Below are 72,089 nucleotides of genomic sequence, written 5' to 3' on the forward strand. Positions count from 1 at the left end.
AAGAGCGGTGGTCTCTGCGTAGCGCGTCATGTAGTCTGTCACTACGACAATCCATTTGTTCGCGGATCGGGATGTAGGGAACGGGCCCAGAAGGTCCATTTCGATCTATTGGAAGGGCCTCGTTGGGACGGCGATCGGCTGCAGAAGTCCGGCGGGTCTCGTCGGTGGTGTTTTTCATCGCTGGCAGTCACGGCAGCTCCGGACGTAGTGGGTGACATCGGATGTAAGGCGGGGCCAGAAGTATTTCGCCTTGATTTTTGTAATCGTGCGAGCTGTTCTGAGATGTCCGGAAGACGGGTCGTCGTGGCACGCTTCCAAAATTTCGTCACGAAGGTCTGCGCGGATGACAAGTAGATAATTCGTTCTCGTTCCGGGGTTGAAATTCTTCTTCGCTAGGATGGAGTTTTTGAGGCTGAACGCTGGTAAGTTGCGCTTGAACGCCCTAGGCACGGCGACGTTGCGTCGTTCGAGGTGGTCGATCATGGCGCGGAGGTCAGGGTCGGCACGCTGCTGGGCGGTTAGGTCGCTCTGTGTCACGACTCCGAAGAACCCGCTGTCTTCATCGGAGTCCTGTTGTAGTGAATCGACGGGGGCGCGGGACAGGCAGTCGGCGTCGGAGTGTTTCCTGCCAGATTTGTAGAATATTGTAACGTCGAACTCTTGCAGGCCCAAGCTCCACCGCCCAAGACGGCCAGAGGGGTCCTTCAAATTGGCGAGCCAACACAGCGCATAATGGTCTGTCACAACCTTAAACGGTCTACCATAGACGTATGGGCGAAATTTTGAAATGGCCCATATGATAGCCAGGCACTCTTTCTCGGAGGCAGAGTAGTTTCTCTCCTCCTTCGACAGACCACGGCTTGCAAAGGCGATTATCTTTTCGTAACCGCTTTGCTTTTGGACGAGGATGGCACCCAAACCGATATCACTGGCGTCCGTGTGCATTTCCGTTTCGGCGTTTTCGTCGAAATGAGCGAGCACGGGCGGGTTTTGCACGCGTTGTTGCAGCTCGCAGAATGCCTTTTCTTGGTCATTTTTCCAGCTGAAAGTGGTGCTTTCTTTCGTCAGGCGCGTGAGTGGCTCTGAATGCGTGCGAAGTTTGCGACGAAGCGCCGGTAGTATGCGCACAGTCCGAGAAACCTTCGCACACCCTTCTTATCTTTCGGCCTTGGGAAGTTCGCAATGTCTGATGTTTTTGCTGGGTAAGGTAGGACTCCCGCGGCGTTCACGACGTGACCCAAGAACTTGAGTTCCTCGTACGCGAAACGGCACTTCTCAGGCTTCATCGTTAACCCCGACGTACGAATGGCCTCGAGTACAGATTCCAACCTTGTGAGGTGTTCGTCGAAAGTCCGGGCGAATACGACATCGTTGTCGAGGTATACGAGGCAAGTGTGCCACTTCAGGCCTGCTAGCACAGTGTCCATGACTCTCTGAAACGTTGCGGACGCCGTGCACAGCCCAAACGGCATCACCTTGAACTCGTATAGACCGTCCGGGGTTATAAATGGAGTCTTCTCTCGGTCTCTCTCGTCCACTTCAATTTACCAGTAGCCGGTCTTCAGATCCAAGGATGAGAAGTACTTGGCGTGGCAGAGGTGGTCGAGGGCGTCATCAATTCGTGGCAGGGGGTACACGTCCTTTTTGGTGATTTTCTTTAGTCTCCGGTAGTCAACGCAGAACCCTAAAGTGCCATCTTTTTTCTTCACGAGTACAACCGGCGCAGCCCACGGACTTTTCGATGGCTGTATTATGTCGTCGCTGAGCATGTCATCCACTTGAGTCCGGATGGCTTCGCGCTCGTGTGAAGAAACGCGGTACGGTGACTGTCTGGTAGGCCGGGCTCCATCTTCGGTAATTATCCGGTGCTTCGCCAAAGGTGTCTGACGTAACTTCGAGTTCGAGGACAAACACTCGCTGTAGCGACGGAGCAACTCCAGTAATCTGTCCCGATTTTCTTGCGACAGCGCCGGGTTCACGTCGAAAGGATGTGGCAGCCTGGAAGCATCTGCGCGTGCGCGTTCAAAGGGGGCGACCGCGATCACTTGATTCGCTTCTCGCGTTTCTTCTAGGAATGCAATTGCAGCGCCCTTGTTTAGATGCTGGTACTCCTCGGTGAAATTGGTGACCAAAACGTGGGATCTGCGCTGCTTAAACCGCGCAATGCCTCTTGCGACAGACACACCGCGGTCTAGAAGCAACCTTTGGTCAGTCTCCACGATAGCGTCGACGTCAGGAGCAGCACCTTCACAATAGACGGCGATCATCAAGCTTGCGCGGGGTGGCAGGGTGACGTGATCGTCGGCGATCCTTACAGCAGCACGGTGTCCGAGGTTCGGCTGCGGCGTCGTGGAGTGATCGGAAGAAAACGTTATCGACTTGGTCTGCAGATCAATTATTGCGCCATTGTCCGTCAAAAAGTCCATCCCGAGAATTACGTCGCGGGAGCAGTTAGGCAAAATGACGAACTCCGCAGGGTACGTAGTGCCGTCTATGGTGACGCGCGATGTGCACATTCCACTTGGGGTCCCGAGGTGGCCTCCTGCTGTGCGTATGTGCGGACCATCCCATCTGGTCGTAACTTTCTTTAGCTTGGACGCGAATGACCCGCTCATGACCGAGTAGTCGGCTCCCGTGTCGATGAGGGTGACTACGTCAAGGCCGTCGATGGACAACTGGACGTCGGATGCCGCTTTCCTCGAATTTCGGGTGCGTCGGGGCGTCGTATCGCGGCTTGCGCGGGTTGATGGTCGGGCACTATGCGTCGTCATCGTCGTCTTCTCAGCGGCAGGCTTTGTCATTTCGGGTATGCGTCGCGCAGCGCAGCTGTCGTCGTTTTCGGGGGTCTCGTCAGGGTGTCGTCGGGTCGTCGGGATGAGGGCATGTCGTGAATCACGGTCTTGCGTCGTTGGAGGGTTTTCATTTTTTCGCCGTTGTGCAACTTCACCTCCAGAAGTTGCTGCTTTTAGTTTCCCCCTCGTGGGCTGGGGGACCGTCCACGGGCGAAGTCAGCATTGCTGTGACGGTTGGGGAATTGGTACGGGTAGGGCGACGGCGAGCGGTTGAAACGGGATGGTCCACGGCTGGTGTTCGACAGGTATTCTTAGATCTCAAATGGGCGCTGGCCGGCTTGCGGGCGGGGTGCGTCGACGGAGAACCCACGCAAACCCAGCCTCTCGTACGGGCAGCGGCGGTAGACGTGGTCGGCCTCTCCACAGTGGTAGCACAGCGGACGATTATCTGGCGTTCGCCACACCTCGGTCTTCCTAGGCGCCTGGTTTCGGGTTACAGGTGGTCGGGCGGGCGACATTGGGCGGCGGTACGGCGGGGCCTCTTGATAACGGGTTGGGACGGGTCGGGGTCGACGAGCAGCAGCGGAGTAGGTCATCGCTTGTGGTTCGTAAGATGCTTCCGACGGCTTGGAATTCCCCAGTGCTTGCTGAACCTCCTCGCGGACGACGTCAGTGAGGGAGGCGACTTGGGGCTGCGGCGTTGCTGGGAACAATTTCCTCAGTTCCTCGCGAACAATGGCGCGGATGGTCCCCCGCAAGTCTTCCGTCGCCAATCCAGGGGCGTTTACCGGGTTCACCGAAAGGGTGTTGAGTGGTCTATCGTATTGCCGCGAACGCATATCCAAGGTCCTCTCGATCATCGAAGCCTCGGTGACGAACTCAGCGACGGTCTTAGGGGGGTTGCGGATGAGTCCAGCGAAGAGCTCTTGTTTAACTCCCCGCATCAGAAAGCGCACCTTCTTCTCTTCTGCCATTTCGGGGTCAGCTCTCCGAAACAGCATCTTCATCTCCTCAGCGAACAGTACAACACCTTCGTTAGGGTGTTGCTTTCGCGTCTCCACCAAAAGGGCGGCTCATTCTTTCCGCACAACCGTAGCGAATGTTTTGAGGAATTCGCTCTTAAAGACAGTCCAGTCGGTTAGGGAGCCTTCATGGTTCTCAAACCACGTTCGAGCTGCATCCTCCAAATAGAAGAAGACATGACGAAACGTTTCTTCATCATCCCACCTGTTAAAGATGCGGATGCGCTCCAGCTTCTCCAGCCACACTTCCGGGTCTTTACCAGGAGATCCTCGGAATGATGGGGGCTCACGAGGTTGTTGCAGAACGACGGGAGGGTTGGTAGCGCTGGTCATGGTGCCTGCGTTGATCATCGTGGTTTTACGTCTTTTTTCCTCTTTTTATCCAGGAGCAGTCCAAACTCTGGCTGAAGGCCTTGCTGTCGGCGGCTGACACGAGTTGGGCGTGCTTGTCGTGTTGGGCTTGCTTGTCGGCTTGGCAATGGCTTAGGCTTCATGTACCTAGCACCTCCACCAGATGTCACGCAGCAAAGGACGACGCAGTTGTCTATAAGGAAAACAAGTTTATTGGAGCGAACTTGTGCTCCCCTAACAACTGAAAGAATACACAGACAGCGAAGCAGCGGTCGGCAAAACGACGTGCACGCTAGTGAGCGTCGGCGATCGAATGTCGCGGCATCGGCTGTGCGGGAATTTATATCCCTCGGCGCGAGGGTTTCTCGAATAGTCGAATTGTATCGAGAACGCTGTGATAGCGTTTGTTCGAAACGCTGTTTGTTCGGAACGCTCGAAACGCTCTTCGATAGCGTTTGTTCGAAACGCTGTGAAAACAGTGATAGCACAGGCCGGCGCAGCCAGGCCGAAAAAACAAAACACAAATAAACAAACCCAATGCATGGTTCGCGGCAATATGTTGTGCTTTGTCAATTGTTTGTTATTGTGCCTGTTGTACACACGCTCGTTCCTTAGGTTTGTTGCGTCCCATGATAGAACAAACTTTTTCTAAACACACGCTCTCCCATAGCAGAGTACAATGTACTCTAAATTGTTAATGTATTTTTCTAAACATAGACAGTTTTGTGCCTCATCGAATCTGATGCCTACGGGACGGCTTTAAGCCCTCCCATAGCAGAGCACCTAGTACTCTAAATTGTTACGCACTTTTTCTAAACACACAGATTCGAGGCCCATGGTGACTTTGAGCGTATCTATCTATCTATCTATCTATCTATCTATTTATTTATCCATCCATCTACCTATCTATCTATCTATCTATCTATCTATCTATTTATCCATCCATCTACCTATCTATCTATCTATCTATCTATCTATTTATCCATCTAATCTACCTATCTATCTATCTATCTATCTATCTATCTATTAGCTCTCCTGGCCATTTCGATAATGGTATCGATATCAAACTTCGTATGGCATAACACGACTGCATGAAGAACATATTTGACTAGTCGTGTCAAGAAAATCATGACATGTATGTCATGAATGTCATGATTTACATTTCATTGTTCAGATGCTCTTGCGGTGGTTTCGTTCACATGGCATGTTGCAAAACTGGTATGGTATGACATGATTGCATGGCGAACACAGGCGACGGACCTTAACACGAAAATCGCGACATGTCTGTCATGTAACAACATGACTACATGCCACGCTCATGATGCGCTCGCGGTCATTTCGCTGGCGTCACATATACCGAATTCGTCATTACGGTACGGGAATGGTTGGCGAAGGCATGTGACTGGTGCAAACACCATAATCATTAGATGCGTTAAATATAACAACAAGAATGCATGCCACGCTCATGATGCGCTGGCGGCCGTTTCGCTGGCTTCACTTATACGAAATTTGTTATCGCGGGACGTGAATGGATGACGAAGGTATGGTACTGGTGCAAACGTGATAAACATGAGATGGGTGTCATGCGAGAACATGAATGCATGACACATTCAAGGTTCTAATACATTTCGACGGGACGCGGTGCGCGTGCTCGCCGGCATTCTCGCGCCACGCCAGCGTTGCCACGCCGGGCACCGGTCCTGCCATATACTTGCAGGCACCAGCGGCGGAGCCAGGGGGGGCAAGGGTGAGCTGGAGCCCCCCCAAAAATTCTCGCCTGCCCCCCCCCCCCCATGTCCACCCAAGTGCCCGGAAGCATATATTGAAAACCTAGTAGGAGCAGAGCTAGCTTGCCCCCCCCCCCCCCCCCCAGAGGAACTCACTTTTCGTGGTTGCCTCCCAAGTAAAAACATCCTGGCGCCGCCCCTGGCAGGCACACGCCACGCTGCGTTGCTTTGACGCATGGGCGTTTCAGCGCGTCCGGTGTCCCACCGTAATAAAAAATTACGGCATATTCACGGGGTGAATGATGATGAATGGGCGAAGCTCCGGAGGGATTCATCGGTAAACTGTGAATCTTCCGTGTAATTCGCCCAGTCGATCATCATGTAAAGACGTGAGAAACGCTGTGTGTGTATATACACAAATCAACTTTTATTTGTTCTTAGACGATGGATGGCTTGCGATGTCCCTTGCCTCACGCGCTCGCACATCGGGATTCTGTCTGCGAGCGCGCGCTGCTGCCGCCTTGCGCTCTCTCCGCTGTGCAGCCTTACCCATCCGGCGACTCCGAGCGCGCGCCAACAGCGAACAGATTTTATTACAACGCTCCCCCTAGCGTACGTCGCCGCACTAAATCGAACGATTGCCTTCAACCAATGACACGCGCCATATGTGACATCATTCCTATTTTATAAGATCTCGCGTCTTTCATCAACTACAAGTACCGCTTTCTAGTTTATAACATCTTGCATCTTTTCATCATCAGCTACAATTACCACCATCTAGTAAACACTACAAGAACTAAACGAGAGGTGGCTACATACAGGAGATGGTACCGCCATCTAATGAACACTGCAAGAACTAAACTAGAGGTGGCTACATACAGGGGACGGTACCGCCATCTAGTGAACACTGCAAGAACTAAACTAGAGGTGGCTACATACAGGCTACAGGGGACGCACAGCCCACGCCCTAAGGAGCTTCGCCCCTAAAAGAGTTAACTACTACATCGCTCTTATAACTACATTCTGTTAACATGTAGAAGTTGCTAGCTATACGCGTTTCAGTGGGCACCTGCACTGAGAAATAAACATGCTTACACTCATAGGACAAGTTTGCACGTACTCAAATATCAGTTATTAGTAATGTATAAGGGCTAAACCTTATGTGATCCTGAAGCCTTCCATATCAATAAGCTTCAATGCGATACGAAATGTATTAGTATTTTTCTCTCTTTCATGTGACATATGGCGCAAGAAGAGTGTAGATGTAAGCCCTACGAACTGATCTTATTTCATAAATTATAGAGCCCCATTATAAATAAAATGGTATTAGTTTAAGCATGATTGTTTCGGAGACGACAGTCACTGTCGATTTTGGAGCGCTATTGTTTCTCGTGAAGGACGGCGTTTTTACAGACACTGTGCTACACTGTTACCACCACTTACTCAAGGAAAGCGTCCTCGGGGGGTGGATAGTAGACCAGCCCGCACACATCGAAAGGTCCGTAGCCTTCACCGTAGTACTTTTCCCCGTCATCTGGTGGTGGATGTATCAACCGAGGATCCCACGGGGCATACGGGGACCGACTCTGGTCTCGAGTCTCTACCACTTTCGTCGACGTGGTCTCTTCAATGGCGAGGGGCCTCTTCGAAGCATGGCGGCCTTTGCCTCGTCTACCACGCTTGCTTCGAGCAAACACCTTCCTCGGCTTTCGTCTTGTCACCATTTCTTCTTCATCGTAGGTCTCTTCCTCTTCGTCCAATTCGTCGTCGTAGTAGACGCCTCGATTGCGCCTGCGACCGCGAAGTGGACACCGCCTGCCTCGCCTCGTTGGTGTATAAGAGCGGTCGTCACTCTGCGGCGTTTTGCACTTGTCGCACCACGAACCTCTATGGCTCACTTCGGGACGATCCCGCGGTCTGGAATCTTTGCATGCCATGCATTGGTTGCTACTCTCCCGAGCGGCGATGCAGACTTCGCATGGCGGCTGGGAGATGGCCTGAGTTTGCGGCTGTTGCAGCAGCTGCTGCTGTTGCTGCTCGGCTTCGAGAACATCGAGCAGAACTTTGGCCAGGTCGGTGACGTTGAAACCTTGAATTGCACTGTCGCTTTCGCGTTTCTTGCTTCTCTTCTTGGACGACCTTTCCTTGGAACCTTTCCTCGTAGTGGACTCTGCTGCTGCAGTGGACGCTGTGGTACCTACTGGTTCGTTCGGCTCAGCGGCACTCCAACGCTCCCCTGTGCCCTCCGCCGTGTTGGCCTTTGTGAAGTCGGCCGGCTTCGTGCCGCCGTCAGCTTCTACCTTCGCAGCATACTCGCTGGCAGTCGCTTCTTTGGTAGCCGCAGTGTCTCGACGTCGCTCGGCTTTGCTCATCTTTTCTGAGAACGTCTCGAAATAAGAGTCCTCCTTTGCCAATTTCTTGTCCTTGCCGCTGCCACCTTTCCTGCTCAACGAAGGCCTTCGCCGCCTCCTGGATCCTACGGAGAGTAAACGTTCACTTATCGTAACGTAATTAAAAAAGAAAACTGCGCTGACTTTATTCCTGGCAACACGCACCTACTCCAACAGCCCTCTCTCTCGAACTTCACCTTAATCAACCTAAGTCATTCGCTAAAGAAATTACAGAATGCAGATAAAGTGCCACAGAACGAAAACACGTGACAATCACAAAATGTATTTAACTGAAGACTTTGTCATTCTTTGGTGTTGCTGCATGATTACATGTGATTATTATACGGCCTGATAAGTTGAAGGAACTTCTGAACGATCACGTGCGGTGATATATATTTACTAATAACTTTTAACCTTAACGTACAAATTAATTATCATAGTTGTGTGTCATGTAAAAACATGACAACATACTACGGTAATAGCGTGCTCACTACCGTTTCGCTAGCTCCACACATACAACATTTATTATCACGTGACGTGGATAGACAACAAAGGTAAACTACACATCCAAACATGATAATCATGACACGGAAGTCGCGTACGGCATCATTTATCTCCACCTCGTAACGTTGGGCTGATCTAAAATGGCATATCAACCTTTTTTATTCGTGCTTCGCATATCATCGATTGCCACTTCACGTAGAATCAGCAATTTTTTTTAATGCGAAGCATTTCTTAGCGAACCTCGGCGACTTTGGGCGTATCTATCTATCTATGTATCTATGATAATGCTGACAAGCATATCATTTAAAAAAATGACAACATACCACGCTAATAGTGTGCTCGCGGCCGTTTTGCTAGCTCCACAATTTGTGATGTACTGTGGTGTACTTAAGTGATGTACTGCATCATTTACCTCCACCTCATAGCATTGTTTGCGAGGTGATATTACCAATTTAATCTTTTTAGTGATTAGGCTTAATTTTGATTGCAGAATAACTCTGGAACTATTAAACCTAGCCTGATCAAACTTCAGTAGCGTCAGGTCTACCTTAAGGACTTTCAACTTTATAAGTAAGAAGTTTCCCGGTAGAATATTAACGAATCTACAAGCGATCGTAAAAAACACGTGGTCCGACTGTTGTAGTTTTCACAGATTCACACTGTTTTCCGCTCTTAAAATTTAAAATTTTCGTTTGTAATAGCAGTATTTGTAGCGGTTTAACTCCTTGTATCTTCACGAACAAATAGACACCACTCTGACCCTCCTAGAACCAAAATTGCTGAAGTTATAGGCAGATATGTGCAGAGCTCACTTACACGTGCTGCTGACGCGGCCGCTCCCGTGGACGTTATAATATTAAACCGCACCCCATAGGCTACCAGGAGGCCCAGTTCCGTACACTCTAGGCCCCTAATTAAGGTAGTAATCAGCAAAAAGCTAATTTCATTAAAACAAATTTTCAAAAGAAGCTACAAACGCCGCCGAAAAATAGCTAATATCTTCTTTGAGAACACAACAGTCCGGTTTTTTCCGTGTAAAAATAATTTTGATAGCTTAAGGTAACCGGAAGATACAGAGTTAGAAAGAATATAACGAAAACCGCTAATAAACGTGTGGCGCCCGCGTCTTCCCTCGCTCAGAGGAGGAGGGTGGCTCACTGCTCGGGAGAAAGGTACGCCCGTCAGATCGAAGTCTTGAACCACGTGTTTTTTTTTTTTTTTACACCCTTACGATCGCTTTTAACTTTGCTAATAACCTACCGGGAAACTTCTAACTCATACAGGGCAAAGCCGTAATTGTAGACCTGTCGCCACTCAGGTTTCATCAAGACAGGAGTAATTGTACCGGAACTATTTCGTGACCAAAATTAAGCCTAATCACTAAAAAGATTAATTTGGTAACATCACCGCACAAACGAATTTAAATTTTGTCTGCTTAATATATTAATAAACAGCACCCCATAGGCTAATCGGAGGCCCAACTCCGTACTCCCTAGACCCTTAATTAAGGGGGTAATCAGCAGAAATCTCAAATCATAAAAACATTTTTATAAAATAACCAGAAACCTGACTGATACACCGCTGAAACCTACATTTAGAACATAACAATCCGGGTGCAGCGATGGCATAATGGTTAGAGCATCCGCCTCGCGTGCAAGAGGTCCGTGGTTCAAATCCCAGTGCCGCGCAGTTCCCAACCGGAAAAAAAATCCGCGTGTTGATGGAACTGCATTAAGAGGCCTGGGGTGCGGCCTCTCCGGTAACCACCACCGGTAACGCACTCCCTCACCAGAGAAGGATTGGCCATCCTGGTGCAGTATCTGGTCACTACCTCCCACATGCATACGTCGAATAACTCACGGCCCTCAGTCCCCAGCAGCTGCGAAGCAACTGACTACGGCGGCGGTCAGATCTGCAACGCAGCAGAGGGTGCTAAGAATCTCTGGACTACAGGCCGCCTTTGGAACCTGAACTTGGCAACGTTTAACGCTAAAACCTTATCAAGTGAGGGACGTCTAGCTGTACTATTCGAGGAGCTAGAGGGTGTTAAATGGGATATAATAGAGCTCAGTGAGGTTAGGAGGACAGATGAGGCCTATACTGTACTACAGAATGGGCACGTCCTTTGCTATCGGGGCTTGACAGACAGAAGAGAACTGGGAGGGGGGTCCCTAATTCACAAAAACATAGCTCGCAACATAGAGGAATACTATAGCAATAATGAAAGGGTGGTAGGTATTGTAATCAAACTGATTAAGAGATACAAGATGAAGGTGGTACAGACTTACGCGCCTACATCCAGCCATGATGATGCTTCACTTGAAAGCTTCTATGAAGACGTGAAATCGACAATGAGTGAGGTAAAAACACAGTGTAGTATACTAATGGGAGACCATAATGCAAAGGTACAGTATACTGTAGTGATGGGCGACTTTATTGCAAAGGTAGGGAAGAAGCAGGCTGGAAACCAAGCAGTAGGAGATTATGGCATCGGTACCAGAAACGCCAGAGGAGAGCTACTAGTAGAATTCGCAGAACGCAATCATTTACGAATTTTGAATACCTTCTACCGAAAACGAGGAAACCGCAAGTTGACATGGAGGAGCCCTAATGGCAAAAATAAGAACGAAATAGACTTTATAATGAGTGCACACCCAGGAATCGTGGAGAATGTGGAAGTGGTTGGCAAGGTACGATGCAGTGACCATAGAATGGTACGGTCTCGAATGCGCCTAGACTTGAAGAAGGAACGACAGAAACTGATACGCAAGAAGCCAATCAATGAGCTATCGCTGAGAGGGAAAGTACAGGAATTCAGAGTGTCGCTGCAGAACAGGTACTCGGCTCTTAGTGAGGAAACCAACCTTAGCGTAGATACAATGAATGATAATCTAACGAGTATCATTACGGAGTGTGATGTGGAAGTTGGAGGCAGGGTAGTTAGACAGGACACTGGCAAGCTTTCCCAGGAAACGAAGAACCTGATTAAGAAGCGTCAAAGCATGAAAGTGTCAAGTACAACAGACAAAATAGAACTGGCAGAGCTTTCGAAGTTGATTAATAGGCGCAAAGTATGCGATGTAAGAAGGTATAACATGGAGAGAATTGAACACGCTCTGAAAAACGGAGGAAGCGTCAAAGCAGTGAAGAGGAAACTTGGGATAGGCTAAAGTCGGATGTATGCACTAAGGGACAAAGAAGGCAAAATAACTACCAATATGGACCGGATAGTTAAAATAGCGGAGGAGTTTTACAGAAATCTGTACAGTAGCCGAGACAACCACGACCTTAATACTATAAGAACTAGCAGTAACCCAGATGACACCCCACCAGTAATGATAGAAGAAGTCAGAAAAGCTTTGGAGAGCATGCAAAGAGGCAAAGCTGCTGGTGAGGATCAGGTAACATCAGATCTGCTGAAAGATGGAGGACAGATTGTGTTAGAAAAACTAGCCACCCTGTTAACGAGGTGTCTCCTGACGGGAAGGTTACCAGAGTCTTGGAAGAACGCTAACATCATCTTAATACATAATAAAGGAGATTACAAGGACTTGAAGAATTACAGGCCGATCAGCTTGCTCTCTGTAGAATACAAGCTATTTACAAAGGTAATTGCTAACAGAGTAAAAAAACATTAGAATTCAATCAACCAAAGGAACAAGCAGGATTTCGAACAGGCTACTCAACAATTGACCACATTCATACTATCAATCAGGTAATAGAGAAATGCTCAAAGTATAACCAACCACTATACATAGCCTTCATAGATTACGAGAAGGGGTTTGATTCAGCAGAAATATCAGCCGTCATGCAGACACTGCGGAATCAGGGCATAGATGAAGTATATAGAAACATTCTGGAAGAAATCTACAGGGAATCAACTGCTACCATAGTGCTTCATAAAGAAAGCAACAGAATACCAATCAAGAAGGGTGTAAGGCAGGGGGACACAATCTCCCCAATGCTATTTACCGCGTGCTTACAGGAGGTTTTCAGAAGCCTAGAATGGGAACAGTTAGGGATAAGAGTTAATGGAAAATACCTTAGTAACCTGCGCTTCGCCGATGACATTGCATTGCTGAGTAACTCAGGGGACGAATTGCAACTTATGATTACGGAGTTGGACAAGGAGAGCAGAAAGGTGGGTCTTAAAATTAATCTGCAGAAAACGAAAGTAATGTACAACAACCTCGGAAAGGAGCAGCGCTTTGAGATAAGTAATAGTGCACTTGAATTTGTAAAAGACTATGTCTACTTAGGGCAGGTAATAACCGCAGAGCCTAACCACGAGATTGAAGTAACTAGAAGAATACGAATGGGGTGGAGTACATTCGGCAAGCACTCTCAAATTATGACAGGTAGATTGCCACTATCCCTCAAGAGGAAGGTACATAACAGCTGTATCTTGCTGGTACTTAGCTACGGAGCAGAAACCTGGAGACTACAAAGAGGGCTCAGCTTAAATTGAGGACGACGCAGCGAGCAATGGAAAGAAAAATGGTAGGCGTAACCTTAAGCAACAAGAAGACAGCAGAGTGGATTAGGGGACAAACGGGGGTTAAGGATATCATTGTTGAAATAAAGAAGAGGAAATGGACATGGGCCGGGCATGTAGCGCGTAGACAGGATAACCGCTGGTCATTAAGGGTAACTAACTGGATTCCCAGAGAAGGGAAGCGGGTTAGGGGGAGAAAGAAGGTTAGGTGGGCAGACGAGATTAAGAAGTTTGCGGGTATAAATTGGCAGCAGCAAGCACAGGACCGGGTTAACTGGCGGAACATGGGAGAGGCCTTTGTCCAGCAGTGGACGTAGTCAGGCTGATGATGATGATGATGACGATGATGATGATGATGATAGCATTGTGCATATTTTAGAGTGGCATATCAACCTTCCTCATTCGTCCTTCGCATATCGTTGATTCCCGCTTTACGTGGGATTTGCCATGTTTTTTTCTTTCTTGAGTTTTCACATATATAGATACGTAAGCGTATACGGTGCATGATGGCGGCGGTCGTGGCGAAAACCAGCCGAGAGTGTCCATATCATTGCTATCACAATAATAACTCAGAAAAAAAATTTTTCCGGTACGCGGATTTGAACGTAGCACCTCTCGTTTTAGCACGTGTCGTTATACCAAGCCGCGAAGACGGACATCCTTCAACATTCAAATGGCAAGTCATTTATATACGCCAATTACGGTTGGCTGTGCCGATCTCGGGGAAAATAGCATGTTTTCAGCATTATCAACGAGATGTCTCGCTAGCGCTCGGCTTCAGATGGATGGATGGATGGATGGATGGATAAATGATGGATGGATGGATGTGGCTGTACCAGTTAGATTGGGGGGCGGCTAGCGCCATCTAGCCGTAATACTTAGTGAAATAACCATTAGATTTATCTTTTTTTCTTTAAATAGTGAGGTTGAGCATTCGTACTTTGCAGGGAAGGGTTTAATTTTCACTCATGCCTTGACTTTTGCCACCAATCAGATAACCTCCTTCTAGTTAATTCTACCCGCTTAATGTCTATTTTGCCCTCCCTGTCCCTAAACCCCAGTGCTTTGAAGAACTCTGCGCCATTATCCTGAACTATAGGGTGAAGCCCTTCACAGGTCATTATCAAGTGTTCGGCAGTTTCTTCTTCCTCTCCACACGCACTGCATACTGCGTCTACCCCTTCGTATTTGGCCCGATATGTCTTGGTTCGCAACACTCCCGTCCTGGCCTCAAACAGTAGAGAACTATCCCGAGTATTATCATAGATCCTTTCCTTGGCAATTTCCTGCTTAAAAGTTCGATAGATCTCTAGTGCGCACTTCTTAATTATGCCAATTCTCCACATGTCAGTCTCCATTTCCTTCACGTTCTTCTTAACCGATAGTTATTTTTGGTTTGACCACCTGCTGTTCTCTAAGTATTTACCAGTCAATTTCCTGGTTCGCTTCCTCCATTTTGTATCGACATTCTTCATGTACAAGAAGCTGAAAACCTTCCTAGCCCAACGCTCCTCCCCCATTTTTCTCAATCGCTTCTCAAATTTTATCTTGCTGCTAGCTTCCCTGCCCTCAAATGATGTCTATTCCATGTCACCTTGTACTCCCTGATTTGGTGTATTCCCGTGAGCTTTTAAAGCAAGCCTACCTATTCCACGTTGCTTAATTTCTAATCTTGCTTGAACTTCTGATCTCATGCACAAGACCGCATTGCCGAACGTCAGCCCAGGAACCATGACCCCTTTCCATATTCCTCTCACAACATCATACCTATTGTAATTCCGCAGTGCCCTATTTTTCATCACTGCTGCATTCCTGTTACCTTTATTCGTCACGTATATTTCTTGTTCCCTAAGGTACTCAGTCCCATTGCTTATCCATACGCCCAGATATTTGTATTTATCTTATCTCTAGCAACACCTCCTGTATTCTAAGCTCACTACCTTTGTTATTGAAAATCATGACTGCTGATTTTTCCTTACTGAACCTAAAATCTAACCTATCTCCCTCATTACCGCAGATGTCCATCAATCTCTGCAAATCTTCCTTGTTGTCGGCCATTAGCACTATATCGTCTGCGTACAATAATGCTGGTAGTGCCTGATCAATGAGTTTTCCTTGTTTGACTAAAGACAGGTTGAAGCCCAGTCCACTTCCCTCTAATTTGGCCTCTAATCCTTGTAGGTACATCATGAATACTAAAGGTGACGGGGGACACCCCTGCCCAAGCCCCCGTTTTACCACTGTAGGCTTGGATACCTGTTTTTCCCACGTTATGACTACCTTGTTACCTTTATAGATATCCTTTAAAAGATTAATGACTACATGTTCCACGCCTAGTGTGTCCAGCATTCCCCACAATTCCTCTTGAACCACGCTATCGTACGCTCCCTTGATATCCAAAAATGCTAGCTACAGGGGCCTGTGTTCCTTTTCTGCTATTTCGATGCACTGCGTCAGTGAGAACAGATTGTCTTCCAACCTCCTGTGTTTCCGAAACCCATTCTGCAGTCCCCCCAGCACCCCCTCATCCTCTATCCATGCCTGCAGTCTTTCCTTTATAATCTGCATCGCCAGCTTGTAGACCATTGATGTCACTGTTATAGGACGATAGTTGTTTATGTCAGCTTTGTCACCCTTTCCTTTATAGATCATGCTCATCCTGCTAAGTTTCCATCCATCGGGAACTTCTCCAACGATTATTATTTTGCTCACTGCCTCTCTCAAAGCTTGCTTAGACTTCGGACCTAATGTCTTTATCAGCATAATTGGAATGCCATCTGGGCCTGTTGATTTATTTATTTATTTATTTATTTATTTATTCGAGTACCTACAGCGCCCAATTTGGGCATTACAATAGGGGGGAGGAGACATAAAACTTAAAATTGATACAGGGTATGAATACCGATAACAAAACAAGTAAGCATGGTCAGCTTATACAGTGTGTACACATTCTCGGGAACACGAGGCAATCAAGGAAAAGTAAAACACAAACAGAAATGCAGGCAGAAATTGGCATCTTTCATTTCAACAAAAATTGTGACAGAGCATTTTGAAATGAGGGTGGTGGGGTGGTTACAATATATTCTGGTAGGTTGTTCCATTCGTGTGTGGTTTTCGGGAAGAAGGAGTTTTTGTAAGTATTTATGCGACATCGGTATTCGCGAACTTTGCGGGAGTGATCTAGGCGAGAGGATACATAAGTGGGATCTTTAATGTACACATCTTTATTTAAACCAGTGCTACCAATATAAATATTATGAAATAGATTTAATCTTAAGAATTTGCGCCTGTCCTGCAGGAGAGGCCAACCCAAATGTTTATGAATGCACGAAGAGCGGTTAGTGAAATCATAGTTACCAGACACAAAACGCGCTGCTCGTTTCTGAACCCTTTCTAGCGCATTAGTACATATTTTAGCGTCTGGATCCCAAGCCACACAACCGTACTCTAAAATTGAGCGAACGTTAGAAAGATAGAGCGTTTCCTTTAGTTTAGGTGGGGCCTGTTTAAAGTTACGCTTCAGGAAGTTCAATACACGGCTCGCTTTAGCACCGACGTATTCAATGTGGTCGTTCCAGGATAGGTTGCTCGTAACGAAAACTCCTAGGTACTTATATTTAGACACAACTTTCAAACGATTGTCTCCAAGAAAGTAATTCGTATTTAGAATGTTCTTTTTGTTTGTGAAGCGAACGGTATTACATTTTGAAAAGTTAAGTGTCATGTTCCATGTGGTGCACCATGATAACACAGCATTTAGATCACTTTGTAGTTGAGCAGAATCTTGAGCAGACGTGACGTCACGATATATGCAGCAGTCATCTGCATACATGCGCATGCGGCTGGATACTTGTTGGGTTATATCATTTATAAATATCAAAAAAAGAAGGGGTCCCAGAACAGATCCCTGGGGGACCCCTGATAAGACATCGACTTCAGATGAATTCACTCCCTCGAGAACAACCCGCTGTTTTCTACCAACAAGATACGCTTCAAGCCACTTCAACAAAGAGGGAGGGATATTTAGAGCAGACAGTTTAAGTAATAATAAATTGTGTGATACAGAATAAATGTACTACTAGGAACCCTCTTCTCAGCCCTTTCCCACTCTTGTTGTGAAAATGGAGCCATTGCACCACTTGATTCATCCTTGTCTATAGTGGTACATAAAGCACTTCTGTGTTGAAATTTTTCTGTCACCCTTGTTCTTATATATTCAATAGCTTCGTCTCCTTCTAGCCTAGCACCTTGAGCTGTAGTTATAAACCTCTGCTCTAGGCTCGTCTCATTTCTTAGGGAGTTTAGATGTTTCCGAAATTTCACAGCTGCCTTTCTATCTTTTTTTATGTACTTCTGCCAGCCACTGGGCTCCCTTTCTTGTAATCTTTTCATTGATCAGAAGGGATGCATCTTTTCTACAGCTTAAAAAGATTTTCCATTTTCTTTCAACATCGTCTGTCGGTTCACCCCGCTGCTTAGCATGTCTGTGTTCCCTAGAGGCGTCCTGACGTTTTGCTATGGCTCTCTTAACTTCCTCATCCCACTAACTTTTGAGTTTGTGTCTACTTTTCCGGGGTGACTTGTCACGTGCCTTAGCAAGCTCTAGCTCAAACAATCTAATTAGAATCGTGTATGTCCACACTGTTTTATTATCCTCAGTGATTGCTTGCTCAATTTGTTTAGTGGCTATTTCAATTTGCCTTTCTGAATAAAAATTTTCCTGTAGTTGCTCGTCTTGTCTCCTTCCCACTTTCACTACACTTCCAAAACTTAGCTTGATACGTTTGTGATCACTACCCAGACTTGTGAAGCCACCTTCATCTATGTGCATTCCCCTGAGCTTATCATACATCCTATGTGACATCATTGCGTAATCTATCGTCGACTGCAGCCTTCCTATACCTCAAATGTTACTTACCCTTCACACTTCTCGGTACTGTTGCAAATGATCAAATCCAGCCTTTCCCACATATCCATGATCATTTTGCCTGTCGGGTCAGTATACCCATCTATATCTTCTATGTGTGTATTCATATCTCCTAGTATAATTATCTCGCACTCTCCTCCTAACTCCTGAATGTCCTTTGATATACACTCTACCATTGCCTGGTTTTCCTCTCTGGCCTTTGCTCCCGTCCACAAGTACACGAAACCAAGGAGTGTCATTTGCCCTGCCACTTTCCCTTTTAGCCATAAATGTTCCTTGCACTCCTGCTTGACCCTTTGCCAGTCTTACTTTTATGAATGAATGCCCCAATACCACCCCCCTTTCTGCTGCCTTCTGTTCTATTACAATATTCCCACGCGTAGTCCGCATTGTTAGGAGGTTGTTCCATGTCCCTGAGATGTGTTTCTACAAAACTGTATACCATCGGCCTCTCCTCCCTAAGCTGTTTATCTATCTCTTCCCACTTCAGCCTGTTCCTATCGCCATGCATGTTAATATACCCTATGTCTGAAATGACTCGGCGCTCGTGGCTACGTTTATTTCTACCCCGGATTCTACCTGTCTTAGATACTGGTGCCCCTTTGGAATCGTATTTGTCTATACCACCTGTCAAAGAGTCTCCTTGATGGTTTTCCTCGTTACTGGCTATTCTGCACCCCGAAGGGCCCGCTTGCCCCCCAAAAAAGCTACTGCGCGTCCTGCAAGTCGCCAACCCACCTCATGACCTAGCCGCCCACCGAAGTGAATTCTGTCTCGTTGAAAACCACCCCACCTATGCACCTCTCTGTTTATTTTCACCACCTCAAAGCCTTTCTCTCGACTTTTCCGCCATATCTCTTGGTTTGCGTTGACAACCGCTCTTTGCAGGTTGCTATCACGCACCGGTACCTCTGGTATTGTGCATATCGCTACCTGTACCTCAGAAGTGGCGCGCATGTCATCGACGCCTTTCGCCAGTGTAGTTGCTAGTCCTGCTGTATCTTCATTTAAGACATTGTTTAAACCGCCTGAAATTATCACGAGGTTTCGTCTATCAGCTCTAGTTTTGAGCTTTGCGCTCGCTTGCCTCATGACTGCTTCCAGCTTGCATCCTGGGAACGCCCCTACTGCAACCCTCTTGTCACCTCTTACCCTCTCTTTGATGGCTTCTGTGCATCGATTTAAATTCGAGTCCCCGGCGATGATCACATGCTGTGACTTTTCAGCTGGAGCGTGCTGCACCTGGTGGTTACTCGCACCTGTGACGCCGGCTGCTTTGTCCTCGCCCAGCCCCACCACTACTTCGCTGAAGCTGGGCCTTGCGACAAATGAACCGACTGAACCTGTTTTTTCCAAACTTGCTTGCTCTTTCTTCTCCACAGTTCTGGTTGCCGGTTTCCTACTATTCTCTACGTAGGCCGCTCCTCTGTTTACCTTGGCTAGTACTTACTCGGCGGACTTCGACTTTTCTCCCATAGCCCTCGTTTTCTCTTGCTCTGTCGCCAACGCAGTCTCGAGCTCGGTGATTCTCATCAGCATGTCACTCTGGGTTACCATCATTTTCTCCATTTTTTCCTCGACCTCACATTGCCTACACTTGGCGTCAGCCTCTTCTCCTTCCGCTTCTACACTTGGGTTCACTTTAAAACCAACCCCACATCCTGAACACTTCACAGTCTTTTTAACCATGTCTTTCCGACACCAATTGTTGTATGACTTGTCTCACTCTATAATTACAAAACTCGAGCCCTGCCCTATGAAAAAGAGAAAGTCTAAGCTTTACTACAAAAAATTGAGTGTTCAATGTACGTGCACCTTCCCCACGGGGTAACAAAAGAAAAAGAAAAACAAAAAAAAAACCTTTACGGGCTAGGGAGCCTCGAGGCGGCGCACACACGAAGGCTCCCTAGCTCCGGCGCCCCACTGGTCGCGGCGAAGCGACGCGCGCTCATCTGCCACGCGTACTTCGCTTCGAGGAAGGAAGGGAAACGAACAGTGCGCTCATCTCGCGGTGAGAATTGTGTGCCTTGGGTTTTCACCGAAACGATTGCGTTGTAGTTACCAGGCACACAAAAGTCCCTTCCCTCACTGCACCGTCCCAGTTTGCGAAAAGGCCGCGCTTTTCAGACACAGCGAAGTAACAGCGGCAACACTTGTTCGCGTTCATCTGTACCTGTGAGTAAGTTTCGCGCATCATTTGTGCGTGAACAACGCACTGCTCGTTTCAATATGCTTACCATTCTCCGCGAGAGATTCAAACTTGTTACTATCGCATTTATTACTTCGCTCTTGCGGCAGAACTGTTAGCTTTTATTTTTCAACAATGCACAGGAGAAATCTCTCATCGGCACTACCTTGGAGGTCAAGAACCAGTGCATATATATACGGAGTGTCCAGTGAACGGCTGTGCAGCGCGAGCAGTCGCTTTTTTCAAGAAATTCGTAGGTAGACGCTGCTGGCGTCGGCGTTGCTAGGAGATAGAGGGAGTGTATGAGAAGAGAGGCAGCACGCATGTGCAATTGTGGTGTAAACGCCGCAGGGAGGAATGCCTAGAAGAGAAGGGAAAGCAAGGGTAGGTTAGCAGACGCTCCCAGCGTCGGCATTTCAAGACGAGAGGAGGGAGCGTAGGAAAGAAGTTGCGCATGGGTAGTGTGAGTGCGACGCCGACGCCGCCGGACATAGATCCAAGCAAGAGATGCTTCGCATCTAAAAAAAGCCATATCTGCTGGTAAAGATAACCCTAAGTAGCATGCGAAGCAGCTTATGGGTCGAAGTTTCATGAAGAGTTGCCCTTTACCGTAGATGACTAAGTTCATGGTTGCATTTCCCTTTGAGTATGACGGCCTTGTGGTCCGTAAAGTGTAGAATCAAGAAAAGGTATTCTTGCTGATCTTGCTACAGTGGTTGTTGCTTGAAGCTGGAGAATACGAGGTCCATGCAAGCTCGCCTGAGGGTGCTTATCATAGTACGAAATACAACGGAGAGCGTAACGAGACACCATGTGCTGCACTAACCAGTCGTCATTCACGGCATCAACGTTAATGTCCCCGCTGAGTACAAAGGGGTTCTCCTAGAGCGTAGTCTCATAATGCAGCATTACTTTCTCAATGTACCTTTCCATGTTTCCTCAAAAAAGGTTTCTGGAAGGCTGCCTTCGCCGCCGGCCAGCCGATCTTGGAGGCCATGCGCAAATCCTTGTTGCTTGCGTGGATTCTGGAAGGTGGCGTTTATGGCGTGCTTCCGCTTCTTTCGCTCAAAGTTCGGGGTCACTTGCCGCCGCTGCCGCTTCGTGGCAGCTGCTCAAGCCCCCCTTTACGCTGCAGTAGCAGGAGCATTGCTGCCGGTGGCTCTCATTGTGGCGTTGATGGTGGCATTACTGGGAGAATGAGGTGAGCGCGACCAGGTATTGTTCATCAAGCGGAGCTGCCGTGACGCCTACAGTGGTCTCTTCCGGCAGCTTGTGACAGCTATTCGGCATGCTCAGTGGCGGTGTTGACGGCGAAGGCAAAAAATAGGCTCGACCATAAGCTTCTTTGGATTTAAAAAAAGAACTTCATCCCAGCAATGAAACTCCCCTCAACCTATTGCTGCATGGTGCCCTGACTTCTTTCATGTGTCTACATTTGCACACCCTGTCCATGTAGAGAGAGAAAACAAGAAGAAAGACACCGAGGCTAACCAAACTTGGCTCGGTTAGCTAACCTACACGTGGGGTGTGGAAAATGGGGATAATAGATAAGATAGAGAAACAAGAACAGGGGAAAGAAAGAACGAAAGGAAGAAAGAAAGAGGAGAATGAACAGTTATTAAGAACACATGCAACAAGAACTTGCGTTGGTAGTCCAGACACTCGTGAAGTTTGGTCGCCTCCAGATCGCTCAGTAGGGCCTCTTGCATGATTGAAACTGTGAGCCTAGGAATGTATATGTACCATTTAGCTCAACTCTCTGTTATGCTGAGCCAGGGGTGATTGACAATTTGTATCTCACCTGAAACAGTGATTATGAGGCTTTAAAAATTTTCTTATGTGATCACGTCACATATCTTATGTCGCAGATGATGTCTTTTTTGGCAACGTGTTGTCATGAAGTTTCTTTATCACTATATTTCATCAAGTTATATTTCTTTTGCTTCGATGCGTGCTATGAAAATTGTTTGCATTCAATAAATTAATTCATAGTTCAGCGCTGTGAGTGTGCATTGCTTCTTAAAAGGACAGTAAAGGCAAATATTGGATTGACGTTGAAAGTTGCAATAGCGGTCCACAAGCCCCATAGTGCTACTTTCCCGCTGTAATGTTTCAGAACGTAAACAATCATCAGTGGTGTTGATGGCGGGAATGGCTTGGTGGATTGAGGCGATGTCCCAGTAGCCGAAGTCACATGATGACCAGCACATTGAGGCTTGTCAGAAGACCCGGTAGCTTTCGCTCTCACTACTGCTTTTGTTTTCAGGCACTGGCTCGTTCCGAGGAGGGGAATTCTACGCCCTCCACGAGTAATTTGGAACCAAAGTTGAGGCTCGGACATCATGGACATCACCTAGAACAGTCACGGCTGCAACTCTGGGAGGCCACGTACTTCTGGGTACACCCTAGGCAGCTGGAGCATCCTGGCCTTATCTGTCTTCAGTCTTCACGCATTGGGTTCCGGAACCAGACACTGCAATCGTGCGACACCAGCGATCTTCTCTCCAGCCTGCTCAAACCCGTTCTCGTTAGACTCATCGTCAAATGTTTCTTCTTTTCTTCTTACTAGTGCTTGCTTCCCATTGGTCTTCATAAGGGCCTTGGCCAAGCATACCTTCGCGCGAATTTTCTCTTCTTCCAGTGGACCAAAGTTTCACGCATGACATTTCATGCCAATATCATCATCTCTCCGCCGCTTAATCAAAAAGCCCCGCTGCCATCGTCTCCGAGCATGTCGTACACAATTCCGTCACACCTCACTCACAAACACCATCGCGTCACTATCCTACACCACAGGGGTTACTGCTATCTTCCAGACACTGCTAAGAATATGTCCGGCAATATATACCATTGCATTGAACATTACATAAGAACATGGCTGAGAGTATCACATTTCGTGGGTTTTAAATTACTTCTTTGTTTATTCAGGTGATCACAATAAAATGAAGGCTGTTCATCGCAGAAATCACAAACACTTTCACCACTGGATATAACTTCTGTGGCAAATATCAAGCCATTGTCCTTGACACTCGCATATAACCAACAGACAACACAATAAAAGTTCGGTGCAGTGGACAGTAATGTGAAAGGAGCCAGTCGAAATTGATGAACACAACAGAAATTTTGAAAACCTTTCTGACGAAACAAGCACCCATTCTTTCTTTCACGGATGTCACGACGACACGTGAAGCTTGGAAAAGTCCTCATATGAAACTCTTTCAAGTATGCGACCACTGATAAGTCCGGCGTCGAGACGGAGCTTTGCACAGAAATTTGCCTGGTCCACTTCAAGCAGGGTAGCTTCTTGGCCCCGGTAGGCACCATTGACGACCTGCAATATTCGACTGCTTTAACACTCACATAACGTGCGAGAAAGAACTACAGCATATACATTTTTATGCAAGTTGAGATATGTACACAAAAGAATGACCACCACAAAACCTTAAGGGGGGACGTGGCAAGTAAAACTAATTTTTTTATTAATGTACTGTTTGTGATGAAATTTGGTGTGTGTATGTGGATGATTGTGAGGATTCCAAATATGAAAACCGTTTTCAAATACCTCTTGTACTTTTTGAGTTACAAGCATAATTATACTAATTAATGCTATTCACACTTAAAGAGATAATTATTGCTAAATGAAATTATTTTTCCATATTATTATGTTCCCAAAGCATCAACTTGTGCAAAGAAGCTATTAGTTGATTTTTCTAGTTCTTGTAACCATAAATAAAATTTCCAAAACATGGATGTTGTTTTGCGCACACATCGCAGTAATTATAAAATGTGTTCTAAAAATTTTAAATGATGAGTAAGAAGAGAGATAAAGCTTTATTGCACTGCTAAAGGCCTCCTGAGCCTAGTGCAAAAAACAGAACGACTCTATCAGTCTTTGTTAGAAAATGACAGATGTTCTAGCGAAGGCACATAGGCGAAAATCAAGAGTTGAGAAAACTGACTTTGAAAGTTCACTCTTGTTTGGAAGTTCACAAAATGCCTAAAACACTCAGAATCTTCCTGGGCAGTAATCCTGAGATGCTGTGGCCTTGGCCTCTGTAGAGCGCAACCCAGTTTTGCGCTTCTTTGTCGTGGAACAATGCGCCTTTTGAGCCCTCTTTACCCTTTTGGCATCCTTTTCGGCTGCTCGCCGCAAAGAGCAGTCTCCTGGATTGAAGCCCAGTTGAGCAGTGATCTCTTGCAGCGCACTCTTGCAGCCACCATTGAAACGGCAGACTGCATCTGCAACTGCACTTTCCACACTTCGAAGGGAGGCGAACTGGCTCTTGGACTGGAGTGACCAAATGAGGCTGTTCATACTCTCCACAGCGTTCTGGGTTTTTCCCTGCGCACACCTTTCAAGGAGCTTTTTGTTCGAGAGGCGCTTGTAGATTGGCAGCAGTGCCACTCGCACGTGAGGGGGCAGTTTATGTTTGTGAGGCGGCAGCGGCTCTCCCTTGGCCAATGCCTGATTGTGCGGGCACCAGGAGTCAGTCCCACTTGGGCACAGGTTGTGGTGTGGATCCTGGTCTGTGGATGTTACATGGTAATAAGTGGCCATGATGGCCCTCTCCATGCCAGGAACATCGTTGGGGTGGCTCTTAATGGCCCAGCCATAATAATTCGTCAACTTCTTTATCAGGCCCTGCGTCAGCCGGCCTTTGCCACCCATGCTCAGTCCTCGGCCTTTGGATTTGTGCTCATCAAGAAGGTTGCGCAAGGAAGTGCCCATTCTTTTTTTCACATGGTTCACACACTCCTGTTTCTTAATCACCATGTAGCCATACACCTTGTCTTGCGTGAGGGCAAGGTACGTACGGCTGTCACCGTCGCAGAGCACATTGATGTATCGAAGCTTGTACTTGGTAAACGATCTTTCAAACATGATCCTAGCTGCTTCTACTTCCATTTGGCCTGCATTAGCATCGGTGTTCTTTTGGCACTGTGGCTTGTGTTTCTCAAGCCACTCCTCATAGTTGTCGTCACCAGGCTTGGGGCCAACAGCACAGCCTTGGCAGTAGTTGGACAGGACACAGTGGTCCAAGACCAAGCCTGTGTACAGCTCGATTACACAGCCCACGCCAATATGACTTCTGTGCCCCCTCGTCATCCACGTGCCGTCGTAAATGACGTCAATGTTGCCTGGCACTCCTCCTAGGTCCTTGTAAATGTCATGCACCTTCTGTGCACTTTCTGCTTCAATGCGGGTGGCAGCTGATGTGGTGGCAGGGTGGCTGTACTTCCTTTGCAGTCTCTGGTAGGACTTGTGGTGCAGTGCTCGATGCGAAATGTCCATCGCAGAAAAAATGTCATTTATGGCAGATTGTTTTCTGCCAACTGACTGCACAGCCCTCAAAGCACGCACGTTTACCTCAAAGGGGTTCGTTTTTTGTTGCCCGGAGCACCTCGGGGACGACCACGCACTGTTCACTCTGCCACAATTGTCACAAAAAAGTTCCATCCTCGCCGCGAGTCCAAGGCAGTGCGTAGTCTCGAGGCGTATCGACCCTTCGTCGCACTTGTTGCACTTTACTGACGAAAGCAGACCGTTCAGCATCTTCTTATTTACAATGAAGAATGTGGAGTCCTTACCGCCGTCATTTTCGTCGCAGCCTTCGTTCAGAAGCTCGAGCTTCCGCTTTGAAGCGGACTTCGATGCTACGGCATCCAAAATCCCGCCTTGTCTGCGCCCGCTGCGCGATTTCTTCACTGCTCGGAATCTGGGCCGAAACTCGCGATAGAATGTTCGACGCGCGCACGCCCGGAGTTGCAACGGCTGCCGACGCGGTGCCACCGCAATCGGGTTCGCGAGAGCGTCCATCACGGTCGACGGCATCCGGCGGTCTGACATACGACGATGTGGCACCTTCCACACTCTCGGCCTCACAACAATCAGCGAAGGGTCTGAGTAGAGGCTCCGTGACGCTTGAAGAGCATGCTCCGTCCGGAACTGCGACTGGGACGGCAGCCGCTGTCGTCTGCCCTTTGTTCCAAGCTTTCCGACGCTTGCCGTACTTGTGGACGCTCCGGAACTTTTTTTGCGGCAACATAGCACCGCAGTATGAGCAAGCACTCAGAAGAGACCACCGATGTAAACAAAGCTTGGTAAAAAAAGCACGCGAACTATCACAAAAACAGCAAACTGGCAAAAAACGAAGCGCACGCCGGATGATTCTCGACACGGCGGCCGCAGATGCGCTCGCGCTTCCAAGGTTGCCAAGGTGCGCGGCGCAGCTTTGACCAGTAAGAGGTCGCGCCTGCTACCACGTGACCCGCGCAGCCAATTGCCGTTCTTCGTTTTCGTTTTTTTACTTGCTCCTCGCGCTTTTATTTTCACTCGGCGAAATACGAGACCGCGACCATCGGGAAGCCGGCTTTCTCCTCTTTCCAAAGCTACCAAAATGGCGGCCCACGGTCAACAACTTGGCGCGTTTGTGCGGCGTGAACAACACCGTTTCAGGGGCTTTTTTTTTTCGCACTTTTCGGCGACTAGCCTCGGCAAAAACACTATTTGCGGGATTTGTAGCGCACGTTTCGCTGTAATATTTTAGAACAAGGAAGTTGAAGGTCTGAAGATTACGAAAAAAAATAAATCAGAAAATCGCATATTTTGACCAAAATCGGCACTTTACTTGCCGCGCCCCCCCTTAATAAAGCAATTGGTCACCGAATATAAAGCATCAACCTCACCGGTTCATAATTCTGTGAAGTGATTTATATATATACGACAAACTAGACAATGGATGCACAAAATTTTGAGGCGTCTACACCACGAGAAGCTGCTTCATCCAATGCTTCAGGGTGCATTCTTTCGGTTTACAGGTTATAGAAGTGTTGTGATAATATTGTGTTGGCCTTCAAGACATCGCAGCCCTTCTTTGTTTACAATGCCCTCACAATGTATGGTGGCCTTTGCAATCAAACAATTGTGGTACGTGAATTGCTTGGTGCCGGCAATTTTCTATTCAAATGATGACAGCTCTGTGTAGCGTGAAAACAGATTAAATTTTAAAGAGACAAACGCATGCCTTTCTTTGAGGCAGAATGGTTACATGAATACATTCGTACACCACAGGCACTTCTTGGAACTTCCAGAGCTCCTTAGAAGTTGTGCGCATATCCAGACCAGCACGGAGACACCAAATGCAGATAACTCCTTTCCAGCCATCGCAAGTTGCCCATGAGCTAATCCACACTAGGCAGCCCACGCACTCTGCCATGTTGAGCAATAACACAGCCATCACAGGTGCTGTAGTTTCCCCATCCACCTCGTTTCTCACCATCTTCAACCTCACCCTACCTTCACTGGTTACATAATGTGAATGAGTGGGACAGCTTACATTGTGCCTAGTTAATTCACGCTTTTCCTTGCACCCACAGAGTACACCATCGAGGGTGTCAAGTTGCCAATTGTTCATAACGACTCGACAAGAGCCACAGAAAAGTCCAAACAATTTAGAGCCCTGAAAAATACTTACCTGGATGAAGCACCTCCACTGTCCCACTAGCCAGAAAAACTTCTAATTTCGATACTGTACCCATGCATGCTTAAGTGTGACCAGCTAAGTCTTTATATGGACCATTGACAGACTGCCATCACACATAGACAAAATCATTGTTAGCGCATGTGCTATCTCTGCTGTCGGCTGTTTTGGGGACGGCAGCACATCCTTATAAAAGTCAAGGTCTACTTGGAACGGCACAAAAATATGACAAACGATCTCCTCATAATCTAAGTCAACACAGGGCAGGACGACAGTGGCAAAGTTGGCAACCTCTCACATGATAGACAGCTGCTTTCTACATCATCATGAGTATTGTAATTGCCACCATTTTCATTGATCTCAGCAGTGCAGATGACAAAAATGGAACCAGAACAGCGACACGGTCATCGTGAAAGGACGTCTCTCTGTTCGCTCTTACCGGCCTTTCTACTGTTTGCGCCGCCGTCTCGCGTCTCCGTGCGTGCAGCCTTTTTCAGGGCTCACCATGGCGACTAAACGGACACTAGGGGATATCCTCAAGGACGAAGACCCATGCTCTGTTGCAGCCTGCCGCACCCGCTCCCAGCTGCGCAAGTTCTTCGATCGAGGCTCTGGGCAGCAGAGAGAGAGAGGCAGCAGACAACACCCACAGCAGGGGAAAATCCACTTCAAGCCCACTCAGAGCCTCCTGAATCGGCGGCTCCGGTCACTACAGACCACCTCATCACAAGCTCTATGGATTCCACCAACCTGACCCCATCTTGCGCGCAAGAAGAGCGCTCCACTCAGGGCACCCCTCTTCAAGCGGAATCTGCCGAGACCGACACCTCGTCCGTCTCTAGCTCCTCATGGGAGCATACGACGCCTCCCTCGTCGCCTGCAACAACAGACACGACAGGTGCGCCAAGTATTGTCTCTACTCCCCGCTTCTCCGCCCCTCCTCCGACCTCATTCCTCATCCCAGCCACCAAAGTAAATACGGCGGAGGCGGCCGAGCGTGTCGCCCCCCTCTCTTCCACATTTGTGGGAAATCGCAGCGGCACCATCATTTACAGACCCGTGGGGAAGCAAGCCAACTTCCTCGCCTTGACTCGTGACTCAATCGCAGCGTTCCTTTCTGGTTTCACTGCGACCCGGCGGGTCGGCGTCAACTTCCAACGCAACCTCGTTGCCGTCAACATTTCACCGGCAGCAGATCCCACGGAGCTCCTCGATGTTCGGCAGATCTGCTCCTTAAACGTCAAGTCCAAGTTATTCACGGACAACACGTGTGTTGGACTCATCTATGGCATTGACCAGGACCTGGATCCCGCTGACATCGCGGTCAACATCGATTCAGCCGTTCCGGTCCTCTCGTGTGCACGTAGAGGCGGGTGCATCACCGTCACGTTTGAGGGGACCGCCATACCACCGGAAGTGTTCCTTTTCAAGCTCCACCGGCCTGTCCACCATCGACTGCCGTGGCCCCTCCATTGCGCCCGCTGCAGCCGTTTCTGCCACGCTACCGCGACCTGTTCGCGAGACCAACGCTGCCTCCGCTGCGGCGGCAGCCACACCAAAGCGCCATGTCCTGCGGAGCGCCCCCGCTGCGTTAACTGCAGTGGCACACATCCGGCTAACGAACCGCCCTGCCCTTCCTGGCAAACTCAGCGCAAGGCCGCTGTCATCATCGCCTTCTCAGATGGCCCTGTGACGCGCCGCCAAGCGCTGGAGAAAGCCAGAACTGCTGTCAACACCATCGACAAGCAAGGCAGCACGGAAGTCGTCCAGTGCCGCTCCTTTCGGTACACTGTCGCCTCCGGTCGTCAATCGGCGTCAGTGCCTGCTCCTCGCCCTCCTACCAGTGCGCCTGCTGCAAGCACGAGTGCCCCTTCGCCCCCTTCCTCTGGATTGCCCCGACTCCGAGTCAGACCCGAGGGATGCGGTGATCTTCGCACTTGTAGTGGCTATCCGCGCAGTGATGGTGTTCCTGCCCCCTGATTCTCCGGTTCGTGGCCTGTGTGTGGCGGCTACCGCTGCGCATGAAGCAATCGTTCTGGCGAACTAGGGCGATGGGATTGACACATCGAGTTCTTCGGAACTCTCATCTGTGTGTTCAGCTAAACATTATTTCCTTTTTCTTCTTTTCTTTTTTCTTCCCTCCTTTTTTTTTTGGCTGAACTGAACTCCTTTTTTTTCCTTCTCTCTCGTATTCGGGCTATCCGCCCTTGCCAGTGTTCTGTGCCCCCACTGGATTATTTCACCAAGGTCAACAGGACACTAATCTGTAAGTTCAACAGTTTTTTTTTTTCCTTCTCGTTGAACTGGAACAATGTTTCTTTTTTTTTTCCTCTTTCGTCCCTGAGCTACGTGCCCACGTGCATGCGTATCGCCCATCAGTGCGTTCAACTAAATTTTTTTTTTCTTTCGTTGAACCGAAATCATTCGCCCCCCCCCCCCCCTTTTTTTCTTTCCTCTTTCGTGCTTGCGCTTTGTGGTCACGCGAGTGTGTTCCCCCATCATTTTATGCGCCTCTTAGGCTCATCCTCTTCTTTTTCGGTGAATTAGTTCTCCGGCCTTCCCGGCGGCTTTTCCTGATGATTGCGGATCACCGCAGCGGTTTCGGACGCACGCTACGTGATGCGGTGCGAATGCTTTTCACTACCCTTCTTTTACCTCTTCTCTTCTGTCTCTTTAATTCCCATTTCCCCCTTCCCTGCGCATAACTGCGGCGGTGCCCTCGATTAAAACAAGCAGTAACGGGACTGCGCTTTTCTCTTTCTTTTTCCTCTTTTCAAAGCCACTTGGCAGAACCATATTGTACGACACGTGATGGATTTAATTGACCATACAGCAGCAGATAAGACCTAAAGAATCAAGCAGCATAGACTAGAAGAGCAGGACTTAAGTGCAGCAGTTCATCAGGCTTAGCTAAAGAAACAATGGACAATATGCTAATGCTGAGCCCCAACTTCTAATCAGTTTGGCCATGGCCTACAGTCTATTTGCACTAGATTTAACTAGCGAAACCCAGATCACAGCACCCACCATACATAACGTGCAGCCAACAAGCGTATAATTTCCAAGAAAGGCAATTTTAAATTCGAGACTGCCATCGCTACCATGAGAAATTTCACATTTGCCATTTAGGCAAAGTCACTACAACCTTTGTTGCTCGCAACCAGCAGCATTTAAACATCTCTGAGTCAACTTGCCACACCATTCGATGTCACACATGACCAGGCTGCCAAATCTCGAAAAATTCACCCAGCATGCTGCAAGGTAGAATTAACCAGTTGCAGTTATTATAACAATGAGACAGGTGGCGGTGTTGCAAAGGTTTTAGAACAAACATTCAATGACTGAATAGGGGTCTTATAGCAACATTATGCAACACAATGAGCATTTGCCGGGAAAAATCTCAACAGCTATTTGAACTAAACACCAAGTTTAGAAGCACAGAAATTTTGGTGAGTTTGTACTGATTCATAGTCATATTAAGGAATGTAAGCAGACAACATGAAAGAGAGAATTACAGTCGAGCCCGCCTATATCGAACCCATTTATATCGAATTCTCCCGTATATCGAACGATTCCTAAACATGGTAAGTTTACATTGAAAATATATAGCAAAAGTTACTGTTTTATCGAACGAAAATAGCAACGGCAACAGATATATCAAACTCCATGTGCCTCAAAAGTGCCCCAGCAAGTTGGCTTTCCCTCGCGGTGGCGGGGAAAACTGCCCGCGCCACCCAAGAAAAAGTTGGTTAAACCAGGTTGTGCGCGGGCGAACACCCCCCTCCAAGAAATGATCCTGGCCCGCTCGCAGCGCCTACAGCCAATTAGAGGCCGTCATGCTTTCTCCGAGGCGCGGAGGCAGTAGAAGTGAGCGCCATTTTTTCTTTCTTTATGCTTGTGTGCCTGCTGCTGCCGATTCAGCGTGCTCTGCGGTGTTGCATGTTGGTGCTCCGTGAACTGTATTGGCCCGCTGTGATCATGGCTTGTGCAAAGAGGCAAAATTTGGCGATCACCGCGAAACTAGAAATCATCAATCGGGTTGAGGGCGGTGAAAAGAAGTCTGACGTTGCCGCCGCATACAAAATTCCAAGGAACACCTTGAGTACTATCCTGAAGAACAAGGCAGACATCAGGGCCAAGTCGGACAAAAGGCCAGGCGCCCGTGGCGCCCGACGTGTGCGTGCTGCTGTGTACGAAGATGTTGAAGCGGCCATTTACAAGTGGTTTGTGGACGTTCGGTCGCTAAACATCCCGGTGTCCGGCACTATGATCGAGCAGAAAGCCAAGGGCCTTGCTTTTCTGCTTGGCAGGAATGATGTCCAAGGCGGTCCAGGCTAGCTGCAGCGGTTCAAAGAACGGCACGACATCGCTGGCAAAGCTGTTACAGGTGAAAGCAGAGCGGCGGACCTGGACAGCGTAGAAAGATGGCTCGAGGAAAACTGGCGAGATATCGCAGCAAGATATAGAGCCCAAGATATTTTGAATGCGGATGAAACCGCTCTATTTTGGCAAATGTTGCCAAACAAGACACTTGCGTGTCGTGGCGACAAGACAAGCCGCGGCAAGGCAAACAAAGCTCGTGTGCCCGTGCTGTTGGCAGCTAATTTAGATGGATCGAAAAAGCTTCGACGTCTAGTTATCGGGAAAAACATGGCACCGTGGTGTTTTCGAAATGTGCTGTCCCTTCCAGTTACCTACCGAGCAAACTTAAAAGTTTGGATGATCGGGGAGATTTTCAGCAGATGGCTATTGTCGTGGAATGATGATTTGGTAGGCGAAAATCGCAAGGTGTGCCTGCTCGTAAACAATTGTTCATCGCACCACTGCAGTACAACCTTCAGCAACATCGAGCTGCGTTTTTTGCCCCCGAACACTATGTCTGTACTGCAACCACTGGATCAAGGCGTTATACGCGCAATGAAAGCCGGCTATCGGAAGCGCCTCGTGGAGAGGCTGCTGCAGAACCTTCGTGTCGGCAGGGAGCTTAAGATCGGCTTGCTCGGAGCTATTTCTATGTTGAGTAAATCGTGGGCAGATGCCAAGAAGGAGATGATCCAGAACTGCTTTAGGCATGCCGACTTCCCCATGCCTGGTGATCACACCCCAAATTCTGGCAGCATCGAAGACACCGCAGGTGTTTCCGCGGAAGTTTGGAACGAGCTGGCAGAGTTCCCGGGTGCTATCGACGGATCGACATTCGTTGAGTTCGTCAGTGCGGACGATGATGTCCCCATCATGGGTCAATTACAGGATGAGGATTACATTGCAGATGTCGTGCTGACCACGAGCCAAAGCTGGCAGAGTTCCCGGGTGCTATCGACGGATCGACATTCGTTGAGTTCGTCAGTGCGGACGATGATGTCCCCATCATGGGTCAATTACAGGATGAGGATTACATTGCAGATGTCGTGCTGACCACGAGCCAAAGCGACAGCACTATGGAAATCGACGACGGCCCATTGCCTACATCCTCCGAAGTGATTATGCACTTGCGTTGGTCCGGCGCTATTTCTTGAATGTGGAAGGTTGCGACCTCAGCTACTCCGACTCGTTGGACAACGTGGACGCGTGCGTGCTGTCGCAGGCAGCGAAGTCGTTGGCACAGAAAAAAATCCGGGACTATTTTGTTCCACAGTAGGGCACGCAAGTAAGCCACCATATTAATAAAGTATTTTTCTTCTAGTTTGTTATGTGCCTTTGTGTCAAAACCTATCCCGGGCCTATATCGAATTACACCATATATGAACTAATACATATTTTCGCGCGTATAACCGGCACCAAAAACCCAAAAGTTTCAGTGGCAAAGTGGAGGTGCGGATAATACGCGAGGTTTTTCCCATAGTGCTGCTTCACAGCAATGCGTGTTGTGCTGTGAAGCCCCTTAACAGTGTAGCAAAGGCTACAGAGGCGGTTTCCGCAAATTCGTGTTGCTCCGCAAGTAGAACGGCAGCTTGCGGCCGATTTTGGTTTCGCTTGCTTGCATCGTTGAAGCGTTTAGAAAAACATTTGGGGAAATGCAATTCGATTGTTCAGTGTAAAATCTCACTATCACACCACAAGTATATTTTTTGGACGTTCGCAGCCGCTCAGTGACCCTCCACATGTCCCTATGTCACGGACGCCATGTTTACTTTTGGAAAGGGCTTGCCGAAAAGGAGGTGCTGTCTAAGAAAGTTCCATAATAATTATGTAAGTTCCATAATAAATAAAGCAGTATTTATTTCAGCAAGGCAAATGAGATAATATAGTGCCAATAGAGATATTATCAGTAAATTAATGTACTACGTTTTGACGCGGTAGCAGGCATGCATTTCGGTTCTGTTGTTTCCAGGGTGCTGTTTCAGTGTACTAGAAGGGGTAGTTCGGTCAAGTTTTCGCTGGGTGCGAGCGCTCTTTACCTCGCTGATACCGCTAGTTTTCCAGATCTCGACCCGTTCGCCAAGCCTAAGTCGATCTGTTCTGTCACCATGAGTAGCGTACGGCGGCAGGCCTTCACGGCACAGCAAAAGCTTAAGATCATCGCCGTCGCCGAGGAATTCGGAAATCGCGAAGAGGGAAGACGGCACAATGTGGACGAGTCCTGCGTGCGACTGTGCAGAAAGAAGAAAGAAAGCCTACAAGCCGCGCACCGCGACCGTAGGTCATTTCGTGGCCCCAAGACCGGTGCCTACCCTGAGCTGGAGGCGGAGCTAGTAAAGTTCATCGAAGATGTGAGAAGCAGGGGTTACGCCGTATCGACCGAGATGGCCCAAGTGGAAGCGCGGCGACTTTCGAGGGAGCTAGGCCTACCTCACGAGTTTCGTGCGAGCCGCGGATGGCTGCACCGCTTTATGAAGCGGCAAGGGCTCTCAATAAGACGGCAGACTACAATATGTCAACGCTTGCCGGCTTCTTATGAGGAGAAGCTGCTCAAGTACCAGAGATATGTAATTGGCCTGCGAAAGCAGCACAATTACATTTTCTCGCAAATCGGCAATGCGGATGAAACTCCTGTTTATTTTGAAATGCCGTTGGACACAACGATTGAGAAGACGGGCAGCAGTTCGGTGAGCGTGCTGACCTGCGGGAACACGAAACTGCGCATCACAGTCTTGCTTTGTGCCCTCGCCTTCGGCATGCAACTGCGACCGTACGTCATCTTGAAAAGGAAAACTCTACCAAAGGTTCATTTGCCTGCCGGTGTGGTGGTGCGCGCACACGAGAACGCGTGGATGAACAGTGACTTGTTCGTAGACTGGATTAAGACGGTATGGGAGAAGAGGCCCGGTGCGATACTCGCAAAGAGGTCCATGCTCGTTCTTGACTCATTCCGCAACCACACTGAGGAAGTGAAGGACCGCCTTTCACGCAACGGCACCGACCTAGTTGTTATACCCGGTGGAATGACGTCAATGTTGCAGCCTCTAGATGTATCGCTTAACAAGCCTTTCAAAGCGCATGTCAAGCGCTATTACGCCGAGTGGATGGCCGAAGGCTGCTACGACTTGACGAGTCTGAAGGCCTGATATTGCCCTATTCTGCAAGTGGATTGTCGAGGCAGCATGGAAGGCCATTCTAGGTGAGATGGCGCGAAAAAGTTTCAAGAAATGCTGCATCACAAACAACATAGATGGAACCGAAGATGACATCTTGTGCATAATAGTGAGGACTGCAACTCAAGTGGCTCTAGCAGGAGCAGCGACAGTGAGTGAATTGTGAGTGGCCTTGCAGACAGCGTATTCTGCTTGCTAAATAAAGCTTTTTCTGTCTACATATGTGCTATGTTGCTTGAACAGTAGCTTTTGTACAGCCTTTCCTGTATATCAAATGTGCGGGCAATACGCAAGGATTTTTTTTTTCTTTCTCGGTGAGCTGAAAGTGGGGGTGTGGATTATATGCAGGGGCGGGTTATACACACAAAAATATGGTAAACGATTTTTGGCGAGTTCGATATACCCGGGTTCAACTGTACACAAATGATCGCCCACTATAGACCAAGGTCTATTCACAGAAATCCGTCAGGTTTTATCCTGCACCAAACATAACGCATGCGTGAAACTACAGCCTAAAATCTGTAGGACAGCTCTCCTGGCCATGAGGATCACAAAACAGATAAAAAGTGACTGAGAGTGAAAATGACACCGGTCATTGCAAACGTGCGATTGAGCTGCCGCTGGTCTGTTCTCCATGCCGAAGCCTTAATAAGGTAAGTCCCTTCACTGGTTAGTAGGCTAAAATATGGCTGGCTGACGCACGTGTTTGTTTAATTCTGTCTCTTATATTTTGTCTGCTTACGCGCTCTTTATACCACTATGGATCAAATGATCAGTGGTTGCAACATCAAATACAACACAGTACAGATGCACACCCAGACTCTGGCTAGCCCCTGCAGTCTCTCACCTTAACACGCCGCCCAATGTTGGGGATGACCGTCTCCAAGTGACTCTGGTCCAGCCGTACTTTGTCATTACTGTCCAACATTCGAACTGTCGCCACGTACCGGTCTTGTACATCCTGTAGAAACACAGTATAAAAACAATACTAGGTCCAGCAATTCCGAAGCACTAAGGCGAATACACTAGTACAATAAGAGAACAGATGATGACTACTTTTGATGCGCCGAAGTGAAATGAGCAAGGAAGACGAGCTAACGCTATCTTGTTGCAGCTCTGCTTAAGCAATGTCTGCTTGCACGCTCAGACAGCTTGTTAGCATCCCATCTCGGATCAAGTTTTCTTTAGGCGAGTAAAAGATTACAAGCAAAACAAGTGCTATCAGTATCATTGCCTGTCTTTTTTCCTGTAGACTCATTTACTCGTACTAAAATGACCCTCCAAGTGCTACAGGGAATAGATCCTTGCTGCAAATCGGACAGTGTCTCAACGACAAGTCAAAAAAGCAGGCGTGAACGAGCATGAGCAATAACAGGATCTTTGAGAACACTGAGGAAGACTCCGGCTATCCTGTTCATTCAACAATCAATGTCGTTTGTGAACACAAACATGAGAAAAAAGCAGACCATTTCACAAAGCTTGCTGCACCAACAGAACACGTAAGTTCCTGCACAAGCTACTGAATGCCTTCAGCAGGACAGAATTTGAATCTTTTACTCGCAGTCACATGCCTGTGTGAATCAGCAGCTTACATTTGCAATTTTGTAAATGTCATACTTGGTCTAGCATAGCCTGCAGCAGCAAATTTTAATTTCAAAGCAATAAGTTCAAAACCGGTGCACTCACTGTCTTAATGTTCCTTTTTTCTGCGAGCACTGTATATGTGATGAAAGGCTAGCTCTCCATGCATTAACTTTTCACATTCGAAGTACCTTCTTTTGCGAGTTGGCATTCGCAGAACATGGTCTTAAGAGTACAGAAGGTAGACAAAAAAGACCTACATAAACTTCAAGGTGTTCACACTCAAGGTTCAAAGAGCACTGGCTCTAATTATGAACACAAGAGTAAAATATTCTAGTCTTCCTTAGTGATTGTCAGATTGCATAAGACCCAACTTGTGATTATGATTACTACAAAGGAAAAAAGCGAAATGGTAATTTTATGGATTGAAACGTGGCATGCATTCTTTATGACAGTGCATCCATCCGCTATGCAAGTACAGCCACCCAAATGTTAACTAGTGCAACAGAGTAGCGACGTTTATGGGTCTTAGTACTTAAAGGGGCCCTAAAACAATTTTTTTTTAGTAACCATGAAATTAATCCAATGAAAAAGCGTATTGCATCACAATTTCAACGCTGCAAAAATTTTAAGAATCCGACCAGTACGATATGCCAGAAGATATCCCACACGCTGCAATCGAATTCTCCTCTCGTCCCAACGAAAGTGCTGGAAGCTAAGCAGGGAGAGATGGGAGGGGCAAACAAAAAATGTCTTGCACACCTTGTGAACTTGAGCACTTTTTTCTTTTTTTTTTCCTTCAAATACGTGGCTTTTTCAGTGCGATCGCGCACGCAAGCATGCGACGACCTCCCGCGGCGACCTTCAAAACAACCGAGCGCGCCATGTTTAAATGAGCCAATGGCTGATAGATGGACTTACTACGAGTGATTTTTGGGCTTATTGCGTGATTTGTTGAGAGAAGAGAAAGCAATATTTAGCTGACTTTGATAATTTATTTTGAATTCCAGGCCGTGTGCTGCGCTATGATATTTAGCTCGCGTGTTGTCGGGAGCCTCTGCTACCTATCGGCAGCATTTTCTCACTACGCTCAAAAACTGTTGCAGGGCCCCTTTAATGAAATAGCCGAGTTGCAAACAGGGTAAGAGTAAGTGCATGTGCACAAAGCGCTCTGCTGAGCTCGTCATATGCAAAGCTGTTCCTTTTTAAGGACATCAACACAATTCAGTGCACTTCAGAGGAACAATGTTCTGTGCCTTATCTCATGAGCAGAGGCATTTGGAACACAGTTGAACTCATTAATATATGCACCACAAAGCAATTCTTGCCTTCCATATGAGGTGCCTCTTATAAGCAGGGTACCATGTATGCATTTTCTTATTAATACTTTTTTCAATGTAAGCAGTCTGGTGTCTCTAGTACCCTTTTGTCTCTTATATACTCTCTCTTATAAAGAGGTTGATCAGTGTCCCTTACAAAGAGGTCTTACAAAGAAAGAAGCACCTAGCAAGTGATGGGCCTAACTGAGCACAGTTTGTGGGCACGCACATATCCTTGCAGTTTCCAACTTGGCTCCGTCATGTGACTCTTCTGCACAGGAAAATCGCCGCTCGAGAATCTTACTCAAAGACTAGGTTCCATTCACATGCAGTGAGTGTCTTGTCAGCGTGTTGTCGCTCACCTCTATGACGCCCTTCTTCTTGTAGTACTTGTCACCCAGCTTCTTGGCCATCACTTTGACCACAATGTCCTGCAATAAGCAAAGGAATTAATCCAATATTCAAATAACTTCTGGAGGCGAATATGTGAAGTGACACAATCGTGCAGCATATGACCTACACGAATGAGCATCAGCTCGATATAGCAAGGAGTGCATGCACTTATCTGAATGGTCATGGCCATGCATGAAGCTTAAATGGAGATACTGGGAACAGACATGACTTGATGCGAACTCTGGTGCGCTATCAAAAATGTTCTGATCCTTCTATGCCACACCCTACCCGACTGTGCAAGCAGGTCTTAATATACTATAATTGCTGGGATCTTACGGCCCAAAGCCATAATAAGATTTTGAGAAATGCCCCAGTGGAGGGCTTCAGAAATTTCAACCAACTGGACTTCCATAAGGTGCAACCAAATCTAAATTCATGGGTCTCTAGCGCTTTGTCTTCATCCAAACGCGGCCATTGCAGTTGGCACTCCACCCCAGGATTTTCGCGTCAACAGTCAAGAGCCATAACTACTCGACCACTACGGCAGGCCTGAGAATGTTTTAGATGCAGCCGCGCTAACTTCTACAGCCCCTCCTTGCGAACACACGTTCAAGAAAAGGTGCAGTCAGACTGCTCCTGAAACTGGTACTGCTACACCACACTACCTATAAGGGCGTTAACTATATCGCCACAGTTGTAAACATGCATGGGTAGTTGGGTGGTCCCGGGTGAACACCATGTGGTGGCCAAACTCACGCGAGCGATCCAGTAGGCCCGGCGATTTATCTGCTCCCTCTTCCTCTCTTGTTCGAGCATGATTTCGTCCAGGGCCGAGAGCTTTGCGGCTTTCTTGGGCTTTGGCTCACCATCGCCGCAGGTCGACGAAGATGATGACGGTGCCTTGTGCTTTTCCGCAGCCTTGTTGGCAGCCACTTCCAGTGGGTTCACCTTTGTCTCCCTGCATGAAAAAGCGCTCCTTCCTCTCGAACAATTCCGCACCACTACTTGCCAACATTTTGAGATTAGTGACCTGCTTCATCCTCCAGCTACATCTTTCAGGTGTCAGTTTTTTCTGCAAATGAGAATTAACCTTCAGAGTGCTTCTGCCTTACAAATAGGTTTTCAACTCTCGGCTTGAAACTTCTTGCCATAATGACATTGCACACTTACTGGCAGGTGGTGCCACTGCTGGGACAAACAAGAAGCGTTAAATATTATTGCGCTGCTTTCTGACGAAGATACACAGAATTGACTTCCAGCGCCAGCGCATCGCGTGGTTTGAGACAATGCCCTTTCACAGTTTTGGTTCCACCATGCAATTGCAACAAACGAGCGTGAAACTCAATTTTGTCTTCATCGGCACTCTCTTGTAAGGCTGGTGAAGGTTGCTTTTCATCTTTATTTCCACTGCTCTTGGCTTGTTTATCAGTAAAACTCGTGAGTTTTTCTCATTCCCATTTGTTAATGAGCTTACTTGGTCTAAGGCAGCCCCAGGCAGAGAAGATGCCGTGTGTTTGCTAGCATAACTCACTGCTTCAAGATGAGAACGGAGACATCTGTTATGTGCGCAGACTGCTATAGGCTGCTGTGTGTAGATTCGTGTTTCAAAGAACCCCACGCCCTGAAATACTATGGGACGTTTTACCGTTATGAGTGATGATGACACCAAAACTATTCCCAATTTTTTCTTACATTTTCTTTCACGACTTTAAACATTCTGCACATTTATAAACTGCAAGAAAATAGTTTATCTGAAAAAGTTATTGTATAAAAAATTGGAGACTCAAAGGGTTAATAATTACCATCCACCTTGCATACAAAGGATTGCATCGCCACACACCTTACCCCTGTCGTTATTTATTGAACATGTAGGATTGCAAACTAAGTTTTTTACTTCATGGTTTTTACTGTATATTGAGACGGCAAAAACAAAGCCCTATCTTATTTGTTTTTCATGCACAGTTTTTTCCCTAAAAAAGTACAGGCCAACATCTTGCCAAGTTAAGCGCTAATTTTGATATTCGCTGCACAAGCTGCTCCAAGATTTTTTTTAATAGGCCAAGGTACAGGGTAGCCCGATACAAAGGGCTGAAATTTTCTACATGTGAAGTTGAAAGTTGAGTGTTATTATTATTGAGTCAAACACAAATTTGCTCCTTTATGAAGCTCTCATTGTAACCATACAAGAAACACTGACAGCTGAGATGCACCAACATAGAAATTCATGAATACGAATATAAAAAAACTGGCTTCAATTATCAAATTGAACACAAAATAAGTCACGACTACCACCATAATAACCGGCCAATCCTATGGCTTCTAAAGGTTGAAGGCAATTCCCAGTAACCTACATTCCACCATATCCTCCACAAACTGATTCCATTTCATGCCTCCAAATTGCTGAATTTTGTCTGTCCACCTACTGTAACCCCTCGTCGTTCCTGGCCACTAATGCATCATTAAAAGTTGCAAAACAAAAAGTATTATTAGCCTGTCATTACTTCTTTAAAACAACTTAATCAAACTGTCATTACACTACATGCTTTTTTGAAGCAAACATTTATTTTATTTATTTAAATACCCTAAAGGCCCGAATGGGCATTACATAGGGGGGGGATAGAGTGGGGTTACGATCACAAGTACAGTACAGAACATAAATGAAGGCAGAGATGGTATACATGTCTACTGCATCGAGAAACTGAAAGTGCAATCCAGAAACAACACCATACAACAATAGATTACATTGAATGAAAAGAAAGGGGTTCACGTGAAATGCACTTTAAAACAGTAAACAAGAACAAAAAAGCGCGATCAGTACACTCAACAACAGGTTCCATTGAGGATCAAACCAGATCAGCCAACGAACAGCGTGAACACTCCATCAAATATCACACTGAAAAATTGTTTGCACATATGTCGAAAGTTCCAAAATAAGATCCTAGCTTTTGCTCTTAAGATTTCCCTGGCAATAAAAGCTCCTATCCCACAACTTACACAATTATGCATACCAATCGCACCTGAACTTAAAAGTCACAGCAGTTTCTCTTCTCATTTCCACACGAATTCACACCTAGACCGCCGAGCAAAAGTGATGCAGACCCCGCTGCGGTGGTCTAGTGGCTAAGGTACTCGGCTGCTGACCCGCAGGTCGCGGGTTCGATTCCCGGCTGCGGCGGCTGCATTTCCGATGGAGGCGGAAATGTTGTAGGCCCGTGAACTCAGATTTGGGTGCACGTTAAAGAACCGCAGGTGGTCAAAATTTCCGGAGCCCTCCACTACGGCGTCTCTCATAATCAAATGGTGGTTTTGGGACGTTAAACTCCACAAATCAATCAAATCAAAAGTGATGCAGAGTGGAGTGAGTTAATCCAAGGCAATCAACAAGAAGAATGATAGTGTTTCGTCTCAACATATAAAAAAGCCAGTTCAACACAGCGAAGCGAGAAATGCCAACATGTACCAACCAAAGCGGAACCCCGATTGTACGACTTTGAGAGAAATCACAAAACTGTCGTATAATACAGGCGTGATACAATAAAAAAATTAAGATTATAGGCAGTGACACTCGACCTTGCCTAAAAAACGGGTACACACCGCCTCAATAAGACCACAGCATGACCTTGTCCCTCTGCAAGGAAGGCAGTTTAAATTATTCTTGCCAGTGGCAGAATAATTCTAGCTAATAGCAGGACTACGCAGTTAGAGGAGGTGCAAGCGAATCTTTATTCTCTACTTTAAAAAATTGAATCCACTGCGCTCCTCTTTACAGATGAAGAATCCAAAGATTGCCTGCATGTGAAAATTAAACCGAAAACATGTTGCCTACAGCCTCTCGTCACAAGAATCAGACACAGCGTCATCGCTATCACTCAATGGCCACAGACCACGAGTTTGCAAAGAGTTCCACGGTGTGCGAGTGAGCTGTGCGCATTGTCATTTGTTGGCATGTCAAGTGTAACTAGGTGGGATGTCCCACTGTAATTACAAACATTAACACCAAGTCAAGTGAAAGTAATTTTGCACGGTGAAAAAAGTTGCATATCGCTCTTACGCGTGCGCAAGCCCATGGCTGCGAGTGCAACAGCTGTATGTCCACCAAAAAAAGTTTCGACGGACCGAAAACGGGAAAATATCAGCTTTTTAGCCAGCTGAAGCTACCCTGCGTGAATATAGCTTGACTAGTTAACAACCCCGTATACATTTGCGCACGATCAAGGCATATGTATAAGTGCATGAGCTTCTAGAAGAATAAAAGTTTCCTTCTAAGAGCACATCCTGTCTCACTCAATATTTTTCTAATCATCAGCCTAAAGGAATGCAAGTTCATATTTGCATTCATGAATATATGGTCGACAATTGATTGAAGTAAATGCGATTTTTCTTTCGAACGGAATATGAAAGTCGTCGTAAGACGAAGGGTCAGTGTAAAACTGCGTCGTTTAACCATCGTTTTTAATGCGTATATTGTTTCTACGGGTATATTGCCGGGACAAAACCGATTTGTCGTAAAACGTAGGTCATCGCAAAACTGGTGGACGTATATTCGAAGTTTCACTTAGTGAAGAAAAACAAAACAAAAAAACATGCATCTTCAAAAAGTGAATGAAGACAAGTGGGTTTTAGGGTCCATAATGTTCATGTTGAAACCACCAACTAATACAAAAGACTGAAACACGCATGGACAGACAGGTGGACGAACGAACAGGTGCATAGACAGATGCACGGATGGTGCAGGTGATCATGTATTATGCTGTCATATACTTCACTGATGCACACATAAACTCAGTTTTTTACACAAGTACTTTTACTTTTCCTTGTGCAAGTGTTCAGTTTTAGTTTCGATTTCGCAGAGCGTGACGGACGCCAACTAGGCTACGGCCTAAGGAGCTTTGGCCCTACCTAATAAGAAGAAAGTTCACTCACTTTTGTGCCGCTTCTTCTTGCTGTTTCGAGGAGGAAGCAGCCAACTTGAAAACAACTGCAAGAGAGATGTTGCTTATAACAGTCATCTTCTTTTAGTTTTATCCAAACACAAACATGCTGCTTCGCATGAAATCTTCCTTCTTCTGACATGGCCAGTTCGGTGTTGCGAAGGCCTCCTTGAAAACATAAAGGGACACTGAAATGACTTAAGATCCTTCGGCAGAAACGTGCTGAGGCAGCAGTGTAAGTTCTTTGGATCATTAACAGGCTACTTTTCATGACATTAACACACCCTCTGTGTTCGCTTTAGAGCCCGAACACAAAAAACAAGCTAAAATCGTTTTTAGAATTCAGGTGTATGTTATGCCTCTAACTAACTCTTCCGTGCACTAACTCTTCCGTGCACAGAACTCCATTTTTGGAGGGAAACAGGGTTTATTAAAAAAAAAAAGGAGAAATCCTTTGCAGAAAATTATTTTCTCACCAGAAACAAAAAACTGGCAAATTTAGCTCAAACGATATGAGGTGGCCACCTGAGCTAACAACCATGCTGTAAGGTTCTCCTGGTGACCTTCGGTAAAAGTACAGCTCTTCATTTCTATAGTCCTCAGCACTAGCTACGGATACATGTTCTCCTGTAATATCAACATAATAAGGACAGTACATACTTTTATATCTATAATACAATCTCAGGTCTACTGTCTAGCACGCCTTGAAGACGACGGAAGCCGGAAGAAAGGAAATTTAACGCACCACATTGAAGCCCAAAACGAAGTAGCATCATCTCTGTCAGATTGCGGAAAGCTTTGAAATATGGGTCCTTTAAAATCCGACATGCAGGGCTCACATGTTTCAAGATAAAAAAAAATGAAGAAAACATGGTTACCTGAGGTGACCACTGTGCTGGAAAGAGCTAAAGCTATTCATCTATTACAATGTGCATCATCACATAAAGCGGATATTTGGAAGCACAATCACTACTACCCACTGCCGTTTAAGCCCCTTTTCAGGCAAAGCTGTAAGTTTCGAGCTTTACGACCCAAACTTTTGCCACTGCTACTTGTAGGAGCAATTGCAAGGTTGGTAGGCTTTCAAATGAGTTTCTAATGTGGCACAAGTTGTGAACAAAGACTTTATTGCAGGCATGCTATGCTAGCCTGTGAAAGTAATCTTGACTGATCATCATGTTGCCTACCACACGAAAACATCCTCAGGTGAAGTACGAAGCAAATGTAGCTATAGCGACGGATATCCTAAGTGGTGTGAAGGAATAAAGAAGAGAATGCAGGTCATGCATATATGGATGCACTGTTATCTGTGCATGCACTGTTATTGTGCTGTGCATTTAGTAGAGCAAGCACATCAAGTAATACGTCACAGTCAAGCGTCGTTAACATGCACCCAATTCAAATATACTAATGGTCAAAACGTAGTTTCAGCGAATCTTCAACCGAGTTGCATAGAGCCTAATGCACTCGCTGACTGTTTCAGCCGTCGCAATTCACCTTATGCCTAATGGCTAGTGTGCACTCTGCATACAGCAATACCCTTTTGTGCCAGAAAATTTTACTGTGCTGCTAAACTTGCTGATGCCATTATATGGCGCAGAAAGTACTTCATAATTCCGCCAAGTATGGAGTTCGTTCGATCGATGATTTTGAATTTTTTTATTTTGATTTTGAATAACACTAATGACTTTGTGAATATACATCGGGCAAGAATGAAAGTGAGGTGCCAGTCCCTGATGAACTCGCCAGTATGACTTATCGACAGCAGCCTCATCACCATAAATATCTTAGGCTATCTGCTCGAGCACGTATGTGGGGTAGTGCGACTTTAGGCCTACTGCATGCTTTTAACAGGCAACAACCCGCTTCTGTCCAGAATGAAGTGAAGGACACTCCAATGGTAAACGCACATATATGGTGCAGCGAGCAGCCCGGCAATGACGGCATGATCTGAGTAGCTGATGCATTGCACACAACTAGCCAGAAACAATTAGCTCCCCACAGCCACACAATACTGCATTTCATTGAAATTGTGTCAGTTCTCATTCAGCAGCAAATCGCGGTACAGATGCATACACATGTATCACAAAAACCCAAGAGTGTCTATGTCAGTCGTGATATATCCTGGATGCAGTTAATAGCTTTGAAGTGCTCTCTGGTGTCACCAACATGCACTATCAGACAATTGCGCAAAAGTGCGTGAACTTTCTCTGTGCTTTGGCACAAAGGAGGAAATGGCTGTGTGGTGGGTACTTTAGGCAATGTATTTGCAATTTGCACTGCATTTATTTCTATGCTGGCAGCGATGGCGCAAGTCCGGAGATGCAAACTTATATTGGGTAGTTAACGCATCGTACTGTTTAGTGCGTGGTCATACCAAATTCCTGACAGGTAAGTATTAACAAAGTTTCACTGTAATTTAATTAAGGTAAGAAGACTACACCATTGCCAGTACAGCATCTCTCATTGCCTGAGTAACCTAAAGGACATTAAATGCCCTAAACCTACCATTTATACTATTTTTCCATTCTTATTTCAGTTTTGGTTTTCTATTACTTTTTTTAATTATCATTATCTATACATTCAATCAATCAGTTTATCACATTGAAGTAGTACTTAAATGTTGAGATAATTGCTTCTTTGCTGAACCCCCAGTATGGATAGGACCATGCTATGATCATCATAATCAGTTGTTTCAATGTGGTGTCGCTTCCTTCTTAGCTAGCACAACATAAAGTGTGAATGGTTTCCGATATGTAATATGTCACTGCAACAAATACTAGTACCTGTAACAATATCCCTTCACAATGTGAATACGTGCAAGGACCTTGTGAAAGTTTTTGTTTTAATTTGCTTCAGTTTCTTTCTATGCAGGTTTTTTTTTTCTTGTTTAAATTTACAGCCTTCCTCATCTTCTTTGCATTGCTCCTTTTTTGTCACGTGTTTTTTGTCACCAACATATTTTCACGTTTTATCTGTGTTTCACAATAAACACAGATCAATGATAGTGCTCGTCACTGTGTGCCTTTTATCTCTTTCCAAAGTTCGCACTATAGCAGTCATCATGACTTCCCAACAAGCCTATGCCACCACATTTTTAAGCGGCGATACAAAATCATGCTTCTTGTGATGGCGTGCCACCCGAAATGCTTCAGTTAGGCTAGGCTTAACAAGCGCCATTTGCCTCGTCGGTAGTGGCCCCAGGTGAACACCCCCCAAAGGCTCCACTTATGAAGAGAGGAAATCACATAAACGAGGAAGGGGAGGGCATGGATAACATTAGCGAGGCTCAGAAGTCGTCAAGACATTTCCAACATCAAGCATGCACCTATAAAATCAAGCAAGGAATCATGCAGTGGGCGTAATTTCGGCCCTCATTCGCACACAGGCTCTGAAAGCCGAATAATTAAACATTGCTGGAAATTAGTCTGCGATATTCTGCCATCGTTAAAGCATTCTTTATTCTCCTGAATTTGTCTGTCGGCACTGCACGTGCTTAAACACAAAACTTTCAACTTTCGTGAATTCAAACCGATGCGAACACCCCATGCATATGCAAATATATGCCACTGCTTGGTCTACGTGTCTTGCAAGCAAGCAGCCTTTTAGAAAAATGCTGTTTTGGTTGTGATGCTTCACTGTTTAAAAAGCTCCAATTATGGTGGATCCAGATCATGGCCCACCCACTCTTTTAGCTCACAACCCCACGATCATGTTATCTTCCACTTCTGGTTGGGGAAGTCCGTAGCTAGGCCGGGCGTCAGGAGGGCTAACAATGCTAAAGACTTTTGAACGAGCTGCCTGTCCCTATCCTTGGCTGCGAGTTGAGCACTCGGAGGGGTCGGGTGTCAACAAGACAGATTTTTTTCCCTCTCTTTTTCAACCGCCGAGTACATCGGCGGCTCTTGGAACCTACAGTTTCTCTTTGAAGACATCCAAGCAGCATTGTCTGCGGGTGAAACTGGTCTCGACTAGGGCTTCATACCTCTTATTTTGCAATGCACGTGTGTACCGCACAAGCAGCCAGGCCGCTCGTGTTCTTACTGTCACGTGACTTAGGTGTACTCGGGTCAGTTCGTCATCTGGATACATCGTCAGTGAACCGAGTGACTTAGGTGACAAGTTGCCTATGCTATGATGTTGAGCCTGTTCTCATTAAGCAGTTAGAACCGTACGAGTGAAAGAGCAGAAGAAAAGTAGTGAAGACCTTTTTCTTCTTCATTTTCTCGTTTCAGTTCCGTGAAGTCTGTAGTGGTTATTGCCTCTTCTCCTTTGCGCTCACGGTCTCGCTCGATCTGCCGGTCGATGAACTTGGCAAGCCGGTCCTGATCGTCCAGGTCAAGCTTTTCTTTCTTGGCTAATGACTCTTGTCTTCGAATGGTGTCTGGATCTCGGTCAATGTAACTGCACACAGTAGGAGCAATTGGAGTTATGCCAGCGTGCCCAGGGCCAAAGGGAAACAACATAGTCTATAAACAAGCTTTGATAACATGTTTGCCAAAATAAAGGCCAACCCTTCTTGAAATGTCGAAAAACTTGAAAAAAAGTTATGCTCAACCACCATAACTGGATCTACACAAGACATGAGCAGGATGACGTTTGTTCGGCTTGTTTCTGCAGCTATCGCAGCTGTTTCTTGCGTGTGGCGTAGGAAGAGTGATGTGCGTGTATGTGTAAAGTGTTCAAGGCGGCTTATACAGTAGACTCACGATAATTCAAGCTATGATAATTCATACTTTTAGTTCATTCAAACAAAATTCAATTTTTCGGTTGGCCCTCCATACCTGCAAGACTTCCAGATTGGCCGGGAGACTCCCGGATTTTGACCATTTCTCCCGGTTGTACGGTCGTCACGAAAATCTCCCGGAAATTGGAATTCTCGTGCGTGATCTGGCCGCATTGACAAAAAAAAGCAGCTAGATCCACTCCAGGCTTTTAGAAGCTACCCCATTTCATTATAAATGAGTTTAAGAGGCATTCATGTAAACGTACAGTATAATCTCAGTGATGCGAAACCACGGCAGATACGAATTCTTGGAATTCCCCAGCCAAATTTTACTATGTTCATTGGGCCTCAATTCGAATGTTCCGAGCACATTTCCTAATTGCAGCGGGTGATACGAACTTTAGTACGCGAACCGTCGAACGAAGTCCGAGAGCAGCGTACTCGAAGCTTCAGAAGTACGCGTGCGACCGGCGCACGCACTGTCTTCTACAGAGCGTGTGATTGTCGTTCCCACAACCGCTGTGGACGAAACCACGATCGCTCTTGACACGATCATGTATGGCGACGATGTACCTGACAGAACCCGTAAGTGTGCGCTCAACCAGTCAAAGCAACGCTACTTTCCGCAAACTCTGCGGACAAAACCGCAGCAGATGCTATCGTAGATGACATAAAATGATTTAGTTTTCAAGGCGCATGCGCAGCCAAGCGCATGGGAATTGTAAAATGAGCTACCGTTTGCCGCAATTGCCGCGCACAAAAACGTGGTGGCAGCGACGCGATAATGATCTACGAGCCCTGAGGGCACGCAGCGGTTAAAGGCAGTAAATACGTAAAAAATAATAAAGTTACAGTTTCGCCGCAAGGGCGAAGCAATGAATGCGACAGTAACAACTTGGAATTTAAGGCTGAGAACGGCAAGCAGATCGAAACGTGCAGCGCTCTACTCACACACAAATGATGCACAAAAACGATACTCGTAGGACGAGAGCGAACTAACAACGTTTACCGCTCGACACGTAACGCAACACGTAACGCTCTGTTATCGCTCGACACGTAACGAATTCATTCTAGGCATTACATGAGAAGTCCACCTCATTTAGACTGCAGTCTGTGGGCGCGGGTGCTAAGGTACGACATGCAATTATACATGATTTTATCACACAATATGTGCTGGGCACTGTCAAGCCGTGCATTAGATAGGCTTCGAACTGCACCCTGCAAAATGAAAGGAGCCTTGGTAGAACCCTCTTTCACATTGTCAACGGTCTTGAAATGGTGTGCTTTCGTGGGAGGGTTGACACTGCGGAAAACCACAACACTCGAGGGCTGTCTTGTCTTGGAAGTTTCCACTCTGTAAACACCTGAGTTTCAGGCAAAACTTACTGACAGTATTTTCTACTTTGTTCCAACACACGCTGCATTGTAGCTTTCACAGGAAATTAAAATATGTTTTATAGGAAAACCTGCCCTTCGCTTCTGCAGCGTCGTAGATGACTGAACAGCCATGTGCGCATAAGTTTACTTCCAGCTCTACTGATTCTGACCAGCACTGTTGAGCTACGACATACAGCTGCTTCATAATACAATCGTTCAGCTTACTTTCTGGACAAATTTTGCCTCATAAAATGGAATGTATATCGTGGTTAGCCCTATGTGTACAACACGAGCATGACCTAGCATGCATACATGACGGTACTGCCCTTTTGGCGCTTCACAATGTGATGCTAAATCTTGCATGCTTTCTAAATCAATGTGCCCATCTTGCACTTACACTGATTCTAATGGAAAACTTGTGTGAAGAAATAAACACTCACGTGATGAACCATCCTTTTTCAGTCTCGTCGACGGTGCAATGGCCTTCACGGCCAAGCCATTTGACAAATGAGGTAAGGGTGAGCCATCGGGTGGCATTCATGTGCAGATGCTGTTTGTCCGCGATGTACTCCTGGTACACCTGGTTGGCGTGCACTCGCTTAGTGCCTGCATGGCGGTATCAAAAAAAGTGCCCATTGTCATTTGTAGGAAGAGCCACAAAACACCAATTCACCAATGAACAGGAATGGCTCGAACCCATGCAGCAGACATTCCCAAACTATGACCAGCAATTTATTGCTGTTCAGAGAGGACAATCACTCGTTTGCGGAGTAAAGCGACAAGAAAATCAATGCGGACTTTCTCGGAACTTCCTTCGCTTTGCCTTTCTAGCACGTTGTGGCATTTCACAGATTCGATGTGCAATAATTTACCACTGTCTATAAAGCAAAAAGTGTATAACCACCGCATTCTGCCGACCATTGCATTTTGCCAGCACAATAGCACACTGACAAGAAACTCGGAGGATAACAGAAAAACTCGAGAAGTTGAAGACTGCACAGTGTGCAAAGGAAAAGAGGATAATAGGCCAAGACAGCGGGAAAGAGAAGACCATGGCAGAGAATAAACTGGGCTAGCTGTTATCTCAGTAGACATCAAGAGAAAATAAAGGAACTTGGACAAGTCATGTAATCTGTAGCAGAGAAAACTAATGATCACTTAGAGCAACGGAATAAGTACTGTCAGATGAGAGACCTAGCTTTGGTCAGCTGAAGGTAAGGGAGAGGGACGAAATGCAGAAAATTGCATATCTGAAATGCAATGAGCTGACACAAGGCCAGGTGAATTAAAAATCACTGTGAAAGACCTACGCCCTCGAGTGGACATAAAGAAAGGCTAGTGGTGATGACTTTCATGACACATGTTGCAATATAATTCCATTAGTAGTTAGTGATAATAGGTAACCGCATCTTTTCGTCCAACATATTTCATCCCACTGAGAAGTTATTCTGACTGTACAGCACTTCAACATTAAAACATCGGCTTGGCTGTAACATTTTGCTTCCACAGGCATGCTCGAAGAAGTCTGCGGTTTCAACAGAGCTAATAAAGCAGAATGTTATTACCGTATTTTCCGGTTTATAAGTCGCACCCTTGTATAAGTCGCACTCCCCTCAAAAAAGCAGTTTTTCTGAAAAAAAAAAACGTATATAAGTCGCACCGGTGCATAAGTTGCACCGGTGTAGAAGACGCACTTGCTCATCCGACCACCGACATTTAAGTATCTCGTCGTGACAATGCATTGCAAAAATGCATGCTTGCGACGGCCAACGCTTTTGCACGTTTCTAGCTATCGGCAGTCACGCGTGCGAGCGCTTTTAAACACACATAAAAACAATACTTTCAGAAGTACCTTTATTATTCCGATAGCTTGGTGACGTTTATTCAAAGCCATCGAAGTCATCTTCCTCCGAGTCGCTCACGAACAATGCAGCTACTTCTGGTTGCAGTACTGCTGGCACATCACTGTCGTCCTCCGACTCGCTCGAATTGGACTCTTCAACGTCGCCTCGCCATCGGCCGCGCAGGGGATCAAACCTTCCTTGCGAAAGGCCGCCACAATGGTCTTCGCAGAAATTGACTCCCAAGCGTCACTCACCCATTTCGCCACTTCGCCGAACTCTGCGCGTCTCATGCGCCCCGTTTTTGTGAAGCTCTGTTCTCCCTCCGACATCCACGTTTCCCATGAACGTCGCAGAACTGCCTTGAAGCTCCGGTTGACAGAAATGTCAAGCGGCTGAAGCATCTTCGTCATGCCGCCGGGAATAATCACTGGCATACAGTTCTTTGAACTGATCTTTTTCTTGACAATATCGGTGGTATGTGCCCACATACTGTCCATTACCAGCATTCCTGGCTTCACGTGAAAGAATCTGTCTGGTCGACGGGAAAAACAGCGGTCAAGCCACACACTCATCATTCCCTCGTCCATCGAACCTTTTGTGTTCGCCTGAATCACCACTGTAGGAGGGAAATTATCCTTCGGCAAGGTTTTCCGCTTAAATATTAGCATGGGAGACAGCTTTGTGCCGTCCGCGCAGCAGGCGAGCACAACGGTGAAGTGGGACTTCTCGTGGCCTGTTGTCCTCACAGTGACAGTTTTCTGGCCTTTTTCGGCGATGCTTCTCCCAAGCGGGATGTCGAATGTCAGCGGCACTTCATCCATGTTAACGATGTGGCTCGCACTGACATTCTTCTTCGCAACTTCCTCCCTTACGAATGAGCTGAAGTTGTCCAGTTGCGCCTGAAAGTCGTCGGGCAGCTTCTGGCACACTGTCGTCCGGGCTCTCGTAACCAGCTGATTCCGTCGCATAAAGCGGAAACACAACGACGGACCACCATTGAATCCCGTAACATTGCTCTCCGCTGCCAGAGCCTTCGCCTTCAGGCGCAGCTGCACTGTTGACAGCCCTCTTCCTTCGGCTCGTTGTTGCAGTACCCACGTGCGCAGGCTACGCTCGAGGTCCGGCCAGCGCGCCTTCTTGCCGCGGTTGGCCTTCTTTGTCGACTTCATCGTCCGGAGGACGCTGTGGGCCTTGCGCCAGTCACGGATTATTTTTTCACTGACGTCGAATTGCCTCCCTGCTTCTCTGTTCCCGTGGTTTTTGGCAAATTCAACAGCGCGCAGCTTAAACTTGGCGTCATAGCTTCGCCGACTTTGCTTTCCAAGCGGCGCCATGGTTTGCGAGGTTCTACGGCGCTACCGGCTCTATGCTACGACGCACAACACAACACACGAGACGCGCGCAGCAACAGCGACACAGCGAGTGCAATGAAGACGTTATGGCGGACAGATGTGACGGTAAAAGAAGTGGCTCTGAAATCCAAACTTGCTTTCCATAATTTATAATTTAAAAAATACCTCCACATTTTCACCCCTCTGATTATTTTTTTGTGCAAAACTACATAGCTGCGTTATCTTTAGGGTGTTAACTTACCGTTAATCTTACTTTCTCTTTAAATGTGGTTTCTGTGCATCGCAGAAGGCGGTGAAGCGCCGTAGACGCTATTTTGATGCTTGCTTGACGTAAACAGCGCCACCCAAGCCGTGGCATCCAACTCGATTTTGAATGTATATAAGTTGCATCGTTGTATAAGACGCACCCACGAAAAATTCAGAAAAAAACCACGACTTATAGACCGAAAAATACGGTATACTAAATGACAAAGAGAACATCAATTTCATTTGTTAAAGAAAGATGTGATGTGGTCTCACCAAATCGTCTCTTGAGCAGCTCCAAAAAACTGTCAGCAAATTCTCTGAAAGAAAAAAAAAACGAAGCACTTTGTGAATTTTAAAGAAGATTGAAGTGCCGCCTTCTAAGCCCTGATCTATAATATTATCTGAAATTTTAAGTTTCAAACCCACGATAGGTTTATGAGAGGCGCCATAGTGGAGTGCATTGAAAATTTTGACCATCTGGTGATCTTCAATGTGCATTGATGTCACTCAATACATGGGCCATTAGCATTTCGTCCCTGAAAAAATGCGACTGCCGCGGCTGGGACAGAACCCGAAATCTGGAGGTCAGCAACCGAGAACCATAAATGCTGCTTCAATGTGGCAGACACCAGAACTTCATATCTGCACCGCCTTGTAAGCGATTGAAAAGAGCGTGAAGTAGCAGCACGTGGTCGCTTGAGATAGGTATTCCAAGGACATGAGCTGGTTATGCCACTAACGCTGATCCCCTCACTCATCCCAGCATGAATCTGGTGTACAGTTTGCAACTTAGTTTTTATAGAACACTCATTTTCAGGTACAGAATATCATTGTTTTCTGTAATAGATCCAAAGTGTGCATGAACAAAGCAACGCCATCAAGACATGTTCATCTGAAGTGTTTGCCGCCTACTTTAATAGCCATTGGGCACTTCAAAAACTGAAGCATGGTACTCCAACTAGTGCTGCCATAGGTCAGGAACAAATTCGGAGCTTACTCAGACTCCCTCATGGAATACACTTTGCCTTTTGTGGTCACTCAGAGCTATAGCACACCAGTGCCGCCCACAAGAATCCAACCAGGAGAAGACAACGACGACACACCAACAACTAGGTGGCTGCGCCTGCTCTTGTTCGCGTCTGCCTAAACTGCTCCACATTAAATACACAGCTTGAGATGTCACAGCATCGACATCCGTCTGCCTGTTTCCACCACTAGGTGACCTCGAATTTGCCTGATCACTCTCGCTTCCCAATTGGCGCTCACCTCAGCCGGTTCGCTTGGGCTACTGCTGCCAGGAACTCAAGAACCGCAGTCCTCGCAGTCTTTCCCAAAACCAGAACGTCATGACCTCTTATCAGGTACAATTATCATCGCCTCAAACCCGCGAGCCCGAGGTTTCCGTTTTAAATCTCCCGGAGTTCTGGTCGTCAAATTCGCAGCATCGTCATCTATCTGCCTGTTTCTATATACTCACATAAATTTTCCTCAACTACACCGACTCAGACTCACGCAGGCAGAATTTTTTTTTCAACCGGACTCAAACTCATTAAAATATTTCTCAGGTCATACTCATGACTCGATCCGAGTCCGAGTGAGTTGAGTCACGAGTCTGTTAGCATATAATTAGCTGTTTTTATCTCTGTGTCACTGCACCTTAATTCCGGCATATTGCCAAATCGACGTTTTGCGTTACACATTTTGAGCTTGTACATTTTAGTACGAGATATCAGTGGTCGCAAACTAGCCGGGAGAAGTTTTACTGAAAGACGCGACACATATGAAATATTATTATCAAAAACTTCCCGTGAAACTTAGAAGGAAGGGGGAGTTAATTGTAGATCTCACTGCAAGCAAACATTTCAAATAGCTGTTAGCCTGGTGTGCATGAAATCTCAGTTAACCTTCTTACAGTAGTGTAATTCAGCAAATTATGCTTAACATTTCAATCTTCTACTTCGACAAACAAGGCAGATGGAGCTGTCAGGTGCTTTGTGATGCATTCCAAAGGCTTCAATTAGTAACTACATACTAGTAAGTTCTGAATGCTTAGAGTCTTCAGGAATGCGGATACAAGCCACAGTACGGAACTGCCGTAAAATCCCGAGCATGTGCACCCTTCGCATATTTGCAAGACTTGAAGTATGCACTAATGGCCGAGCAATCGCTTCTCTCCTGCCTCGTTCCCACCCACCATGTTTTTTTTTCAACCCAATGATTTTTAAGAACCCGTGTTTTGACAGTCTTTAGATATGTGTACAATTTCTAAGTACTTTTACAATTCAGTGCCTTGAGATTGCATTTCAAGTTGTCATAAGTACTCCGAATATTTGAAAAATGCATATGCCCCGTCCTTGTGACACAATAGATTTCGCAAGAGGATTCCCTACAGTTCGGTAGCCACAATAAAAATACACGTATCAAATAAGGCACCCTTTTAGAAGCCCGGGTGTCTATTCTTTTTACAGTTTCTTTTGCCGCCATTTTGCATACTGGTCCAAAACTAAGCAAGGGGCCTCCTTCCAAATGTTGCCCAATTACCTTTAACTGTGGGGGAGGGGGTGCACTGACTGGGAATATCACAGTAACGTTATATTTCAGAAGGAACGAAGTTGGTCACAGTATGCACAGTGTTTGTGACGCACTCACTTGGAGAATGATCCCAGGTATTTTCCTGGACATTCAGCAAACAGAAGGAGCTGCCGCTGGTGCGACTCCGACATTGTGTGGCACTTGAAACCGTTCTGCATAAACGGAAGCCAGCAGATTCCTAATGCAGCTTTGTCACTTTTATCAATCAGATGAACCGATTAAGTTGCCTGGCTTCACATAATAAAAACATGTGGTGATACTGAACTGCGTTACTGCTGGAAGCCCGAAATAATTTAAACAAGCTAGGTTTCTTCAATGCGCACAAAAATCTAAGCACACAGATATAGTTTTTTTCTCCCCTCTATTAAGATGTGGACAAAAAGGCTGTTAATTAAACCCATGCCTTCATACTGAGCTATTCTGCATCTTAGCCTGTAGGTTACGATGATGTGTCACCCTCAGTAATCTATAACTTCTTTCACCGAAAGCAAGTTATTACATTTACAGGGAAATGTCACATAAATATAGAGTATACAAAGTTCCTGCATATTTTGAGCAAACAGAAAAATATTTACAAATTTTTGATCCACTGCAACATCAATACACTGACATAGATGTCTTTGGGTGCATAAACATGACACAGAAAAAGCTTCTGACACAGTGGTTTCAATAAACTTCTGTTCTCAAAAGGAGAAAATTTTTTAAACGTGTGTAGTCTAACACTGTCTGTTTGGGGATAGTCCTGTTGCCCAGCAGTACATCTCTGCCTGTGTTCACACCTTGAGAAAACATCGTTGGAAATCATTAAATGACAATCGTTGAAAAATTTATGTGGTTCAGGCTTCATGCGAACAATTCTGTGAGAAGGAGCAATTGACACCTGCAAAGTCCTTCTGCGCTTCCAAGGATAATAGTAAATATACCGCGTTTTGCGGTTTTACGTGAAAAAACATTGATACCATTCAGAGGCCCACCGTAGTAGAAGGCTCCGGTAATTTGGACCACGTGATGTTGCTAAAAGTGAAATTAAAGCTAGGTACATGGGGCTCAATTGAAATGCAACTACAGCGGCCGGGATCAAACCCATGACTTTCCGGTCAGCAACGCAGATTCGTAACAGCAGTACGACACCGAAGGAGGAATTTACTGCAGGAATGGGAAACGCCTGCCGGGCGAAACTCTTTCAAAAGCTATCTCTGCTTTCAGCATGAATATGCCGCGCTCGCTTAACTAAGCATCGTGCGAAATTCGGCCGAAATTCGCACACAGCTTGAGAGCCAGCCATAAAGGAAATTGGCTCGACTCCGAAATAGTGCTTCCAAACGCACCACGATCTACGGAGAAATACGCTCGGAAAAATACGCACCTCGTCCCGACATTGTTTCTGGCACATCTGGCAGTACCATCGCAGTTTCTGAAGACCCTTGGACTTGATTCTGTTCGCGATGCCCTTAGGGCTGAACGGGTCGTGTTTCGGCATTTTCTAGCTGAAACCAACACACAAGTTTGAATGAATGACAAGCACCGTGCATCACTGAATCGGGAAGCGAAAGGAACGAAGCCCGCGAAAGTGCGCCAGTAGAAAGTGGATCATGCTTACGTTATAGAGGTGAGAATGCAAACAAGCTTAATGAGTGACAAGCGTAAGTGAAAGCAGATTAAATAAAGACATCAACAAAGCTTATGCAGGACCACGACACCACGAAACACGCCGTAAACGCGGTACCGAGCGAGCATACTACAAAACTGGAGTGCACTATACAAAACGTACGGCTTCTAACTAGATTGGATTGGCTTCGATTGACAGTTGGTTCTTAAACAATCCTTTGCAAGTCGTTACTGCTAGGTGCCTTAAATTAGCAATACTTGATCACATTTAATGAATGCTAGTAATTTGTGAGCTAATAACTTACAAGTATTGAACTAATGAAAGCCCAAATGTAACTTTAGCTTGATGCTCTATGACGTCTGAACAAAGCATAGCCTCCAAGACCTGAACAACGCTACATCCATGACATGAAAATTTGATACCACTTTCAAGCTGATTCATTTTATGGTAAGGCTCATTCCAGCAATATATTCTATACGTACAGCGCATTCAACCAGTATTTCGATATTAGAGCATAAAAGAGGAAGAAGAAGAACTTTATTTATGAAGTCCAGGGAAGTTGATTTGGCGTGAGCCTCAGCCCGAGCCTAGGCATCGGCCACGAGCTTTCGGGCACAATTTTTTTTACACTGTGATGCACTTGCATATATGTTTTACACTGTAAAACATATGGCATATGCTTCAAACATTTCGAGAAGTTTCTCTCAAGTGGGGACATCCACACTCTAAAAAAAAAAAAAAAGAGCGAGTAAAAAGGGTCTTTTTGTCCCACAACAATAATCGTCATCTATATTGCGTTCCATCCTTGCGCTATCGCACCGCGCCCGGCACATTCCGGTCACGATCGACATGCCCATTATCAGGGTTGCATTGCATTCTCGATAGGAAAGTGGCCAGCGCCGAGTTTTCAAGAAAGGAAGCGCACGCAAGCCTGATGACGATTATTGTTGTGGGACAAAAAGACACCCTGTTTACTCGATTTTTTTTTTTTTTGAGTGCAGCATGCATTTGAGAGAGCGAACAGTGTAGTCGGGAGAGAGCAGTGTAAATTAAGAGAACCATCACGTGCGTTCGGTGCGATATGAGATTCCATCGTCGTCGCTTCCATCAGCCCATAGATATAGTATGTGGTTGTCGATCGGTTCCGCTTCATTGATTCTCGGCTCCCTTGTTTACGTAATGACTACTGTGTAACGGAAAAAGCAACCGTCGATAATAAAGACAGTTGAATGCGGGAGAATAGTTTATAGGGGGCGGCACCATCACCGTACTAGTGTGGATAGGCGGCCGGCAGCGCGCATGCCAATGCACGAAATGGCGCGTTTTCTGAGCGCTGTGAGCTGATTGTCGGCGAAAAAAATGCGTTGATTGCTGCCCAGTCGTAATAAATATGCCGTTCATTGCTTAACGGATGTACGAAGCTCACTGAACGTTACTTTTACGTGTGACAGAAATGCAGTCTTGTTCGCGCTTGGTGACTGTCTGCACTTTCGCACTGTCACATTTCTTGTATTTTTTTGTTTAGGTGTTGAGCTTGTGTCCCGTCTACTATGCACTGCTGAGCATGACTGAATTCCTTCTTCATGCACGCTGGTCATGAATACCAAACCCCTCACTCCCCCCCCCCCCCCCCCCTCAGAAAAAAAGGAAGAATTTCGATATTTTTGGGCGATTAACCTAAAAATACAGCGATTACTCATTCCGCCTTTTCGTCTTAATCATTTCTTTAAGGAATAAACCTAGGACAGTCGATAAGTTAATTCAGGAAAGCTACGTGAGTTACAGCGCTCCAGCGCGCTTGTTCTTACTCCTGTAATGGTATAAAAAGGTAATAGTTCAGCCCGCAGCTTTTTTATATTGATTATCTGCATCAAAGTGATGGAAAGGTTTCATGATTGATGGAACGAAGTTTTTTTTTGTGTGTGTGAATATGTGTTCACTTCTTCCATCTGCCTACGCAACGTCACAAAAGCGCTCAAGGTAATATGAAAAAAAAAAAAAAAGTTGCGTTCTCCTTGAAATCATACGACATATGTGAAGCACGCCGTTTGGATTAATTTTGACAATCTGGCCTCATTTAAGCGAGCTCAAATATAAAAACATGGGTGAGGCAATTAGGAAACTCCAACCAAAATTTGTATTACAGCGCTTGAGTCACAATTTTTTGTTAGAGTTTTCTGATTGCCTCATTTGTATTCCAACCTGGCAGACTTCTGCCAAGAATTCACCTTTGATAAGAACACGGGTCTGTCTGTATAAATATATCGCCCACTCCTAAAATTGCGCATGGCAACTCGAGTTTAATCAGCTCCGTATCATTCAATTGAAGTGCCGAATTGTCAGGATTTACTATACAGCAGTGTCATATGGGACTAGGACTGTACAATACAAGGTAATCTCAAGCACAATTAAGGCTCGTTACATAATCAATAAGCAAGAACTCCACATTTTTTTTAAAATAGGCACCTAGCAACAATGCAAAACTTTAGTTTATCCCTGAGTCACTAAAATGCTGCATTCACGCAATATTTATTATTCCTCATGTTTGGGGCGACGCCATTGCAAGTGCACTTTACGATGGCCTTCAGCTAAAAAGCGGCACCTACACCGAAATGATCCTGTCGAATAGCGGCTACAACGACGATACACGCACATCACTCTCGCCAAGTGCTCGACTGCATCTTATTGCGGTACATATACAGGCGAGTAAGGCCAAATGCTTCTGTAGACCGTGCTAGGCAAACGTACAAGCAGTTACTCTTGCGCTAACAGAGTGGGACAAACCTCCCTTTGAGCACGAGCATGACGTACACGCACGTGCTAGCCTATGTGGATAGTAGACGACGCCGGGAGCAATCCACACTAGGTGCGCTTCAGCCAGTGGCCACCAGGCGACGACTCCACTCGATCTCGGGGCGAATGCCTGTACTATGGTGGCTAGAATTGGAAGGTGACGCCAACGGGAGCTCGGAGCCGCTTCTTCGTTTCGAGCAGCGCGGCAGTGGCGCTGTCGGCGGAATGGTGATGCTAGTTACGCGCGCGCGCCTTGAGCGCGCGGACCTTTCAAAGATGCTGTTGCTGAAGCATGATTCAGATAAATTGGCGATTCAGATAACTCACTGTGACGATGGCTGATAGAACGCCATTTCAAGCATTAAAAGAAATTGGCTGCCGCTGCAAGACTTCTGTGACGTTGAATCTGCGCAAATTAAAGCTTTCGTTCGCATATCCCTGCAGTGTTTTGGAGTGCAAGGCGACGGCGTTTTTTTTAAAAAAAATATTACCAAAGTTCTGGGCGAGGAAAATAAAACAAATATTTATTGCACATCATATTATTAGGAAGATCTATTGCACATCATGGAATACAGGGTAAAATAAAATAAAATGAAAAAATACGCACATTTACACACGCTCGGGAGTAGTTAAAAACATTGAAACATTGCACACAGACAGCGCATCGCTTGGCACTAAGTAATAAGAGGCATACAATCACTTTCCACTCGGCAAAAAAAAAAATCAATAGAGCTTAAAGTTACAATATCAAACTCAGAGCACGCGTCTAAGCTTCAGCAATTTCATTCTTTCCTGCTTAGCGTTTCGTTTGCTGTTCTGGGCTTTCACATGAAAGTGGAGCCTAGTAAGAACATAAAACTTGATAATTTTGTTTGTGAGGGACATACTGTGGTCAGGGCAGCCAACAAGTGTAAGCTTTCTTAACTGCAAGAAGGAAACCAAGTCCATGATGCTGTCAGGTTTGACTTCTGTAACACTGAAGCAGTGGGTAAAAGTGTTCTCGAGAGTGGTCACGAGTTCATTGAGCTTGACTGATGGGTACAGCAGGCCTCCTCGGTCAACAGCAGCCGTGAGGGATGCTGCAGCTGGAGATGGATCGTTCTCGCCTTGTAGGAGCTGCTGGCTGCACTCTGCACATTTGGTGCTTGCAACGCTTTTTCTTGCCACATATCCAGCCATGTAGAATATGAGTCTGGCATCGCTGCTTTGCACGACCATGTCTGCATGCTCGGTGCCGTGGCCGTATTCATTGAGCACTTCATGTGCTTCGGCAAGGTTTCCTACGTCAAGAAGCTCGTCTAATTTCCTCCGAGGAGTGAGTCCTTTCCGTTGTCAGCTCCCAGCAGACTTCTCAGCAGTCCTGAGGACACATTGCTTCCTTTCGGTGGTTTTGCCAAATTCTGGAAGCTCAAAGTGTTGACCGAGATTAGGAACTGGGAGGCAGTCGGATGATCATTGCATCCAGACATTTGTCGGACGATTCCAAACAGCCTCTCCAGGGGGTCCTGACTCAAGCGGCATGTCATCATATAGCTGAAGTTCAACTTCATCGTCAGGTAGCGGAGAAGGTGTAGCGTGCTTGATAAGGTAACACGAAGCCCCTCGGCTGTACTGCGGCTTAGGAAACCTCCGGAGCCAGCAGCTGTTTCCTAATCGTCCAGGTAAGTCAAGAAGTTTTGAATGCACTTCTCGTGCATCCCTCCAGGCTTAAGTGCACCCGAACTGCACCTTGAAGTCATGGCCTCAATGAGCCTTCTCATTCTTTCCACAAAGCTGACTGTCGCCGCTGTGCTCCCATGCTTTTCTTCGATGGTTGCATTGTACAAGAAAAGGCCTCTGAGGACTTCATCACTGTAAAGCCGCACTGCATAATTTACCCTCATTTTCTCAAAGCCATTGGGATGCACAACCGATTTGCTAATATGAGGCATGGCTTTGAGAGTCGTGTCATGCTGTTCATCAAGCTTCCGGGCACAGTCAATAGGGTCAACACTGGCATGGCCTTCTGGCAGTTTCACGCCCGTTCGAACAAAGGTGTTCCTCACACATTTAAGAAGGTGTGGGAAGTCCGAGATGAAGTGCAGAAAACGTTCTGGGTCTGTAGGGTGCTGCCTTCTACATACTGTGTTTTCTTTCCTGCCGTGTATGCCGAATGAGTGCCACATGCTTCTGTTCCACGCAGCTCCATCAGTGGTGATAAAGTCTACGTGCAGACCGGCGTTTTCGCTCATGACTACTGCTTCGAGGATTATTTTGCCTAACGTCTCGGACTTCACATTGCTGCGTGACGCGAACACACCAATAATCTGGTGCCACGTGCCTGTAAAAGGCACGAACAATACTACAAGGCCATGGTCACATGCTACGGAGCGCTCACTCTCTGGTGTGAACTTCCCAAGGTCCACAAAACCTTCGATGGTGCCATCGGTTCCCAAGCTCAAGTGTTCAGATAGCTTAATCTCATCAATTAACAGCCCACCATGGCGCTGGAACAAGTCCATAGATTTTGTTTTTTCCGCCACAGCAGCAAACACTTTTTCGCTCAGGCCGAATCCACTCCTGTAACGCTTGAGATATCGACGTAGTGATGTTCGAGAAGGCAACGCCATGATGTTGTTTTTGCGTATATGCTCATAGAGGCGTGGGCTTTTCATGGACATAATAAGGCACTCTAGAGCCCATTCACTTTCATACTTCATCCCTTTCGTGGATTTTCTTTTAGCCGCAGCAAAGCACGCCTTGACTTGTTGCTGCTGCTTAATGGGTAGGGCCTTCACCGCTTCTTCAAATGCTGTAGAATCATTCCGTGCATTCTTTTCTTTCATTTGTTTGATGAGTGATTTAGCCTGCAGGACACTCAGGCGACTCCTTTTCGCTTGCGCTGTTCGCAGCTTAAGCCTGTATGAAAGCTTTTGGGACTGGGCCACATTTTTGCCTTTTCTTCGCCTGTAGGACTCACGATTCAGGAGTAGTCTTCTGAGGTGCTTGCATTGTGGGCAGGCTTTTTCTAGCGTTGGAGCAACCCCACGGCAAGATGGGCTGAAGGTTCTGCCATCAAAAGTCTTCTCCTTGTACTTTAAATTCACTCCAAATTCACCAGTTTTACCAAACCCTCTGCATGGTATCATGGAGTCGACGTCGCGAAGCAACTCTTCTGCCATTTCGATGTCGGTAATGTCAAGGGTCTTTATTTTTGTGGCTTGCACAAAAGCTGTCGCTTGAAGTTTGTTTTCATCTGATGTCATTAGCACATACTTGTCAATAGTCAACTTGTCACCATCTAGTGCGCAAACTGTAAACACCGTAGCGTTGTCGGCTCCAGCAATTAGATGTCGAGCCCAGTAAGCGCTGGGAAGACCACACTTGCGGACGTCGGGAATTGCGGGCACATTCGGAACAGGTATTTGGTTACTGTCGCTTTCTGTGCTGTACGAGCCAGCTGTCTCCTCGCAAGCAGACGTGCTTGGTTCCTGACGCCGAATTTTCGATGGTAGGCCGCAAGTGGATGTTCTTGACGTCCTTTTCTTCGGCACTTTCTTTGAAAGATACGCAGGAACATTTGGGAATATGGTTGGCACCGCGTCAGATTTCAGCACCGGTTTCCCTCGGGGAATCTGAACAGTTTCGCCGTTTATCACATGCGTGTAAAAACGCTCAATAAACTGCTCGTCGAAATGAAGCTCACATAGCGCCGACTTCACGTCCAACGACTTGTCGGCACGGGGTACGGCTCGTTGCCAGGCTTCGAAGAGGGCAGGGTCTTTGGGAACAGAGAAAAGAGAAGCACGCTGACCTTGCTCCCTCGATGACACATAGCCGCTCGTGCAGCCAGGAGCAAAGCAGTGGCGTTGCCTCGCTTTCGTAGTGCTGGAGTTCATCCTAAGGTCGGCACTCACACTGTCATGTCAGCAACTAAATACATTTTGCCATAAGCGAGACATCAACGCGGAAAACTGCACACACCCAGACACGCTTCCAGAGGCGAACCAGCGAACCCAGCGGCGAGTCGACGAGAGAGCGCGGAGCGCGCGCTTCGCCCGCATCACTATGCCGACAGGAGCGCCGTGGTGGCCGTCGCGGCGGCGCTTGAAAACGAGGATCGCGCGCGCTCGGCGAATATGCGGGCGCTGGCGTCACCTCCCAATTCTAGCCACCATACCTGTACTGCGTACTTCATCCCTAGAAGTACGCTGAGTACGATAAGCACTTTGGAACCAAGGTGGACGCGCACAGCTGTGCTCCACCTTGGTTCCAAAGTTAAAGGCACGGCTATTGCCTATTTTGATGAACTCTCGCAAACAGAAAATTGTCATTTAGTGGAGGAAGCAGCAGCGTATACTATCACTACACCGACACCTGTAGACGTTGGTCCAATGTTATCTCCCATTGAGCGAGACCGCCTTCTCACGCTGATCAACAAGTTCCACGGCTGCTTCTCAACCCTTATCAAGAGTTGGTCAAACGGCACTGACGAAACACCGCATCATCACGGATTCCGATGCCAGACCCATCCGGCAAAATCCTTATCGAGTCGCCCCAAAGGAGCGTGAGGTAATTCAAAAACAGATGAAAACGATGCTAGAAGATGGTGTTATTCGGCCGTCTAACAGTCCTTGGGCATCACCTGTAGTACTCGTCAAAAAGAAGGATGGTAGCTTGCGTTTCTGCGTCGACTACCCTAAGCTTAATCAGATCACAAAGAAGGACGTCTACCCTCTGCCGCGTATTGATGATTCATTGGATAGACTACGAAATGCACGCTACTTTTCGTCTATGGACTTAAAAAGCGGCTACTGGCAAATTGAAGTGGATGAGAGAGATCGTGAGAAGACCGCCTTTGTTACGCCCGACGGACTTTATGAATTTCAGGTTCTTCCTTTCGGTTTGTGTTCGGCGCCAGCAACATTCCAGCGTCTCATGGACACGGTTTTGTCGGGACTTAAGTGGCAAACTTGCTTGGTGTACCTCGATGACGTGATTGTCTTTTCGGCGACTTTCGAGGAACACTTACGAAGGCTCGAAGCAGTTTTTGAAGCAATACGCTTGGCCGGTCTTACTCTAAAACCAGAAAAGTGCCACTTCGGCTTCCACGAACTTCGATTCCTCGGTCACGTCGTGAGCAGCCAAGGGATCCGACCCGACCCGGATAAAATTGCCGCCGTGGCAAACTTCCCAACACCATCTGACAAAAAATCAGTGCGACGTTTTTTAGGTCTCTGTGCCTACTACCGGCGGTTTATTGCTAATTTTTCGCGCATCGCATGGCCATTGACACAGCTTACTCGGAAAGATACCCCCTTCAGATGGGGCGAAGACCAACAGCAGGCATTTCACGAGCTTCGTCAGCGAATGCAAACACCCCCCGTGCTGGCCCACTTCGATGAAGACGCACCGATAATACTTCATACAGACGCTAGTAATGTGGGTCTTGGAGCAGTGCTCGTACAGTCGAAGGACAACAATGAAAACGTGATCGCCTATGCCAGCAGGACGCTGTCCCGAGCTGAAGCTAATTACACTACGACGGAAAAAGAATGTCTTGCAATGGTATGGGCAGTCCCGAAGTTTCGTCCTTATTTGTACGGCCGCCCATTCACCGTTATCAGCGATCACCACTCTCTCTGTTGGTTAGTCAACTTGAAAGATCCATCTGGCCGCCTTGCACGATGGAGTCTTCGGCTCCAAGAATTTGACTTCACTGTTGCCTACAAGTCGGGAAAACGACACACCGATGCCGACTGTCTTTCTCGGTCTCCTGTTGAGACGGCATCCCCGGACAACGACGATGACGACACGGTCTTTCTCGGAATTGTGGACACTGCCACCTTTTCTCAACAGCAGCGTGGCGATGCTGAGCTGCTGCCACTTATAGATTACCTACAAGGGCGAATGAATAACGTTCCGAAGTTATTTGCGAGAGGGCTGCCGTCGTACTGCTTGCGAAATGACGTTCTTTATAAAAAAAGGGAGCGAGAATGGAGAAACGGGCTCCGTTCCTCCTTCGGCGCAGCGTCTTCCTCCCTTTCGGGCGCTTTACCCGTCGCGCCCTCTCGCGGCAAGGACCAAAGGAGCAACGTTCGTCCTTCAGCGTTCAAGTTACTCCTCAATCACGGGGGTCTTGCTCGCGCGCATGCGCACGCCAAGCCTATAGCCGCCTGCGGCCAGTCGCGAGCGATTGCTTTAACCTAAGATTGTTGTAAACAATGCAGGAATGACGTTTTCTTTTCTTTTATTAGCATAGAGTAAAAGCCTCTCTTTTTTTTATCGTCAGGCACTCGCACGATCCGCACACTTCCATGTGTGTCTCGTGTTGTTTCATACTACCAATTTGTCACGAATACAAGGAGCTCTGCTTCCCAAGCAGTCTTGCTTTATCGATTACCTTAGAGTGTAAAAAAAAAATAATGATTTTTTTCCGTGTCGACATACTTGGTAAGCCCACGCATTTTTAGTTTCGCACGGCACCAACAGCGCTCATGAATTCAACGAGGCGCGTAAAAAAGCATCACACTTATTTTTTCAATAGTGTAGGAAACCTGATACCACTCTACAGTCCATGCGTGAAAGTACGATCATATACAATTGATAGAGTTATACGTGCCACTACCACCATATGGATGTTCTTTGCAGTTTACCCCCATTCGAATACGGCCGCCATGGCCGGAAGTCGTACCTGCGTCCATCAGCATAATCACACGACACCCAATAAGGCTATGCTACCTCGGCAGGTGAAAGCACAAACGGAAACAGGCTGCGAAGTTTCACCGAGCGTTTATTCGCCAGACTAGATTACAACCATCAGAAACTTTTTAAACATCATCATAACTAAACTTTTGTGAAAAGTGAACCAATGACTTCTGTAGGTTAAACCAAATTCTCAATCGCATTCGTTTTGAATTGCCCATGCCAGCACTGAGAAGTAGGAAGGAATTATGCACGCGAGCAGTATGTCTTTCTCGTCCATGATTCTCCTTTGTCGTGAGAAACTCAACACAAAATGCACTTCTAGTAGCAGCTGTGCACAGCAAGTAAGTACTAACGCTCACTCACCTTTGTGAAAAGAGTATTCCGAATCCAGAGTAATAACCACCACAGCCACAGCGCTAACAACAAAATTGTGGCACGCACTATGATTGCAAGTTGACACGCGAGGCGAATCGCGAGAGGCATCTGAAGCAGAAAAGTATGCAGGCACAACATTCTATAAAGTTATAGTAAACTTGCGCACTGCAGCGATAGTTCCTCCACTCAAGTATGAGAGCTCCCGCGACGCCAACAGCCACTGTCATGGCTCACGAAAAAATACCGTCGGATTCGAGGTCATCGCTTATTTATCTCGCAAGACCCGCGTTGTAACGTACGTATACACTGCTAGGACGGTCGTTACCGCATTAAAACATTGTCATTGAAGGGCTAGTGGTGTACTATATCCATGGCTAACGGCCACACTTGTGGTACGCACGTAAAAAGAATATAAGCAAACGTTAAGACGAAACAACTAAACGAGGTCGACGTGACCACAGAACACCTACCACGACGGAGACCAAGTTTGGTCTGCATGCTGCGCCCTCTCCAAGTAAGAAGAAAAAAAAATGTGACCTCACAAATGGCTAACGCGTGGCAAGCGTTTGCACTCTCAGAGGCTTCAAGAAAAAAAAAGTAACTATGTCAGTAGTCGACAGATGGCGCAGCGTTCAAATTGCCGTGGGCATTCTAAGCACGGCTTGGGGCATCCGCCTTCGTGAAAACCTGATAAACTCTAGTAATTATTCCGTTCATTACTGTGCAACCATTGATTAACTATGGTTTACCTAAGCATCAGATACAATATATTTACGTGTGCGCATGTTGTGGTATTGATGAAAAACGGGAAAAAAAGTGTAAGAAAACCTACTTGTAACCTGTGCCACTCAGGTCAGTTGAAATTCATCGCTATATAAGCTGGCGCACTTTCACAGTAGAGTGTGAGTAAACACGTCGAGGTCACTCTGCGTTCGGCTTCGGTGGGAGACGGACGTGTGATGGCTCGCTCCGTGCGAGGTGCTTCGGCGGCCGCTGCTGGCCGCGGTGTTAGGTTCCCTTCTGCACCATCAGATTACCGGTTTTTGTTGCCTACATTGCCGTCGGGTGACAGTATGGAAGAGTGTGTGTTTCTGCACGGGGATTTGGAAAAAAGACCATACCGGTTGGAAGACTTTCGGGCCCCGTTGGAAGAAGTGGGACTCATCAAGGCGATCATTGGCATTGGAGCCTTCCAGATGAATCACATCTGGCTGGCGAAGATGCGAAGCAAGGATGACAAAGAAGCATTACTCAAAACAGGTGGACTCCGAGTCAAGGGTGGCTTCTGTGCTATCATCGACCCTATCCAACATGATGTAACCGTGAAAATCCACTGGGTTGACTGTGCGGTCTCGAATGAGAGCATTCGACAAGCGTTAGGTGAGTTTGGTGAAGTTCTGGAGGTTTCCAACGACAACTGGTCCGTCGCGGGCTTTGAACACGCGATATCGACGACGAGGGTGGTGCGACTGAAACTGAAGGAAGGCGTGGTGCTAGAAGACTTGCCGCACCTTTTTAAGATTGGAGGGGGCACCGTCCTTCTTGTGGCCCCGGGTCGGGCACCGCTCTGCCTAAGGTGTCACATGCAAGGACATATACGACGAGACTGCCAGACTCCCCGCTGTGGTGTATGCCGAGCGTTTGGTCATGAAAGTCAAGATTGCGTCAGGAGTTATGCCAGAGTTACGAAGACCGTGCTGCCAACAGACGACGCCCAAGATAATCTAATGGACGCCGAAGAGGCTGAGAAGGTGGCCCCTGGCAGCAACGCCGTGGGACCCGACGCCGCGGTTCAGGCAACTGGAGAAGAGACAGCCGACGCGACAACGCAAGATGGCAAAGACTCAACGAAAGAATCCGAGGAGTTGGCCGCAACGGGCGGCCAGCAGGACATTCAAGAATCGATGGAGGAAGATATGGGTACCAGTGGCGAGATCGCTACGCCAGAAGCCGGCACAAAGTCTCCGGAAGCGACCACGGGACGCGGCAAGCGTTACCGAGTGGAGAGCACGGAACGCAACCTGAAACGCCCGGAGCGTCTGTGGCATCGCGTCACGGGCGCTAAGAGTAAAAAATATGCCCTCGAAACCCGGTCGGCGTCATCGTCGCCGGTTCGGGGACACGATCTAGACGCGTAAGACCCCGGTTTTCCCACTGCACGGTATACGAGACACGGTAAGCGCAGCATTGTAGTTTTCATCTTTGTCATCAACATGGCTAGCATGACTGCGCCTTTACGAATTGGTACGCTGAATGTACGTGGCCTAGAAACGCGTCGCAAACAGTACCAGTTGAAACGCTTGATGCAAGAAAAAGACCTTGACTTGCTCGCGGTCCAGGAGACTAAAGTTAGTACTGAGGACGCGACTGATAGCTTGGTAGCAGAATTTTTATTGCGGTACAATGCGTGTGTGAGCTATGCAGTGGGAGCATCAGCCGGATGTATTATTTTTGTCAAGAACTCTCTTGGTATTGTAGTGGAAGAGGTCAAAAGTTGCCTACATGGGCGTTTTGTTTTGTGTGACTTTTGTTACGGGATCACTAAATTTAGAGTTATCTGTGTATACGCACCTACAAATTCGAGAGACAGATGTTTGTTTTTTCGGGAAATGCAAGCGTACTTTGAATGTCAGAAATGTGTGGTTCTGTTGGGTGACTTCAATTGTGTTTTGACCCAAGAAGATTGCACGTATACTGCTAAATTAGGTGATGAAAGCGTTGGGTTGCTTGGAGACAGCCTTAATAAGTACTTTTTACATGACGTAGCTCTGTTTGCGATGGGTGGCAGTCGCCAGCACTTCACACATTTTCAAGGTTCGAGTCACGCACGACTAGATCGAGCATATGTTTGTTCTGAGATAGTACCTTTATGTCAGAACTATAACGTTTATGCTGTTTCCTTCAGTGATCATTGCTTAGTTTTGTTTGAGATAGGTAGAAAGTGCAAAAAGAAGGTTGTATGGGAAACATGGAAACTGAATACAAAGATAATTACGCACGAAGGGTTTGTAGATAAGACAAAGAAGGAAATCGAGAATTTTTTTTAAAAACGCAGAAAGGAGTGCCACGGAAAGATGGGAATTATTTAAGCAAAAGATAAAAATGAATGCAATAGAGTGTGGTTGCTACATGCAGCACCAAGCTCGAAAACAGGAACGTGAGCTACGGGCAGAGCTAAATGATTTGGTGAATATTGAAGCAGAAAACCCGGGCTTATTCACACATCAACTGCAGGTTATCAAAAACAAAATTGAATGTCTTGAAGAAGATAAATATAAAGGCGCAATTATACGAGCAAGAGCTGAGAGATACCTCGTAGGTGAAGCCCCGACAAAGCGAGCCTTGTCAGATGAAAAGGCATATGCTCGAGCTCACGACATACTAGAGATAGAATGGAATGGTAAAATATTGAAAGAACATAAAGATATTATGAAAGCTTTTGAAAACTATTATCAGGACTTGTTTGCTTATCGCGAACCAAAGGAGCCGGGTTTTGCAGATGAGTTCTTGATAGAAATGCCGACACTTAATGCTGAGGACACAAATTTATTGGAAATGTCTATTAGTATAGGGGAAATTGAGAAGGCTATTGATGATCTCGGCATGGGCAAATCACCTGGTCCATATGGCATTAATGCCGCCTTTTACAAGGCGTTCAAGGAGGATATGGCCGCCGCATTGCATGAGGTTTTTTCAGAGTCTTTAGATCGCGGAGCTTTGCCTCCATCGTTTAATCGAGCGCACACCGTTCTGATTCCTAAAGGGAAAGAGCAACATGTTTTACGCAAAGTGACAGGATACAGGCCAATCACGCTAACAAACGTAGATTATAAGGTGTTTATGAAAGTTCTGGCTAGGAGGTTGCAAGGAGTTATATACAAGTTGGTCGGGTCCCATCAGACTTGCGGCATCAAGCGTAGGAGCATATTCACGAATATTCATGTTGCCAGGAGCATTTTGGAGTATTGTGACGCTGCGCTACTAAAAGTAGCTATGTTGCAAATTGATCTAGTCAAGGCTTTCGACATGGTTCCACACAATATACTCTTCATGCTAGCTGAGTACGTTGGTCTTGGTGCGATCATATGTAAAGGTATTAAATTGGCATATAAAAATTCAACCACAAATTTAATTGTAAATAGAGAACTCTCACAGCGCATACAAGTATACTTTCCTCCGTGCGCCAGGGGCGTCCTTCAAGTCCTTTGCTCTTCGCTCTATTTTTGGAACCATTGTGTCAGAAAGTGATTCACCATGCAGGGATTAATGGTTTCAGGTTGCAGTCATGTGAAGTGCGTGCTTTGGCATACGCCGACGATATTGCCTTTTTTGCAGTTGATAGAGAGAGTGTCACTTCGGGATTAAAAATCACTCAAAGGTTTTGTGACACGAGTGGAAGTTTAATGAACAAAGAAAAAAGCATTGGTTTATGGCATGGTAATTGGGACCTTACGCCCAGTTCTTTTGGAAATATTCAGTGGCTCACGACGCCTAGTCGTTACCTTGGGGTACCATTGGACAGGTATCAAGACAGTGAAGCATTTTGGCTTGAAAAAGCTGAAGAACTGCGCGCGACCGCCGAAGGATGGGGCGGTCGTGGCTTATCAATTTTCTCTCGGTCAGCTGTATGCAACGTTTTTCTGGCTGCTAAAATTATGTACCTTTTGCAAGTACTTAGTTGCAAGCGTAAAACCATTCACAAAGTCCACAGGATATTCGCCACGTTCATCTGGAGCTCTACGTGGGAGAGAACATCTAGAACGAACTTGTTTCGGCGAGTTAAGCAAGGAGGGCTGTCTCTTTGCCATCTGTTTCTTAACCAAGTAATATCACGTTTCCTGCTCATTAGAGACCA

The 72,089-nt window shown here is 46.7% G+C and overlaps 1 protein-coding gene across 1 annotated transcript; it reads right to left on the reverse strand.

The window, feature by feature from the left end:
• Nucleotides 1-23,288: 23,288 nt before the first annotated feature.
• Nucleotides 23,289-57,510, reverse strand: kin17 (kin17 DNA and RNA binding protein). Its single transcript, XM_037415238.2, has 11 exons — nucleotides 57,371-57,510; nucleotides 57,137-57,257; nucleotides 55,828-55,922; nucleotides 53,452-53,495; nucleotides 50,177-50,342; nucleotides 47,841-48,037; nucleotides 43,626-43,680; nucleotides 39,459-39,660; nucleotides 38,672-38,740; nucleotides 36,257-36,370; nucleotides 23,289-23,727 (listed from the first exon to the last, which is right to left on the reverse strand). The coding sequence occupies exons 2-11, from the start codon at nucleotides 57,248-57,250 to the stop codon at nucleotides 23,569-23,571; spliced, it is 1,215 nt and encodes a 404-aa protein (XP_037271135.1). The 5' UTR covers nucleotides 57,251-57,257; nucleotides 57,371-57,510; the 3' UTR covers nucleotides 23,289-23,568.
• Nucleotides 57,511-72,089: the final 14,579 nt, after the last annotated feature.

Source organism: Rhipicephalus microplus, chromosome 9 (assembly GCF_043290135.1).
Source record: "Rhipicephalus microplus isolate Deutch F79 chromosome 9, USDA_Rmic, whole genome shotgun sequence".
Classification (NCBI taxonomy): Eukaryota; Metazoa; Arthropoda; class Arachnida; order Ixodida; family Ixodidae; genus Rhipicephalus; species Rhipicephalus microplus.

Bases quoted from the DNA above. Each gene is read 5' to 3' on its own strand.
- kin17 (XM_037415238.2), bottom strand. From the start codon at position 57,250: ATGCCGAAACACGACCCGTTCAGCCCTAAGGGCATCGCGAACAGAATC. The intron at 38,741-39,458 runs GTGAGTTTGGCC...TGCTTATTGCAG, and splicing joins GGGCCTACTGGATCGCTCGC to GACATTGTGGTCAAAGTGAT. The intron at 23,728-36,256 runs GTGAGAGACTGC...CGAATATTGCAG, and splicing joins ACATTGGGCGGCGTGTTAAG to GTCGTCAATGGTGCCTACCG.